Genomic DNA, 72,089 nt, shown 5'->3' on the forward strand with positions numbered 1-72,089 from the left:
CATCCACCCATCGCCAGATCGTTCTTTCAGCCAGTGTGGTAATTCACGTTCCCGGCCGCTTAGGATTGTGTATTCTAAGTTTTACTTCCGTACTGAGGCTTACCTGTGTAACTCTGCCGCTCCGTATAAAGATAAGGGTTGCCTGCCACCTGCCTTTCTGTTTGCCGTTCAACTCCATCAACGCTGCATGTCAAGTTCCAGCCACACTCACGCCCTCGTCTGCATCCTAACTCTATCTCCGTGCCAGTGTCCTGTGTTTGGGTTCATCCTGGTCCTTGCAACAACAAGATCATCTCCCTTATTCTGTCTACTTTGTGCATTGAAATATAACACTTCTAGTCTTTTTTGAGTTTGCTCCCATGTTACACATCAACTCGTCCTGTTGATCTATCATCTGCCCTGTCTTTCCTCACTGTCTCACTACGCACTGCATCTACTTGTATATTAACTGCTCCATCCTCAGCCTTATCATTCTGGTTCCCATTCCCCTACCAAATTAGTTTAAACTACCCCCAACGCCTCCAGTAAATCGGTCCACGAGGACATTGGTCTCCTTTGGGTTCAGGTGTAACCCATCCTTTTTGCACAGTTCATACAACCTCCAGAAGACATCCCAATGATCCAGAAATCTGTAACCCTGCCCCCTGCACCAGTTCCTCAGTTATACAGTCATCTACCAAATCATCCTATTCTTAACCTCACTGGTGGGTGGTACAGGCAGTATTCCAGAGATGACTACCTTGAAGGTCCTACTTTTCAGCTTTCTACCTAAGTTTACAGGACCTCCTCCCATTTCCTACCTACTGTATGTCTTTGGTACCAATATGAAGCATGACTTCTAGATGTTCACCCTCTCCCTTTAAAATGCTTTGGACCAGATCTGAGACATCCCCGACCCTGGCATCTGGGAGGCAAAATACCATCTGAGAGCCTTTATCATATCCATAAAATCTCCTGCTTGCACCCCCCTAACTGTGGAATCCCCTATCATTACTCTAATCTTCTTCTCTCTTCCCTTCTGAGCCATAGAGACAGACTCAGTGCCAGAGACCTGGTTGCAGTGGCTTCTCCCTGGTAGGTCATTCCCCGCCCCCCCTCCCCAACAGCTTCCAAAGTGGTATACTAATTGAGGGAAATGGCCATAGGGGTGCTCTGCATTGGCTGTCTGTGCCCTTTTCCTCTCCTGACTCCTGCAGCTTAAGGGGTGACTACCTCCTTGTTGTTCCTACACTTCATCTCATTCTACTGTATGTGCTGAAGACCATCGAACTGCAGCTCTAGTTACTTAACACAGTCTCTAAGGAGCTACAGTTGGCTGCACTTCATGCAGGTGCAGTTATCAGGGAGACTAACACACTTGCAAGCGTTCTGCAACTCACTCGAGGATCTGACCACCAATTCTGGACCTATTCAGGTGTACTAGCTACGTATGTGTACTAAAAGAATTTGAAACTTACTAGCAACTTAGAACCTTCACCAGTGTTTCCCCAATTTTTTGAGCCAAAACCAGACCTCTCTAGCACTGCCACACTCCAACAATTGCCACTCCGCTTACACCTCCTTTCTTCTTCTTGGCTCAAATAATTCTCACTCCTGACGAGACTTGCAGATTTCAAAAGACTCCCACCCTGAAAGCTGTTGCTCTCTCACTCTCTACTTCAAAATAAGCCATATGACTAGAGCAGTCCATCGAGTCTGCTCTGCTATTCTATAATAGCTAATTTATTACTCATCTCAACCCCATTTTCCTGCCTTCTCCCATAATCTTTGGCACACTTACTAATGGAGAACCTATCAATGTCCACTTTAAATATAGCCAACGACTTGGCCTCCAAAGCCATCCATGGAATGAATTCTACAAATTCACCACTCTCTAGCTAAAGAAATTCTTCCTCATCTCTGTTCTAAACCATATATCTTTGGAATGTGGCAGGAAACCAGAATTTCCAGAGGAAACCTACATGATGGGGAGGTCTGTCATGGTCCGGTCCAAAACCCGCATTCCAGTTCATGGTCTGGTTCACAGATTTCGAACTCCGGGTCCTGCAGTTGGACTTAATCATAAGCACCTGATGCTCACCTTGGGGCTGGGAATATAAGTGGCCCTGAGATTGAGTGTGGCTAGAGGGTTGACTTGTCAAGATTCCCTGGGAGCAAACGGCTGGTGGAAGGCTAGAATGGCCACTTGCCATCTTTAGGCCGCGTTGGAGAACCATTGCTTCTTGGAGCCTTGCTGTCAGTAGTCGGCGCTGTCAGTGCGGTATAGATTCGGCTGTTTCCCGGGCCAGCTGGGTGGCCATCAGCCACTCCGAACTAGGTAGGGATCCAGTTGTTTCTGTAGCCAGCCAAGGTTGCTGGCTGTAACTGTGACTAGGAGCAACCCCGATGCAGAGATGGGACTGTCTGTCGTTCTTCAGTGTTCACCTCTTCCTTTCCTCGCCTCCATGGGGTAAGTCAGGCTGTTCTGCCATTACCCGACTGATGGACCTGCTCCACCTTGGTGTGGAGTGAAACTTGAGTCCCAGCTTGTCGAAGGAGAAGTCCCAACTCTACGTTGATGTACAGTTCCTAGTCTGCCTCAGCTCCAGCCTCTGAGTTATTCGAGCCTCAAGACCCCAGCCTCAAGCCTCAAGACCCCAGCTTTGAGCTCCAAGAACCTAGGCCTCATCACGTCTTAGCCTGGTTTGGAGTCCAAGCCCAAGTCAAGACCCAGGTTCTGGGTCTTTGTCCAGTCTTCGGCTCAGAGTCCATGCCCAGGCTCCTTGTTCCCAGTCCCTGGTCCTGCTTCCCTAGCCTAGTCTGCGAGCCGTCCCGTCCTTTAGTTTTGTCCCGTCCTGTTCCTAGTACTTCAGTGTCTGTTTCCTGCATTTGGGTCCATTCCCAACGCCCCCTCTATGAGAAGAACATTCAAACCCCAGCAATAGAAATTGAACCCAGGTGATTGGCACTGTAATAGAGTCCTAAAGTGCAGAAGCAACCCCTATATTCCATCATCTTCATGCTAACCATTTGGCCAATGTACACCAATCCCACTGGCCTGCAGCACGACTGTATCAGTAGTTGATTCTAGCATTTCCCTGAGCACTGATACCAAGCTGCCTGGTTTATGAATCCTGATTTGTCTTTCCCTTTTTAAATGATGGTTTCTGTGAGAATTGTTCCAGAATCCATGGAGATGAGTGAATTGGGTGGTAGCAGATAAAAATTCATTTATCTGAATGCTAATGTCATCTTGTCTTCACCACCTCCCCCTGCACAGCTCACCATGGTCCCTAATTCTAATTCAAACTGTCACTGCAAATCTATTGCAAATAGCTTTAGATATCATTTGAGCTTTGCGTCCTTTCTTCCAATGGCCGGTAGAGGGTCTATTCCTTCCTGGGATAGGATTCCCCTGCAGAATATGGCTCAAGAATCTGTAACTCACTGTACTGCGTTGAAACACGAGCAGTGTTGGGCCCTTTGGGACTGGGTAGCTGTCCTACCTGCTTTGGGTTGGGAGTCTGCCTGGAGCAAATTAACCACTCAGTATCAGAATCAGGTTTATTATCACTGATACACAGTATGTTGTGAAATTTGTGTTTTACAACAGCAGTAAAGTGCAAAATATGTTATACTATAAATTTCAATTTATGGCATATAGATAGATTATAAACTAAATAGTTCAAAAAGAGAACAAAAAGAGTTAGTTAGACTGGTACTTGGAGAGATTCCTCTCTTAAAGCTTGGTTTCTTCCTCCTGTGGTAATACCAGAATGGTCCAAGTTGGGTACAGAATAAGGGTTAGATGATCTTAGAGAGGGTTATAAGTTTTGCACAACATTACTGACTAAGCCTTCTTTACCCTGACTTATTAAGTGGCAGGTATAGCGCAGGTCACACAAAGTTATGTTTCTTCTAAACAGTACTATTAAACACTTCCACTCCAGTTACAGCATGGGCCAGACACCCCTATGCAGCCTACTAAAATGAGCTCAGGGCAATATGCCCTGTCCGCCTGGGTTTCATGCCTTGTGTTCTATTAGATTCCTGTAACACTGGCGTGACACTTTGATAGTTACGAGTTTTATATATCTCACTTGCTGCTTCGTGTTCACAACAACACAACATTGACAAAGAATTGCTTTTTCTATATTGTTAACTGCTGAAAGGTTTCTGAACACTTTGTGACCCGATGCATATTGACCTTTGCACTCGTGTTTGGGCTGACTGATCTGTCTCATTTTCTAAATCTTTCTGCTGTTTCCCCCCAAGGGAGGATTTGAGGAGCTGGCTGCTGGGATCTCTTGCCCACTCTGTCAATCAAAGGTCAGATACCAAAACACAACTTTCAAGGATTAAAAGGAAAGCAAATTGAGTACAAGGATTACCTGTGAGACCACAGAGGACAATAGAGACATACAAAGAATAAAAGGAATTTTAATTGATATATTACAATCAGCAAGAATTCATAATATAGAATGTATCATTGTGATATTAGAGATTGAAAGACAGGCAGATAGAAAAGTATATTGACAGGAAATTATACAGATGGATAAAGTAGAATAACTTTGCCATGGACGGGCCCAAGCCTGCCTGCGAAAGGAGGAGAGAAGGGTATGGGGCTAGCAACTCCATGCTGTAAAAACTCAACTACAGAAACATCAACAGAAGCGCCAAAGACCCTGGTTGTGGGAGAGGAAAGATCTTCACCTGGAAGACGTATGGTAAACAGAGGCCACAAGGCCCGTCAATAATCCATCAGAGTTTGTTGGTGGCCTGTGCCCCAAAGGGCATGATGGCTTAAGAAGACGATGATACACAAGAGAGAGTTGAATGGGATGGATGAAGGTAAAATTGTAGACAGAATGATCAATAGATGGACAGCTGAAGAAAGTTAGGCAAGTGAACAGGGATTGGAAGACAGTGGATCGAAAGAGTGAAGTGGTATATTCAGATCAATAGTATGACGTAAAAAATAATTAAATTGAGAGAGAAATGGATATGAAAATCAATCAAACGTTGAAAGGCCTAGGATAGGATGGATGTGGAGAGGATGTTTCCTATGGTGGGGGAACCCAGAGGACACAGAGGATCAAAGGACACAGCCTCAGAATAGACAGACATCTTTTTAGAATGGAGATCAAGAGGAATTGCTTTAGCCAGAGAGTGGTGAATCTGTGCAGTTGCGGAGGCCAAGTCGTTATGCATATTTAAGGCAGAGGTTGATAGATCCTTGATTAGTCAGGGCATGAAGGGATATAGGGAGAAGGCAAGAGATTGGGGCTGAGAGGGAAATAGATCTGTCATGATGAAATAGCAGAGTGGACTCTGTGGGTCAAATGGCCTAATTCTGCCCTGTATCTTATGAAATTAGAATGGTAGATAGAAAGATAGTGAGGTGGTGAGAGAGACTGCAAATAAGAAAGGTAGAGAAATAAGTTAGATAACCAGGTACTAGATAACTATTGAGAAAGGGGAAATACAGACTCAGGTCTAAACAAAAATTATAAAGTAAGCATTGATAGAATAGGTAGCAATACAAATAGGGAAATACAAAGTATTAAAATTGGCAGATCAGATATGAAAATGTCAAAGTTGGAACAAAATGTTTGGAAAAAGTAGAAGCTGGAATCATGGTTTGGGGTAGGGAAAAAATCAACATGGGAAGATAAGCTGAGACGAGAGGAGGCAGAAAATGAATGTGATGGTGAGAACTCAGAATTGATGTCTCATCCTGCTTCACTGGAGAAATGGTGTACCTCAGGAAACGATAGCTGCCTGATCATTGAGTGTTTGCCTGATGATTGGGATAGTTATTACCCTTCAACTAACAAGCTCTTGAACCAGCATGGATAACTTCACTCAGCTCAACTCTGAACTGATTCCACAATGTATGGTCCTGATGAAGGGTCTCAGCATGAAACATTGACTGAATATTCATTTCCATAGATACTGCCTGGACTGCTAAGTTCCTCCAGCATTTTGTATATGTTACTTTGATTTCCAGAATCTGCAAACTTTCTCTTGTTTGTGCCTCAACTTATGGACTCACTTTCAATAATTCTACAACTCATGTTCTTAGTATTATTTATCTACATAATAATTATTACATTATGTATAGAATTTGCAGTTTGTCTTCTTACATACATTGGTTGTTCATCAGTTTTTGCCTGTGTGTAGTTTTTCATTGATTCTATTGTTCTACTGTGAATGCCCAAAAGAAAATTACCAGGAAAATTAACTACAAGGTAATGTGTTGATAATAAATTTATTTTTAAATTTGATTAATCTTGGTGGAATGGCTTGTGTTTAACTAGAAGGATACAGATGAGGACTGGGTTTATTGAGCCACATTTCCATCACCTTTGGTTCTGGCTAAGTTACTGTGATGAGCTGATCCTCCCCCCCCCCCCCCCCCCCACCCTGCACATCCACTCCTCTATTGGGCTTCAAAGTAAAGATGAATTGAACCACTCAGACATTTGTAAAAGATTTCCCAACACTTTTCAAAGAAGAGTAGAGGAGTTTACAGCAGTGAGATACCCAATACTGCCTCCTCAGCAAAATAATAAACAAAAGAAATCATGAACTAAAAACCGGAAATATTAATTCAGTTTCAGTCATGCCACATCTTTGTGAAGAGAAACAGAACTTTCATGTTGAAGACCACCATATAATTTATTTTTTTATTTACACAAACACACAAGATTCTGCAGATGCTAGAGATCCATTGGAACACATAAAACAATGCTGGAGGAGCTCAGCAGGTCAGGCAGCATCTATGTAATTAAATAAACAGTTGGCATTGCAGGCTGAGATCCTTCATAGGACTGGAAAGGAAGGGAGAAGATGCCAGAATAAAAAGGTGGGGAGAGGGGAAGGAGGACAAGTTAGAAGGTGATAGGTGAAGCCAGATGTGTGGGAAAGATAAAGGGCTGGAAAAGCCCTGTGATAGGAGAGGAGAGCTTTTTGAAGGTTGCCAGTGTGAAGATTGCTTACTGTATCCACATCATTGTGACAGCATCAGATCTATGTTGCCCATAAGTCTTTATGGTTAGTCTGGAGTCTGAGAAAGATTTTGACTGTAGGTTGATGTCAGAAAAGATAATTAAGAAACTTCTAATGTTTGGAAAAAAGATTTCCAGATTTATTATTATAATTAAAAAGATTTGTTATTTCCAGATTTATTATTATAATTAAAAAAGATTTATTATGACTCAACCATACACATGTGTACCACCAAATGAAGCCACCTTCCTCCGGACCAAGGTGCACAACACAGTACATATAACTCCCACACAAATGCATAAGATTACTGCAAGTAAATTAACAAATAATAAAATATATTACATAAGATTTACATTTAGCATAAGGTACATTGATGATATTAGTTTAAAATGTAAACAACCCATAACTCTACTGGGGCTTCATAAGGGATGAGACTTGAGTGGTGGCAGAGAGTTCAGTAGTCCCACAGCCTGAAGGAAGAAACTGTTTCCCATCTGCACAAGTCCTTGTCTTAATGCTACAGTACCCCCTGCCTGGTGGTAGGGGATCAAAGAGATTTTTGCAGCTCTGAACAAACGCAGGAGCAAAGAGTATTTCAAACATCTTCTGGTTCATAGAATCAGAGAGACATATGATATGGAATACATGATATATGTACAATGTCTGAAATACATCTTATGGAAAGGTTTGTTTGATGATGAACTTCAATAAAAAAATAAATTAAAAAAAAAAGAAATAAACCCTTTGGTCCATTGAGTCAGCACTGATCATCAAACATACATTTCCACCACTTCCATTTTACTCTCCACACACTCCTATCAACCCCTACAGAATCTACCACTCACCTATGAATAGGGGGCAATTTAAATTGCTCAGTGAACCCCATTCGTCTTTGGTAATAGGAGGAGGAGGAAAATCGAGCACCCAAAGGAACCTGTTTGGCCGCAGGACGATCTAACTCCTCGCAAACAACACTGGAGGTCAGTAATGAACCCATGTCACTGGGGCTCTGGAGCAGTGGCTCTGCTATTTGGGAGAAGCTGATGAAATAGTATAGAGAGAGCCTAAGGTTTGCATCTGGTCTGTGCTGTAACTGCTCTAGAGTCATGGAGCTAAATGACACGGAAACAGATTCCTCAGTCCAACGAGTTTAATCTAACCAAGTTGCACATCGAAGCTTGTTCCACTTGCCCATGAATGAGCCGTATCCCTCTGAGCCCTTCTTATCCACGTGCCTGTCCAAGCGTCTTAAATGTTGTTAATGTAGCTGCTTCAGCCACTTCCTCTGGCAGCTCACTCCTTATCCAGACTACCCTCTGAAAGAAAATGTTGTCCCTCAGGTTCCTATTAAATTTCCTCACTCTCACCTTAAACCTACGGTTCTAGTTTTCAATTCCCCAACTCTGGGGAAAAGACTCTGTGCAGTCACCCAATCTATGCCCTCACAATGTATACACATACCTCTATTAGATAACCTCTCATTCCCCTAAGCTCCCCAAAATAAAGTACTTCACTCTTTTACTGTGTCTTATGATCTTCAGCAACATCCTCATATCTTTTTTTTTCTGTACTCTTTGCAGCTTAATGGCAACTTTCCTATATCAGGGTGACCAAAACTGAACACAATATTCCAAATGCAGCCTCACCATAAGCTGAAAGCTTGGATTGTTCATGAGGATGGCTTTGTCAAAACATACTAATTGTAGTCTAGAAGAAGAAACTCAGGGGATTTTTAAACAAACACGTACAAGTGAGAGACCTGGATAGAAATTGGTAGTGAGGATTCAAGGCCATGGATTAGAGAGGTTGGACACAGCACATTGCTGGATTGGGGTGTAGAATTGTCATTTTTCTTGTAATGTAACTTTCCCATGCTGACTTGTATTTTTATATAATCGCCTATATACATGTGATTGTTCAGTTAATTTCAGTAGTTACAGTACAGTTGCTTTTGTATTTTTCTAGAAACCTCTTAGTTTTCGGTAGCAACTTTAGTTTGGTTATGTATGTTAGTTCTTATCACTGGATGCTTTTGTTATCTCAAGTCTGAGTAAGAGACAACCTCAACTACTTTTTCTTTTCTCTTTTCTTTGTTCTCTTGCCTCCTCTTTCTCTATCATTTTCTGCCCTTGTAATAATTAATAAAGCAAACACAAGGAATAAGTCTTGAGGCTTGTTCTTGACTTCTGAAGAACCTTTGGATCACAAAAGTATTGGGATTCAATAGCATGCTTACCCAGAGGAAGGCAGAGACAAGGATGATCACATGGGTGTAATCATTACTGAAAAAAGGGCAAGGAAGTTTCAAAGATGAGTGGAAGAATGTTTCGGAGGGATGGTAGAAGTAGGATCTTTACAAAGAGAATTGTAAGTGTCTGGAATGCATTGCTGGAGGTGGTGGTAGGGTCTGATACATTAGGGACATTTAAGAGACTCTTAGAAGGCATATCTCATGGTCTTACATAGGTGTAATAAAAATGGACAGTTGCGAGCTGTCTACTAGGGAATGGTTAGATTGATTGTGAAGTACGTTTATACAGGTTGGCACCATGTTTGGGCTGAAGGACCTGTACTGTTTTCTGTTTTACGTTCATTCAGCACAATGGCATAACTAATAGAAGCATTGTCTCGAAGCTCTAGTCACCTGGCTTCTACCTGACCATGAGTGCTGTGTGAGTGGGGTTCGTACACTCTCGCAATAACTGCATCGGACTAACCCACCTGCTCCAGTTTCCTCCCGCATTGCAGGTTGGTAAGATAACTTTTTCTCCTAAGCTTGGGTGAGTCTAGAACTCGAGGTCAATGTTTTAGGGAGACAGGTGAAATATCAAAGGGGGATCTGAGGGGAAACTCTTTCAGTCAGAGCATTGTGACAGTATGGACTGATCTGCCAGCAGAAGAACTGAATGGGGTTCAGTTTCAACATTTAAGAGAAATTTGGATAAGTACATGGATGACAAAGTTATGAAGGAATGTGGTCCAGGAGATGGGAGTAGATAGAAGACCAGATGGGATGAACTGGATAGGACAAGGAGGCTGTTTCTGTGTTGCGTACTCTGATTCTATAATTGGTGTGTAAGTGAGTGGTAGAGTCTGGGGGGAATTGATGCAGATGTGGGTGGCATGGTAGAATACTGGTTAGCACATTGCTAAGGCAGTGCTACCATCAGGAAGGAGGTGCAGAAGCCTGAAGGCACACACTCAGCGATTCAGGAACAGCTTCTTCCCCTCTGCCATCCGATTCCTGAATGGACTTTGAAGCTTTGGACACTACCTCACTTTTTTAATATACACTATTTCTAAATTTTTAAATAATCTATTCAATATATGTAATTGATTTATTTGTTTATTTATTATTATGTTTTATTTTATTCATTTTTTTTCTCTCTCTCTGCTAGATTGTTTTGCATTGAACCGCTGATGCTAAGTTAACAAATTTCACATCACATGCCGGTGATAATAAACCTGATTCAGATTCAGATTCAATACCCGACGATGTCTCTATGACACTGGATAGACTGAATGGCTGGCTCCAGCACAGCATCTAAGCATCTACTCTCAGTGTCCACTTTATTAGGTACATGTGTATACCAGTTTACTAATGCAAATATCTAATTAGCCAATCGTATGGCAGGAACTAATGCATAAAAGCATATAGACAAGGTTAAGAGGTTCATTTGTGGTTCAGAAATGTAATTGAAGTGACTTTGACCGTGGAATGATTATTGGTGCCAGACAGGGTTGTTTGAGTGTCTCAGAAACTGCTGATCTCCTGGGACTTCCACACACAATAGTCTCTAGAGTTTACAGAGAATGGTGTAAAAAACAAAAAAACACCCAGTGAGCATCAGTTCTGTGGGCAAAAATGCCTTGTTAATGAGAGAGGTCAGAGGAGAATGGCCAGACTAGTTCAAGCTGACAGGAAGGTAACAGTAACTCAAGTAACCACACGTTACAACAGTGGCGTGCAGAAGAGCATCTCTGAACAAACAATGCATTGGACCTTGAAGTGGATGGGCTACAGCAGCTGAAGACCACGAACGTACACTCAGTGGCCACTTTATTAGGTACAGGGGGTGTCTGCTGTACAAAGGACCTGCTGAGTGAAAATGTTAATAGTAGGCAGAGACTCGGTGGGCCGAAGGGCCTGCTTCCCTGCTGTATGTCTCTATGACACTTTGATAGACTGAACGACCTCCTCCAGCACAGTATCTATGAATCTATTACGATCAGCCTCAGACGAGCAATAGGCAGCTGCAAAGTGCCTCGAGCACTACACTGGAGATGTAGTCAGGCCAAACAATTAATGAATGAAACATTAAATAATAACCAGTTCCTTTGTGCTGTCAGTAGGTTTCAGTTTTGGCACGGATGAATAAAAGGCATCAAGCCACAGATGACATTCAGCAGCTTATTCTCACACAGCTCCTCTCAGTGTTTGTAACAGAAACACCCCGGCGCACTGGAGACCTCCCACTGATTACACCTGTTCTTCAGCTTGTCCCTTCTTGAAAACTTGGCTGAGTGCATGGCTGTTCTGCTGCAAGACGGCTGCAGAGTGCATTGAAGGCCTCAAGCGGGTGGGTGCTGCGGAGGAGGAAGAAGCCATTAACCCCCCCCTCCCTCTCAACGTCTAAAAGAGGAATAAACACCTGAGTGTTATCCTCAGTGGCCAGTTTAGTAGGTACACCTGCTCGTTATTGCAAATATCTAATCAGCCAACTAAAAGCACGCAGACGTGGTCAAGAGGTTCAGATGTTGTTCAGACCAAACATCAGAATGGGGAAGAAATGTGATCTAAGTGACTTTGACTATGGACTGACTGTTAGTGCCAGAAAGGGTGGTTTGAGTACTTCTGAAACTGCAGACCTCCTGGGATTTTCATGCACAACAGTCTCTAGAATTTACAGAGAACAGTGCAAAAGACAAAGAAAAAAATCCAGTGAACCACAGTTCTGTGGCCAATGAGAGAGGTCAGAGGAGAATGGCCAGATTGGCTCAAGCTGACAGGAAGGTGACAATAATTCAAATAACCACGCATTACAACAGTGGTGTGCAGAAGAGCATCTCTGAATACACAGCATGGTGATCCTTGAAGTAGATGGGTTATAGTAGCAGCAGACACAAACATACACTTTGTGGCCACTTGTACCTTTGGTGACTGGTGTATTCATGGATATCTTCAACCTCTCACTCCAGCAGTGTGTGGAACCCACCTGTTTCAAACAGGCTTCAATTGTATTGGTCCCCAAGAAGAGCCCAAGATAGGCAGATGAGGGAAAGGAGAGGGTGTGGATAATTAAAAAGCTGGGTGGCGATAGGTGGAAGTGACAAAAGGCTAATGAAGATGGATATGAAAGGACAGTTGACCAGGGATTAAAGGGAAAGGAGGTGGGGAGGGGAAACAAAGGGAGGAATGTGAGGGTGATCGCGAGGGCGAGGGAGGGAAAAGAGAAGGGGTGATGGAGCCAGTGAGATAGGGAAAACAAAGGAGAGTGATTCCCAGGATTGATCCTTCGAGATGTTCATACCCAGGAACTTGAAGCTATTTACCCATTCAACTGTTGGCCCCTTAATAAGGACTAGTATGTGTTCTTCCTGAATTCCATATTGAGTTCCTTGGTCTTGCTGACGTTCAATGTGAGGTTGTTGTTCTGCACCCACTCAACCCTGGATGCTGGGTTGATGGAGCCCATGATGGAACTGACTGAGTTCACAACTCTCTGTAGCTTTTTTTGTTTATGTGAAGTGCCTGCCCCCACCCCCCACACCAGATGGTGATACAGCCAGTTAGAATGTTCTCCAGGGTAGATCTGTAGAAATTTGTGTGTGCATTTGGTGACATACCAAATCTCCTCAAACTCCTAATGAAACATAGCCATTGTCGTGCCTTCTTTGTAACTGCATCAATATGATGGGCCCAGGATAGATCCTCAGAGATGTTGACACACAGAATCTTGAAATTGCTCACTTCTGATCCCTCTATGAGGACTGGTGTGTCTTCCCTTATCTTATCCTTTCTGAAGTCCACAATCAGTTCTTTGGTCTTACTGACATTGTGCAAAGTTGTTGCTGCAACACCACTCAACTAGCTGGTATATCTCACTCCTGTACGCCTTCTTTGTAATTTCATCAATATGTTGGGCCCAGGATAGATCCTCAAAGATGTTTCCAGGAACATGAAATTGCTCATTCTTTCCACTTCTGATTCTTCTATCCACTTTATCTGGGTCTTTCAACAATAGTGGTGCATAGATGTTAGTGGAATTTGCATTAGTGCAAGAGGAAATCTGAAATGAGTAATGAAATAACTGAGAATGTTAGAATTAAGAGTTGAACAATATGGTAGCACCACTGAGAAGGGGATGAGAAAGAGAAGATTGGTTCAGAAATACAAGCGATTCTGCAGATGCCGGAAATCTGGGGTCATTATGTGCCTTGTCATAATTCATTGTCAATCACAGTCTGTCCATACCCAGGATTATGCTTGGTAAATTTTTTCTACAGAAGTGGTTTGCCATTGTCTTCTTCTGGGCAGTGTCTTTACAAGATGGCTACCCTCAGCCATTATCAATCCTCTTCAGAAATTGTCTGCTTGATGTCAGTGTTTGCATAACCAGGACCTGTGGTATGCACCAGTTACTCATATGACCACCCACCACCTGCTCCCATGGTTTCACATGACCCTGATTTGGGGGAGGGGCATGAATCAGGTGCTACAGCTTGTCCAAGGGTGACCTGCAGCTAGTGGAGGGAAGGAGCGCCTTACACCTCCTTATGGAGAGACACATCTCTACGCCATCGCGTTAGGAAATTCAGAGTAAAGTACACAAAATGCTGGAGGAACTCAGCAGGCCAGGCAGCAGCTATGGAAATGAATAAACAGTCAATGTTTCAGGCTGAGAACTTCATCAGTACTGGAAAGAGAGGGTGAAGAAGCCAGAATAAGAAGGTGGGGTAGGGGCAAAACACAGCAGTGCGGTTGACTCTTAACTAACCCCCGACCAACTCCCTCCCTCCCACCCACAATTTTGCCAGCATTATCTGTGTCCTGTAAATGATCTGAAGAAAAGCTACAGTATTTGAAGACAACCCAGCCACCTCTGGCAGGCATCGCTCTCACTTTCAATTTTAAAATTTCAATTGGCTGAATTGGAGTCGCAGAACAGAGGTTAGGGGTCAAACACTCCACTTTAATCGCCCTCACAATCTCTGCCCCACCCGGGTTCCTTCTGCTGGAAGAATTAATATGGCCCAATTCCTCTCATCTCATTCATCACTGACGTGCCACACCCCGATTCTCCTGCAGAACAACGCACCGGTTTTGGCAAGGTTGTCAGACTACAGATCTCCCAGTGCCCCAGAGGCTATTCCTCAACACACGGAGCTGTCAGGATGGGAGTTTCAACACGTCACGTGTCTGACAGGCTGACACTCTAGAGCACTGGAGTTGCAAAAGCCCCGGGAGCTGCACTTCAGCCCCTCATTCACAACTTGCCCAGCTGTCTGGGGTCATGAGTACTCCCTATGTTCCAGAGATCAGCACAAATCCAACAACCAGTACACGTAAATGCTTTAAACACAGACACAGACACACAACACACACTGGCATTGTCTCTCAGAAACACTTACATTTTCAGACATACACACACACACACACACACACACACACACACACACACACACATACCCCCCTCACACACACACGCACGCACACACACACACACACACACACACACACACACACACACACACACACACACACATACCCCCCCTCACACATGCCTGGACAAACACACATAAACACTCACAAACATACATACAATAAGCATTCGATGACTACAAGATGAATATGATAAGACCAGAATTCCATAAGATAAGGGAGCAGAATTAGGCCATTTGGCCCATTGAGTCTGCTCCACTATTTCATCATGGCTGATTCATTTTCTTCTCAGTCCACATCTCCTGCCTTCTCCCCATAACCCTTCATGTTCTGACTAATCCAGAATCTATCAACCTCTGCCTTAAATATACACAATGACTTAGCCTTCATAGCTGCCAATGAGTTCCACAGATTCACCACACTCTGGCTAAAGAAACTCCTCCTCATCTCCATTCTAAATGAACACCCCTCTATTCTGAGACTGTATCCTCTGGTCTTAGACTCCCTCACAATAGGAAATAACCACTCTATCAAGGCCTTTTAACATTCAATAAGTTTCAATATGATCCCCCTCATTCTGCTAAATTCCAGAGAGTGTAAGCCCAGGATCATCAAACACTCCTCCTATGATAAACCTTTCGATTCTGGAATCATTATCATGAACCTCATTTGAACCCTCTTCAATGCCAGCATATCCTTTCTCAGATAACTGCTCACAGTGCTCCAAGTGAGGCCTCACCAGTGCCTTATAAAGCCTCAATATCACACTGTTTGCATCATAGAGTGCACTTCACATTAAGTGAAATAATTTTAAAAGATAATTGTTCTGGTATTATAGGAAATATGGCAGACACTTGCCTTCGACTAACAAATTTGTGATAGTGAGTAGGTGAGTTAAATTACATAATTTCTTTTAACTGGAGCAATTTCTATCAGAAGATCTTCAAACTTGAAATAATAACTGTGTCTCCCTCTGTAGTTGTGGCTTGCTCTGTGAAGTATTTCTAGCATTCTCTGATTTAATTCCATTGTCCAGCATCTACAATATTCTAATTTATTTGCAGGTAATTTAGATCCCTTTCAATACCTGCATATTCTCCCTGTGATCATCTGGGTTTCCAGCAGCCTCTGCAGTTTCCTCCTAAGCTTGTGCTGGTTGCTATCTTAAATGATATAAATTACCACTGGTGTAGGTAGGGAGTGGAAGAGTCATAGAACATAGAAAACCTACAACACAGTACAGGCCCTTCAGCACACAATGTTGTGCCGAACGTACTTACTTCAGAAATTACCTAATGTTACCCATAGCCCTCTATTTTTCTAAGCTCCATCATATCCATCTCCACCACCGTCAATGGCAGCTCATTCCACGCACTCACCACTCTCTGCGTAAAAAAACTTACCCCTGACATCTCCTCTGTACCTACTTCAAAGTACCTTAAAACTGTGCCCTCTCATTTTAGCCATTTCAGCCCTGCGAAAAAGCCTCTGACAATCCACATGATCAATGCTCTCATCATCTCATACACCTCTGTCAGGTCACCTCTCATCCTCTGCTGCTCCAAGGAGAAAAGGCCAAGTTCACTCAACCTATTTTCATAAAGCATGCTCCCCAATCCAGGGACATATCCTTGAAAATCTTCTCTGCACCCTATCTATGGTTTCCACATCCTTCCTGTATTGAGGTGACCAGAACTGAGCACAGTATTCCAAGTGGGGTCTGACCAGGGTCCAATATATCTGCAACATTACCTCTCGGTTCTTAAACTTAATCCCACGATTGATGAAGACCAATGCACCGTATGCCTTCATGACCACAGAGTCAACTCTGGTTTAAGAAGGTATGTGACAGAATCGATGACAAGAGAATAAATGTGGGGATGGGATTGAGGGATTGTCTCCAAAACCAGTGTAAACTCAATACTCCAAATGGCCTGCTACATCAGAAGGAAATATGAAAATATAAATTACCCTACATATTCATTATCTTGTCTAATTAAGATGAGTATTGCAACAGTTCTTTTCTACCTGTCTCACTGTCTTCAGGAATATATACACAATAAATACATGTATTTCAAGATCCCACTGAAAGAAGACCTCTCCATTATCTTCTGGTCAGCTTCTCTAATTTGTGTAGTTCTCTGTTATGGATGGCATTTTTGTCATTACCTTGTTGAACCTCAACGCTATTTTTAAGGAGCTGACCAAATCTTTCTACCCTACTCTTGTTCCAAATTATTCCATGTGAATTTCAAATTAAATTCCACCCCTCACATCTCAGACATGATTGTGAGTGCCTTCAATGTAGTGGTCAGCTCCAGATGTAAAATCAATTGGGGTTTGATTCCCACTGCTATCTATAAGGAACTTTTCCGTTCACCCTGTAACTACATGGGTTTCCTCCGGGTGATCCAGTTTCCTACCACATTCCAAAGATGTACCATTAGGGTTAGTGTGCTGTGGGCATGCTATGTTGGCAATAGAAGTGTGGCAACACTTGCGGTCTGACCAGCACAATCCTCGTTGATTTGATTTGACACAAACAATGCAATTCACTGTATGTTTTGATGTGCCTATGACAAATAAAGCTAATCTTTATCTTTAGAGTTTCTCAGATCACTGCTCTCATCACAGCCTGAGATCCACACATTATGGCATGCATCAATACACACACTGTCTCCTGATCTTTCTCTACCACAAAGACTCATGCCATCTCAAATCTGTCCTGATCCACAGTTCTACTTCATCCTTTGTTACATTCCAGGTATATAAAAAAATTTTCTGCTTCCTTACAAACAGCAAAGCTTTTGAATCCTAATAAGGCTGGGATTAATTTTTATTCTCTGCTTTAGCCCCCTGCCCCAACCCACCTCTCTCCTGATATCTCTTACTGAGATATCACCACCTCTTCTGGTCCCAAAAAAAACAATTCCCATTAGAAGACTTCCCTAACCTCAGTGAACTCTGAGTCTAATCTGAGATTGACTGCTAACCCTGCATGCCAGGTCTTTGGCCAGGAGTCTTTACCTTTGTTGGTGGATCCCTTGTCCTAGCTTCAGCATTCCGGATCCACCTGGACTACTGCTCTTGCCTTCTCCACAATTAGTCATTGCAAACTTCTGAAGTTGCACTGACTTTCTTAATTCACTACCTTCCATGAAATGCCACCACCAGGCTCATCTTCCAGTCTCTGTTCATCATTCCAAAGGAAATTATTCCGTTCACTTCATTTCCATCCCACTATCCAGTGACCCAAGCTCGCCTTCCAGGTGAAGCATTAATTCACTTGCTCTTTCTCCTTCTCCAGAGTTGGTGTTTCGCAAAAGAATGGGCATTGACCATTGCAATATCATTGGACATAGCAAAAAAGGATGCGCCAGGACTACAGAAAAGGAGTTTAGTGTGTGAAAAGCACAAAATGTCCCTGAATGGTGTAAAAAGCCAAAGCTGTTATCGATGTGGTAAATCCTCCCATGATACAAGTGACTGCTGGTTCAAAGAAAATGTTTGCAGAAAGTGTCACAGACAAGGTGGCATAGAGAGAGTATGCAAGTTCTACCAAATAAAATACCACACAGTGTAAGTGAAGAGTTTCAAATGCAGAACTAAACAAATGCATAAAGTGACTGAATGTGAAACTGAATCAGAAAACACAGAGTCTGACAAAGGTAAAGTTTCATGCCTGGAACTGCACAGCTTTACTGAAGCAGATCACAAAATCAAATAGATCACAGCAGGTGTGTCTGGTATAAAACTGAAAATGGAGCTGGATACAGGGTCAGCTTAGTCTATAATTTTAGAAGCCGACTACATCAGACTGTTTTCTAAGCTACCTTTAGAAAAGACCTCGGTGATTCTAAAGACCTACAATGGTAAAAAAAATGTCTCTCAAAAGCAAAATGAAAGTGAATGTGATGTATGGAGGCCAAGCAGAACAGTTAGAGCTTCATGTATTGAAAAGTGGAGGGCCAGCACTTTTCAGACATGAATGGTTGAGAAAAATCCAATTAGCCTGGCACAGAAAAAAAGCTCTAAATGTGTCATCAAAAGGCAACTGCATCCCAAATGGTAGAACTAACCAAATTGTTACATCTGCTTAATGCTAATGAGAAGGTGTTTGCAAAGGGTATTGGTAATCTCAAATGCATGACGGCCAGAATGCAACTGGTTGAAGCATTAATACCAAGATTCCATAAAGCGTGTCCAGTGCCTTATGCATTATGTTCTAAAGTAGATGCTGAACTTGAGAGCTTGGATGCATCTGGCATCCTCTCCAAGGTTGACTGGAGCAATTGGGCCTCACCCAATGTCCCAGTGATCAAGAAAGGGAAGGCTAGAGCTGTTCGCATATGTGGGTATTTCCAAGTGCGCATCAAACCTGTGCTGTGTGTACTGTGCAGTACCCCCTGCCATGACTAGAAGACTTTTTTGCATCTTCGGCAGACATGGAGAGGTTTTCAAAGATTGACTTGTCACAAGCCTATCTACAAATGGAGATTGAGGAGTCAAGCAGGAAGTTCCTCACAATCAACACTCACAAGGGACTGTTCCGGTATAACCGTCTCATCTTTGGCGTAGCATCAGCTCTTGCAACTTGGCAAAGCACAATGGACCGAGTGGTCCAAGAAATCCCAGAAACACAATGTTACCTTGATGACATCATCATGACTGGCAAGAATGATGGAGGGCCCCTTCAGAACCATGGTAAAGTGCTTACCAGGCTGAGTGAATATGCTGAAGGAGCAGACTTGATCTGCTGAATGGACTAATTCTGCTCCTATGTGCATAAGACCATAAAACCGTAAGACATTGGAACTGAATGAGGCCACTGTTCCCATCGAGTCTATTCTGTATTTGATCATTGCTAATCTATTTCCCTCTCAAACCCATTCTCTTGCCTTCTCCTGTTAACATTTCACACCCTGACTTACCAAGAATCTATCACCCTCCACTTTAAATACATTCAATGACCTGGCCTCCACTGCCACCTGTGGCAACAAAATCCAGATTCACCACCCTCTGGCTATAGAAGTTCCTCCTCATCTCCATTCTAAATGGATGTCTCACTGTTCTGAACTTGTGCCCACTGGTCCTAAACTAGCATCTATAGGAAACATCCTCACCACGTCCACTCCATCGAGATCTTTGAACATCTGATAGGTTTCAAAGAGATCCCCCCTCATTTTTCTAAATTTCAGCGAGTAAAGGGCAGGAGGCATCAAAGATTTCTCATATGATAAGCCCTTCAATCCTGGAATCATTTTATGAACTTCCTTTGAACCATCTCCAATGTCATCATTTCCTGTCTTAGATAAGGGGCCCAAAACTTTTTACAATATAAAGCCTCGCCATTACATTCAAGAGAAAATCTGCAGGATTGCTGGAAATGTGTGCTGCTCACCATGATATACTTGTTTTAATATACTAGATCTTTCAAAATGAATGCTAACACTGCATTTGCCTTCCTTACCACTGACTCATCCTGCAAATTAACCACTAGGGAATCTTGCACAAAGGCTTCCAAGTCCCCTTACACCTCATATATTTGAATTTTCTATGCATTTAAAAATAGTCTACATTTTTATTCCTTCTATCAAAATACATGACCATACACTTCCCAACACGATATTCCATCTGCCACTTCTTTGCCCATTCTCCTAATCTAAGTTCTTTCTGAAGACTCCTTGCTTCCTCAACACTACCTGCCCCTCCACCTATCTTTGTGTCATCTGAAAATCTGGCCACAAAGCCATCAATTCCATCATCCAAATCATTGATATACAACAAAGCAGTCCTAATACTGATCCCTCCGGAACACCACTAGTCACTGGCAGCTAATCAGAAAAGGTTACATTTACTCCCACTCTTTCCCTCTTGCCAATCAGCCAATGTTCTATCCATGCTAGTATCTTTTCTCTAATACCATGGGCTCTTATGTTGCAAGGTAGTCTCATGTGTGACATCCTGACAAAGGCCTTCGGAAAATCCAGGTACACAATCCACCTATCCTCCTTTGTCTATCCTGCTTGTTATTTCCTCAAAGAATTCAATGGATCAATGGTTCATTTAATATCAGAAAACTACCTGGAAGTCTTACTCTTCACAGACATCCTCAAAACAGAAGAAAGCACCCAAAGAATGAACAAAAGAAAAAATGTAATAAACCCAAAGCCCCCGTCTCCCTCTCATGCATAAGCAGCAGCAAGCAACATAAACACTCCCCTTCCTCTCAGCAGACTTATTGTAGCAGAAAGCATCAGCATTCTCACCACCCACCATGCAAGCAACAGCAAAGCTCTCAAAGAGAGACTACAGTACATCAGACACTAACTGTTCATTCCCACAATTCGACATCCCTCAAGCTCTCTCTCTTTCTCACTAACAATGGAGAGATATATATTACTCCTTGCACAGAGGGGTGAGAAGAACAGTTGATGTTTTGATGTTGCAGTCACAGTCTGCAGCATTGCTTTTTATTTTGAGTCCCAACTCAAGAATCAGCAGCAAACTTGGTCTGACAGATTTGATCCAATTTGCCTACTTAACAGAGTTGATCCAGCAGATTTGTCAGGCAAGGTTTCCCTTAAGGAAACCATGCTGACTTTGGCCCATTTTACTATGTGCCTCCAAGTACCCTGAGACCTCATCCTTAATAATGGACTCCAACATCTTCATAAACACTCGGGTCAGGATAACTGGCCTATAATTTCCTTTCTTCTGCCTTCCTCCCTTCTTGAAGAGTGGAGTGACATTTGCAATTTTCCAGCCCTCTGGAACCATTCTAGAATCTAGTGATTCTTGAAAGACCATTACTAATGGCTCCACAATCTCTTCAGCTACCTCTTTCAGAATCCTGGGGTGTAGTTTATCTGGTCCAGGTGACTTATCTACCTTCAGACTTAATAGCTTTCCCAAGGACCTTTTGCCTAGTAATAGCAACTGCACTCACTTCAGCCCCATGATACTCATGAATGTCCGCCATACTGTTAGTGAAGACTGATGCAAAATGCTATTCACTTCATCTCCCATTTTCTTGTTCCTATTATGACGTCTTCATTTTCCAGCGATCCGCTAAGTACTCTTGCTCCTCCTTTATACATCTAGGAAATCTTCTTTGATATCTGTTTTGATATTATTGGCTAGCTTACCTTCATATCACATCTCTTCAATCCCTATGCCTTTTTAGTTGCCTTCTACTGGTTTGTAAAAGTTTCCCAATCCTCTAACTTCTAACTAATTTTTGCTTTGTTCAATGACCTCTGCTTTGCTTTTATGTTGGTTTTCATCCATCTGAATTTCCTAATCTAGCTGCATATTGACATCCTCCATGACTATCATAACAATGCCCTTTTGAAATGAACTTTCTATCTTCTGTTGTAATTTGCAGCTGACACCTTGGCTACTGTTCGGAGACCTGTATGTAACTCTCATCAGGCTCTTTATATCCTTAACTCTACCCACAAAAATTCTACGTTTTCTGATCCTATGTAACCTCTTTCCAGGAATTTGATTTCATTTTTTGCTAACTGAGCCAGACCACCTCCTCTGCCAACCTGCCTGTCCTTTTGATAAGCTATGTATCCTTCGATGTTAAGCTCACAACTGTAATCTTCTTTCAGCCATGATTCAGTGATGCCCACAATATCATACCTGCTAATTTCCAAATGTCTTACAAGATCAACTACCTTATTTCATATACTGCATGCATTCAAATATAACACCTTCAGTCCTGTAGTCATCACCCTTTTCAATGTTGTCCCTCTGTTACACTGCAATTCATTCCACTGACTGCAAATTTGCCCCATAATCAGCCTGTCCTTTATGACAGTCTCACTACACTCTGCCTCTGAGTGTATACCAACTGCCTCATCCTCAGCCATATCACTCAGTTTCCCATGCTCCTGCTAAATCAGTTTAAACCCTCCCCAACAGTTCTAGCAAACCTGCCCGCAAAGATACTGGAACCTCTCTGGTTTGGGTGCAACTCGGCCCTTTTTTATACAAGTCATAACTTTCTTGGAAGAAATCCCAATGATCCCGATACCTGAAACCCGGCCCCTGCACCAGTTCGTCAGCCATGCATTCATCTGCCAAATCATCCTATTCTTACCCTCACTGGTGCATGGCACAGGCAGCATTCCAGTGATTACTACCCTGGAGGTCCTGCTTTTCTGCTGTCTACCTAGCTCCCTAACTTTTCAGGACCTCCTCCCTTTTGCGACCTACGTTATCGGTGCCAGTAGGTACCTAGACCTTTGGTTTCTCAACCCCCACCACCGTTGGTATGGTCCTGAGGCTCCTGTACCTCATTCCTGTTGGCAGCAGTGAGAAGAGTGCATGACCTGGGTGGTGAGGTCCTTGAAGATGGATGTTATTCAATGAACTTTGTCTAACTTTTGGACTTTTGGCTGGAAGCTAAAGAAGTTTCAGTGGTGTGCAGTGGCCAGCAACTGTTCTACCACAAATGTAACAGGTGTAAGGGAGTCAGGATGAGAACTACAGCTTCCCACCCCTACCACCTTACCTCTTTCCCATCCACTCCCCACCCACCTACAGAACCCCTGGCATGTTACCATTCATGCAATATTAATCCAGCCAGAGGCAACCAGCCCGTGAATTTCTTTTATATAGCCTTCTGGGTGGCGGTGGTTGCTCTGGAACTCGAGTAAACACTTCAGTCATGCCTCTGGGAAACATTAAATGTAATTCATGCCATTAATTAAGGGCTGAAAGAGTACAGCTATTACCAGGCGGGGGTTGTAAAGAGTACATGCAAAAAAAGAAGCTGGGTTTTGTTGCAGCTTGCAGAGGTTTAGATGGAAGGTTTCTCAAATTTATGAATTTTTAATCTTATTAAAAGTTATTAGTGGACCTTAATATTGTAGCAGATTGAAGAAACTGGGAAATTGAACTGTGCGCATACAAAAAGCAGAGTGACGAGCTGTATAGACACAGTAAAAACAGTACAGCACAGGAACAGATCCTTTGGCCAATGAGGTTGAGCCAAACTAATTCACAATCCGAATTTTAAAAGTTTTATTATAACTGATATATAGTCAGTGGCCACTTTATTAGGTGCACCTGTATACCTGCTTGTTCAAGTAAATATCTAATCTGCAATGACGCAGGACATAACGAACAAATGATCTAACCAGCCAATCATGTGCATAGAAGCATGCAGACATAGTTAAGAGGTTTAGTTATTCTCCAGGTCAGACATCAGAATGGGGAGGAAATGTGATCTAAGTGACTTTGACCTTGGAATGATTGTTGGTGGCAAATGGGATGGTTTGAGTATCTCAGAAACTGCTGATCTCCTGTGATTTTCATGCACAACAATCCCTAGAGTTTACAGGGAATAGTGTTAAAAGTGAAAAGCATCCAATGAACAGCAGTTCTCTGAGCGAAATTGGCTCGGTAGAGAGAGAGATCAGAGGAGAATGGCCAGACTGGTTCAGGTGTCAGGGAAGCAACAATAACTCAAGTAACCAGACGTTACAGCAGTGGTGTGCAGAAAAGCACCTCTGATGCTCAGCACATCTCCTATTGAAGGTGAAGGGCGACAGTACCAGAAGAGCCTGAACATACACTCAACATAACCACTTTATTATGTAAAAAGGTATCTAATATGTGGCCACTGGGTGTAGAATATGTCATGAATTTGCTGTTTTGTGGCTGCAGTACTGTGCAAGACATAAAAATTGCCAGAAGTTATTTTTTTAAAAGTGCAAAATAGGGATAGTGAGGTACTGTTCGTAGTCCAAGGCAGTGCTAGGTATTTCAGTTCAGCTCAAAACCAGCGGGGAAGAAGCTGTTGTTGAACCTTGAGTTGTGGGTTCCCAGATCCCTGTACTTGCTGCTCAATGAAAAACTCAGAAGACCGAGAGCTAAATGCCTCTTAATTTTTGTACCTAATTCCACCACCTCCTCTGACAGCACATTTCTGAACACAACTACTCTCCATTTAAAAAAGAATTAGATCCTCTTGAAAATTATTTCCTCTCAGCTCAAGCCTATGTCTTCTTCCCTACCATGGGAAAAATGTTTTGACTATTTATCTATATCGCTCATAATCTTATGTATTTCTATCAGGTCAAACTTTAACCCCTTTCACTCTATCAAAGACAAATCGAGCCTATCCAATTCCTCGACGTAACTGAGGTCCTCCAAACAGAGAGATAACTTTTGGAAGGACATGCTGTCTTCTCACTATTGCTATTGAGAAAGAGGTATAGGAGCCTTAGGTGCACATCACTGGGTTTAGGAACAATTATTACCCTTCAACCATCCAGCTCCTCAACACTGAACTGATTCCATGACCTTTGGACTCACGTTGAAGGACTCTACCACTCATGCTCCCAGTATTATTTATCTATTTATTTATTTATTTATTTATTTATTTATTTATTTAATATTATTATTGTTATTACTTGCTTTTTTAACTTGCACAGTTTGTGTTCTTTTGCATATTGGTTGTTTGTCAGTCTTTGTATGTAGTTTTTCATTGATTCTATTGTATTTCTTTGTTCTACTGTGAATGCCTGCAAGAAAATGAATCTCAGGTTTGTATATGTTGATATAAATGTATTTTAGTAATAAATTTACTTTGAACTTTGAAGCTTATATTTGCTTTTCTTTGAATCAATGTGGACATTCAATAAGGTGTTAGATCATCACTAGATAGATGGGCAGAAAGTGATGGACCAAATGACCTTCAGTCCCTGTGACCCACTTGAAACTTTGTGAAGATGTAGGAAATCTGAAAAAAAGAAGATGCAGGAACACTCAACAGATCAAGCTGCATTTGTGATGAAACACACAGTTCATCTTTCAGTTTTGACACAATACATTAACTCTGTTTTTTTTTTTCTTTCCACACGTGTTGCCTGACCTGCTGACAGTTTCCAGCTGTGTAGAGTACGGTTACTAGCCTTAAACATATGTCTTTGGAAGGTGGGAGAAAACTGGAGCACCTGTAGGAAACCAAATGTACAAAATATTTGCTAACCACACCGGGAATTGACCCCCAGTCATACAGCTGGGGCTGTAAAGTGTTACACTGACATCTATGCTACCATTGCCCATGAAGCAAAGTAAGGAGAATTGCAGCTGTAAACCATTGGCTAACCCACACTTGGATTATTGTGCAGAGTTCTGGTCACCACACTGCAGGAAGGGTATGGAACCATAAAGCTATAAGACCATAAGAGATAGGAGCAGAATTAGGCCATTCACCCCTCGCAAGTCTGCTCCGCCATTCCATCATGATTGATTTATTATCCCTCTCAACCCCATTCTCCTGCCTTCTCCCTGTAACCTTTGACATCCTTAATAATCCAAAACCTTTAAATAGATATGTCCAATGACTTGACCTCCACAGCCGTCTGTGGCAATGAATTCACAGATTCACCATCCTCCGGCTAAAGAAAATCCTCCCCATCACTGTCCTAAAGGGATTGTCCTTATATTCAGTTGCTCTTTGATCCTAGAAACCCCCCTCTATGGAAACATCCTCTTCACATCCGCTCTATTTAGGCCTTCCAATATTTGGGAGGTTCCAATGAGATCAGTTCAGTTCAGTTTCAGTTTATTGTCATTTAGAAACCACAAATGCAATGCAGTTAAAAAATGAGACAACGTTCTCTAGAATGATATCACAAAAGAACACGACAAAACAGACTACACCAGAAAATCCACATAATGTTTGGTAATCCCCAAATCCAGAGTCCGGAGAGGCTGCTGCGTACCATCTCAGCGCATTCCCCAGAAAGGAGCTCCAAATCCACCAGACAAAACAAGACTACCCAGACACACCAAATCAAGAGACCTACTCAACAAGAGACCTACACCCAACAAACCAAAAACTAAAGCTACAAGACCTACACAAAACTACATAGTTACATATAGTTATAGTTAACATATAGTTACAACAGTGCAGACAATAGCATAATTGATAAAAAAAAAGCAGACCATGGGCACAGTAAAGATAGTCCAAAGATGTTAAAAGACTAAAACTTTGAAAGAAACCACCACACAGTTTCCACAACTCCTCAGGGTCCCGATAGACTCGTCATCCCACGCAGGCGGCAGAAGGGAATACCCCCACTATGGACCTCCCCTCTTACTGTGCTTTGGCGAGCATCATATTCCTGAAAGAAAGATGATTAGAGACCCGTTAGGAAGTATTCATATAAACTGCCAATCATTAACCTCCATCAGCAAGAAGCAATTATATTACATCAGTGCTTACTGAACTTGTGTCCTTGAAACGGTGTATCTCCAAGTGAGTGACAGGTTAATATATTCTGTCTTATGTCATCTCATATTCTTGCCCTGCATAAATCAAATAAAGCAATGAAAGACTTGGGTTATAAATCCAAAATTCTCTAATCATTTGTCTACCTTAACCACTGTGACACTGACAGGAGTATATTTCCCATACATCATTAAGCATCCATACAGAGACAGCCCCGGTCAGAAAAATACGCATTACTGCAGATATTGTTGGACAACGGCAAAAAAGAAAGCTAATGTATAAAGTGATTAAGGTATGAAAACTAAAGAATAGCAGATTAGTCGCAAGGTGACACCTGCAAATAAACCCTGCGAGCCATGGACACCATCTGCAGTAAATTAAGTAGGATTTGCAAAGAAAGGAAAGGTAAACTCTCCAGGATATACCTGTTGCATTTCTTTAACCCTACTTAATAGCAATTGACATGTAAATTTGACAGGACTTTGTTTTTACAGATGCTGCAACCTTACAAACCATATGGATGGTGAGGCTTGCAGGAACTTGCTGGGTGGAATGGCAGAGTTAATTGAAGTGTTAAAAGAACAAAGGCTTCACAATCTCTCAGCAATGAACAAATGCTCAACTTGTAACCCATCAGGGATATTGTCTGTAATATGTTCAGGGTATGAACCATGCCTCAATTAAACAATGGTTACGGATAATCTCTCAGAAAAAACATTACCTTATTCCACCTGGGCTGTTTTCAACCTCACCTCATGAGCACTACGTTCTCCATTTTCGCGTAACCTGCTTCCCCCCATCCCTTTTCTCTCTCCTCCTGATCTCCTGATCTGGGATGGATTTCACCCCCATCCCAACCCCTTTCAGAATCAGAATTGGGATTATTATCACTGATATATGTCATGAAAGTTGTTGTTTTGTACAATCTCTTATTTGTTGCTGTACAGTGCAAGACAAGAAACAACGATAAGTTACAGCAAAAATGAATAAATAATGCAAAAGATGAATAATGAGGCAGCGTAGTGGAGCATTCAGAGATCTGATGGTCGCTTTGTTTACCCCTCTCCCATCCACTTTATTTGCCCATCTCCCACACACTGGGTCTCTCACCCTACTGTTTCCACCTGCCCACTCCACCTCCCTTACTTGATTCCACACTCCAAATTCCTTGCCGATCAGATTCCAGCATCTTTGTTGTCAGCAATTTGTTCAGGTTATAAACCTTGCCTCAATTAAACAATGATTACTGGTAATCTCTCAGGAAAAACATAACCTTATTCCACTTGGGTTGTCTGCAACCTGACCTCATGAGCATTACGTTCTCCATTTCGTGTAACCTGTATTCCCCTTTATCCCTTTTCTCTCTCCTCCCGATCTCAACTTCCTCTGGAGGTTAAATTCGCCCCACCTTCACCAATTTTTATGGTAAGGGTGAACTGGGACATGTATCTATAGAATGAATCCAATCCTAACTGGATGCATCATAGTTTAGTATAACAACCATCTTGTAAGAGATGACAAGAAGTTTTGGATACAGCTCAGCATATAATGAAATCCAACTTCCCCTCCACAACACCTTGGATCCAAAAACCACAAAGTCTACATTTCTTACTACCTTAGCAGAGCAGCCAAGATAAAAAGACCCTACCCACCTTCTGGGTAGGCGACCCGACTGACCTTCTCTCTTCTTTCCCTTCGCTTCAGCGGAAGGTACAAAAGCCTGAAATAAGTACCATCGGGCTCAAAGACAGCTTCTATCCTGCTATCTTAAGACTATTGATTGGTTCCTTAGTACCTCACAATCAACCTCATCATGGCCTTGAACTTGTTGTCTACCTGCACTGCAGTTTCTTTGTAACTCTTTAACTGCATTCTGTTGTTGCTTTTCCCCCAGCGCACTGAAGTGATGAAATGATCAGTTTGGATGGCATGCAAGATTCTCACTGTACCTTGTTATTAACAATAATATACCAATTACTTTATTTTAAGGCTTGTCAGAGATGCCTCAGGCCAACGAGCTATTTTGAAGTGTCGCAGGAATTAATAAACACCTCTCCCTGCAACTAGCTTAATCCTTGTTTTAGATAATCCATAGCAAGCGAGGAGTGAACTAGCCCTCTCCATGGGACTCCTGCCGAAGTGAGCTCATGGGCTTTATGGTAAACTTCAGCCCTATAACATACAGAAGGAAATCGAGTGTTTGTGGTTAAACAAACACTTTGTGCCAAAGGCTGACAGGGAGCACCCAGTGCTGTGCAAACACCACCGACTCGTATGTGTGAATCCACAGGAGGGGCAGTGTGGGCCAGACTGAGGTCAGAGGTTATATTTACAGAAGCAGGGTGACACACTCCTCAGTTTAAAATCTTCAGTTTCTCAGGAAGTTGCAGATGTTTTTTCAGAATTATTTGTTAGTTAAAGAATTGATGCTAAATAAATAATTTGGTCACATAATACAGATACCACGAGCATATGCAGGGCTGATGGAATATGAATGTATTGGTGTCTGATGGAAGAAAATACCAGGAGAATGTTAAACCTGTCAATAGTTCACCGCCACCCGCCTTCCATTTATCACACAATGATAATTAGATTGGTTGGGCCAGTTACCAAAGAACATAGCCTTGCTCTTCCCGTGGTTGATACTGGTGGTGAATGTCAAATCAAACTCTTCGTAGCTGCTGTTCAATCTGCGAGTGGAACATGGATCTGAGCAGAAGATGGCACTGTTCTGACTTGTGTGCCTCCACCACCCGGCAAAGCCACACTCTCACACCCTCATCCTTTCTGATGAATGCGGTGAGGTGTTCTATACAGCCCGCAAACAAGACAGGGAAGAGTGGGCAACCCAGCCTGACTCCAGACTCGATGGGGACTCCCGCCCATTTATTTGAACTGCACCAAAGATAACAGTGTAGAACAATTCGATCTAATCCCTGATTCCCTTTCCAAAACCCATTTTGGAGGACACATTTATCAAGCATGTGTTCTGTTGAAGGCCTTCTTCTGGTCCATGTTGACCAGGCAGGTGTCCACCCCTCTGTCCTGTATGTAGACAATGCTATTCCTCAGTAGCACAAGGCTATCAGAGATGTTCCTGTCACATACAGTGCAAGTTTGGTTCGGGGCAGATCACCTGTCTCACAATAATGGTGCCATCTTGGTTTGTGGAGCCAATATGTGAATTAGAATTACCCCAGACTGTTGTTACATGGACCTCTATTTTACTTTTCTGATCTACACTCAGGGGCTACTTTAATAGGTACACCCAGGTAGTAGGCATTAATATCTTCTGTTGTTAAGTGTGTTTACAGTTTTGGGGGTTTGATTGTCCTGATTTATATTCTCTATATTGTGTTGTGGTTGGTCTGGAGTTCTTTTTTTTTTGTTGTGGGCTTGGGAAGGATACTAATTTTACATGTCTTCAATTTGGGTGTTTTCTCAATTATCTTTTTTTGTACCATATTATTATTGTATGTTTATTTTTGCACTGTATCAATGTTCTTCATTTTGATCTGGGTTTTTTTTATCTGTAGCGATGTAGAAAATGTATAAAAAAACTAATTTAAAAAAAAGGTACTCCCATACATCTGATCATTAATGCAAATATCTGATTAGACAATCGTGTGGCAGAAACTCAATGCTTAAAGGCATGCAGACATGGTTAAGAAGTTCAATTGTTATTTAGAGTGAATATCAGAATGGGGAAGAAATGTGGTCAAAGTGATTTTGACAATGGAATGATTGTTGGCACCAGGTGGGGAGGATTGTGTATCTCAGAAACTGATGATCTGGGATTTTCAAGCACAATAGTCTCTAGAAATTATACAGAATGGTGTGAAAAACAAAAGACACCCAGAGAGCAGCAGTTTGATGGGTGAAAATGCCTTGTTAATAAGACAGATCAGAGAAGAATGACCAAACTGTTTCAAGTTGACAGGAAAACAACAGTAGCTCAAGTAAACACACATTACAACAGGGTTATGCAGCAGAGCATCTCTGAACACATAACCTATTGAACCTTGAACTGGATGTGCTACAGCAGCAGAAGACGAGCAACTTGCACTCAGTGACCATTTATTAGGCACAGGAGGTACCTAATAAAGTGGCCCTAATCTACCATTATACTGCAGACACAAAATGGCTCATCAATAATTTCTGCCACTTGTTGTTCCACCCGAGATATCTATTGCTCTTATCTGGACCTTTATTACCGGGGATATGTCTCCTCATTTCCCATTTTCCTCCCCAGTCACTTTGGAACCACATGTCTACAAAAACTGTTAGCCATACTCATTTATTCCTCATGTATGTTGCATCTGTTTATTTTTGTCTTTTTTACCATTTATCTTGCTCTAACTGAAGACACCCTGTACATATATTTGTATGTTCCTGTCCCTTTCTGACACATTCTGGTTACTTTCCCATCCCATTTGCCCTGCTATTTAGTGTAAAGCCTTATCTGGAGTCCTAATTATTCATTTGGATAGACACTGTCCCAGCCCATCTTTCCCCAGTGTTAATGTCCAGTGGATTGAAACCATGGCATGGATGTGATCTTGCCAGAGCAGAATTCTCCACAGCCATGTAGGATAGCGATGAGAGTGGATAACTGTGGTAGTGAACAGTCTCAGAATATGACAGCCCTTTTGAACAGAGATGAGAAGGAATTTCTTCAGTCAGAGGGTAAGGAATCTATGGAATTCAATGCCGTGAATAGCTGTGGAGACCAAGTAATTGGGTATATTTAAAGTGGAGGATGATAGGCTTCTGATTGGTAAGGGTGCCAAAGATTACGGGGAGAAAGATGGAGAAGGGTTTGGTGGGATAATACATCAGCCATGACGGAAAAAGCAGAGTGGACTCGATGAGCCAAATGGCCTAATTCTTCCACGCCTGTCTTTGAGCAACACGTTCAGCTCTCAAATACTGTGGAACCTATATTAATTTGTACTGTACTCAGGTAGTAATCCGGAGATCATCACCTTTGTGGTTCTGCTTTTTTTGAACACAGACTCTTGCTGCTCATTCTACTTCAGTAGAACCTTCTAATTTGTCTTGATTATGCTGTTTGTTCCCTTGCAGACTATGAAAGATCAGGATCTAAAAAATTAGCTTTATCTGTCACATGTGCCTTGAAGCATCAAAATAACACGGTGAAATGTGTCATTTGTCTCAATGTTCACCATGGTTCCAAGGATGTTCTGGGGGGCAGCCTGCAAGTCGCCATGCTCCTGCTACCAACACAGCATGCCCTTAACTTACTAACCCTAACCTGGGCTCCTTTGGAATGGGAGGACACCGGAGCACCTGGAGTAAACCCATGCGGTCACAGGGAGAAGGTACCACTGTCTTGCAGCCAGCAGTGGCAATGGAACCCAGGTCGCTGTCATTGTAATAGCGTTTTGCTAACTGCTACACTGCTTTGCTGCTGGGACTTGCCCTGCCTGCTGCAGTTCTCCTGAGTCTAAATGCCATGCCCCCTAAACCTAGCACCACAGACTTCATGGCTCAAGTTTACTGCCACTGAGTATCTTGGTACTGGCTCATTACTGTCATAGTGCTGAGGCACAGTGAAAAGCTTTTGTTTTCTGTGCCATTTGAACAGATCATGCCTTACATAAGTACTTTGAGGTACTGTGCTGTGCAGAAGTCTTAGGCACATATATATAGTTAGGGTGCCTAAGACTTTAACACAGTACCGTCCTTGTCAACAAGGAGCAGAGAGCAAGTTTGCACAGCTGACGAGAGCAAAGGCTGTTGGGAATGGCAAGAGTAAAGCACCAAAGGAGGGTATAAGGCAGTTGGCAGAGAGGGAGTGCCAGGGTGTGTGGTGGATGGGTGCAGATACACCCAATCCTGAGACACCAGGCAAAGTGATTTGATTCTAAACAACTGGTTTATTGATCATGATAGAATGTCTCTGCTGCTTCCCGCACCCTCCCCTCTTCCTTCCCCTTTTCCCAACCGTGGCTCTTCTCTCGCTGCCCCCTTCCCACTCTCAGTCTACAATAGAGACCCATATCAGAATCAGGTTTGTTATCACTCATTTATGTCATGAAATTTGGTTTTTTTTTTGTGGGAGCTGTTCAGTGCAATACATAAAATTGCTGAAGTACTGTGTAAAAGTCTTTGCCACTCCAGCTATATATATGTGCCTAAGAATCTTGCACAGTACTGAAATAAACAGGACAATGGAACACAGAATATAGTGTTATAATTACAGCTAAATTGCAGTACAGATTGACAAATAATGTGTGTGACAAATCCTTCTGATTGTCCCATGTGACCACCACATTAGTTTATTTTCTCCCAACTATGGATTAAAGGGCATATCTTATGAGGAAAGGCTGAGCAAGATAGCTTTTTTGTTTTTGGAGTGAAGGATGAGAGGCAACTTGACAGAAGTTGTGTAAGACGATAAGAGGCATAAGTAGACAGACAGATAGGGGTGGCGTGATTAGCACAACACTTTACAGTGCTGGTGACACGAGTTAGTTTCTTGCTGCTGCCTGTGAGGAGCTTTTGTGTTCTCTTCTTGTCTGTGTACGTTTCCTCCGGGTAAAGTTTTCAACAGTGGTAGGTTAAGCGGTCACTATGAATTGTCCTATGAGTAGGCCAGCATTAAATTGGGGGTTGCTGGGTAGAGTGGCTCAAAGGGCCAGAAGGGGCTTTTCCACATTGTCTCTCAATAAATAGATAGACAGATAATCAGACAGCCAAGATCCATCTCCCAGGATGATAATGGCTGATGCTGGAGGATACTGGAAAGTTCAGGGGAGATGCCAGAGGTGTGTTTTTTTGCATGGAGTGATAGTGCCAGGGGTGGTGGTCTAGGGTCGTTTAGAAGACTCTCAGATAGGCACATGGATGAAAGAAAATAGAGGGTTATGGGCTATGAAGAAGGGAAGGGTTAGACTGATCATGGAACAGGTTTAAAGGTTGAACAATATTGTGAGCTGAGGAGACTGTACTGTTCTATTTTCTAACTTAAATCACCTCTCCCACTCTTTGCTCAATCCTTCTACAGTCCTGGCTCTTGCTCTCATATTTTGCATCAGCCCCGTACCAGCTAAACCCATGCAACTGTTACAACTGCAGCTATACCCTCTGGACTGATCAGTACTTAATTGAAGGGGTGTGACTGCCTCCTGAAACAAACGACTAGAGCTACATTTTCCCCTTCCTGATGCTATACAGTGTCTGCATCTTGAACTCCAGTTCATCAACTGAGCCGACATTCCCCAAGATGCAGGAACCTACCGGAGATATGATCGCCATAGATTACAGCGTTTCCATCAACTTGCTCATTTATAATGTACTACGTGCCCTGCTTTGAATATAATAATACAAATTAATTTAATTCTTTGAATAAATAGACACACTTCATTGAAGCAAGCTCCATTACTCATCAAAGGTGAGGACCCTATGAACTCTGCACTCAGTGGACCCTGCGTGATGTGATGTGACGGCATCCACCTGTCTGAAGGGACAATGGAGTAGAGGCACTGGGGTGACCTCTCCAGGGCATAAACCTGGGCAGAAGGTTTGAGAGACTCTGGTATGCCTAGTCTTCAAGATCGCCCTCTCGTCCTCACCCGTGTATTCCAAAGAAAAGTGAAGCACCAGCTTGGCTGCAGGAGCTACTGGAAGGATGTCCAGTGATGCCTAGCTGCCTTAGGGGCTCCACTCTGAATTTTCTGTCTGGGTTTACTCATGTTGCCTTCGCCTCTCCCGAAACTGCACACAGAACACTGCAGTTATTTACCCAAATATGGACACTGCACACTGTGCTAAAAGACACTATGCCCTTGCAGAACCGTAGTTTTTCACTTCCAGGCTCAAGCTCTTCCCAGAATGGAATAACCCTGGTCATTATTAAATTTTGTTGCAGAACAAAAAAAAATCGACAGCCAGTTGCATAATGCTAAAATAAACAACTGATTGTCTCAGCCTTTACTTTTAATATGGCCACAATTTTAAATTTATTTGCAAGCAGCAGGGGACTTGTGTCCAGGGGGTTGCTGGATCCTGATTGATGGGCGATGAGATTCACAATGAAAAGTATTCAAAATATCCTCATTTTAGGGAGGAAGGAGCAAAACGTGATGGATTACAGCTCATTAGGCCAGCATTTTAGCAGCATTCACTGCTAGCTTGGCTTGGTGGGTTGCACACTCACCTCGGTGTCAAAAGGTTGCGGATACAGGCCCACTCCAGTTCTGAGCACCAAATCTAGCCTGACGTTCTGTCACAATGCTCAGTTCAGCCGAGGACCCACTCCTCTTAGTCAGATGTAAGGATCGTGAGACGCCACCGGGAGATCAGAAGGTTGCTTGAGCCAAAAAATCTACCTCAAAAACCGAAACAAATTGGATTGTAATGTGTGGAAACTTGCTGCGTGTAAATTGGCTGCTGCCTTCCCCTGCTCAGTAACTTACAAAGTAATTTGTGGTTATGCAGATGAGTGAAGGAATGCTGCATCAATGCACTGCATGAATGCGTGCACGTTCTGATCGTCTCTTCACTACTTTAGCATGGAGACTGCGCTTCAAATGCACCTCGCTGGCTGGATGATGCGCGGGTATACAAGGCACTATACAAATGAGTTCCTTACTTTGTGAGTTACAGTTCTCAAAGCTTTGCTTTCTTGACAAGTCATTATTGTTCTGATAAGAGCAGGTTCACCCTGATAACTCCATTTCATCGCATGTTATGACTGAGAGGATTGCTATGTCACTAAAAAGTCTTTAAGGATATTCAAGGATGAGGTAGATTTTTGGATGATAATGGAATTGTATTATGGGAAAGAATGAAGAAAATTCTATTCTTTTTAATTAATTTAAGGGATATGGGAGGTACTTGAATGCATTTTTGTGTTGTTGCTGCAATAGGCGTCAACAGAGGCAGAACAGTCTTCTTGCATGAAGGAGCAGGTAAGCCTGGAATGACAATATGTGAATGTCACACTTGGATACACATTTCCTAAATACACCCTCACACTGAACCACCCTTACATATACACTACACTGGGAGGTCCATGGTTATTACCTCTCCAAATGGCCTTGGGAAGATGGTGGTGGGTGCCTTCCTCAACCTCTGAAGACCTTCTGGTAGGAAAGTACTCCTAGGTGCTGATGCATAAGCAGTTCAGACCCTGTGATTATGAAGGGAATAACAGCACATCCTCAAGTGAGGAAGCTGCGTAACCTGGAGAGGAGACTGTAGGTGGTGGTGTATCCATGTGTTCACTGCACTGGTCTTTCTCAGTGTCCAAGTTCTTAGTTTGGTTTTGGTACCTTCGTTCGGGACTAGGTGATGAAGCAGTTTTACTGGGCTGATTGGCTACTTCTGCTCCTGACTCTTACTTTCTTTGACGCAGTGCTGGATGGCTCCCTTTCCTGAAAGATGTTGGTTAGTTAGCTACAGGGAGTAGTGAACTCAGCTCAACACATCATGGGCACACCCCTCCCCATCTTCAGTGGTATCTTTGTGCGGCCCTGCCTCACAAAGGCAGCATCTATCACCAAGGGTCCCCACATCCAGGCCGTGCCATTTTCTCGCAGTATTATCAGGCAGGAGAAGCCTGAAGTCCCTTACCAGCAGGTTCAAATACAGCCGATTTCTTTCAACCAATCAGCTCTTGAACCAGTCCGCACAACCTTAATCATTACCTTAATATATTTTATTTTATTTAGAAATTCAGCATGGAACAGGCCTTTCCAGCCTTTTGAGCTGCCCCGTTCAGCAACCCACTGATCTAACCCCAGCCTAATCTTGGGACAATTTACAATGACAGATCAACCTGCTAACTGGTTTGTCTTTGGACTATGGGAGGAAACTGGAGCATGTAGTCTCTACAGGAAACCTTCATTACAGAGGACGTCAAAAATGAACTCCAAATTCCAACACCCACAGCTGTATTAACGTTTGCTAACCGCTACAGTAACAGAGCAACACTATTATCACTTTGCACTACAATGGATATTTTTTGTTCCGTTTTTGTTCTTTCTTGCAAAAAACTGTGTATAATTTATGTTTAATTTATGCTTCTCTTGTACATGTTTTGCCTCTAATGCTATGTGCCTGTACTCGTGCATATGACAATAAATTTGACTTTGACTTGACATTTAGTGAAAATCGAGTAGCAAACTATTCCATCACCACCAGACACCTTCTGTGCTCAAGTGATGATCCCTCCATATCATGTTTTGAGGTAATTTGCCCAGGAACTCAAAATAGCTGGAATTACTCATGGATTTCTTTGCAGTTTGTGGGATGTTGCTGTGCAGAAATTAGTTGCTGTGTTTCCCATAGGAACTACAGTTCAAAAGTGATTTTGAATATTTTGAGATGTCTTATAATCAGGTGACAGGTTTGGTAATTGGAGATTCTTTCCTTTGAACTCTAGAAAGACCAGTTTGACCAGGGAGTCTTGGGCCAAAGGGCACATCCTCAGAAAAGAAGGATGCCCCTTAGAACAGAGGTGAGGAGGAATTTCTTTAGCTAGAGGGTGGTGTCATTGTGAAATGTATTTCTGCCGATGGCTGTGGAGGCCAAGTTGTTTGGTATATTTAAAGTTGGGGTTGGCAGTTTCTAGATTAGTAAGGGTGTCAAGGGTTACAGGGAGAAGGCAGGAGGATGGAGGTGAAAGGGTTAATAAATCAGCAATGATGTAATAGCAGAGTAGACTCGATGGGTGGAATAGAATAAATCTGCTACTATGACTTATGGATGGATATATACTGGGGCCTTCACAACAGTAACTTACGATCTGGCAAATAAGCCCCAAAAATCATGGAATGGCTCCTGTGGTTGAAACACTCTCCAAAGAGAAGCGGACTCAAGGGCAGCTTTCAAAAAGAGATCATTGAAGTATATTGATTTTAAAAAGGAAAATTCCAGACAACAGGAGACGCAGAGAAGTTGGGCTAATTTCATGACTCTTTTAAAGACCAAACATGAAACACAAAATGGCCTCCATTCACACGGCAAAATCCATCTTCTATGGAGGTATACATGTAATGTATACATTTTTTCTGCTGGAGACTCAGCTGGCAAACTGGAGAATCCTTTGGGAAATATAAGCCAAGAGGCCCTATGTTGACTGCGTCTCAAATTGAACTCCATCCTATTTATGAGCTTGAGATGCTCCCTGATATAACAGGCCTCAATCACTCCTGAAGGTTATCATTGATAATGAATAAAACCAAGGATCTTCCACTAAGCCAAGCATGCAGCAGGTTTGCATTTATAAAGCTTCTTTCACAACCTCAGGAAGTCCCACAATAAGGCATGTTTTGAGGGTGGTCATTTATTTATTTTTTTTCATGAAGATTGAGGATGTCCAGCTTTATAGGTTCTAAGAACAATGTGGAACCAGTTTTGAGGGAGTGTTTCTGACTGATGCCGTCTGACCTGTTGACTATCTCCAGCTCCTTCCACAGCGCAATACTTCTCTACTTTCTGCACTGATAAGCCCTGATTCTGCGCTGAATTCTCTGAATAAAATCCCAAATGATGTCATTGACTTTCCACCAATGTTCATCTCTGGCTGAAGTTACAAGGCAAAGGTGACCATCTTGAGTGGAAATATTTACTCATGGTGTGGATGTGTAGAGAGTGGAGGGATATATACCTGTACACCTGCTTGTTAATCAAATACCTAATCAACTAATCATAAGGCAGCAACTCAATGCATGAAAGCATGCAGACACGGTCAAGATGTTCAGTTTTTGTCCATAACAAACATCAGAATGGGAAAGTAATGTGATCTAAGTAATTCTGACCACGCAATGATTGTTGGTACCTGATGGTGTAGCTTGAGTATCTCAGAAACTGCTGGTCTCCTGAGATTTTCATGCACTACAGTCTAGAGTTTGCAGAAAATGGTGTGAAAAACAAAGAAAAAACATCCAGTGCTCAACAGTTCTGTGGTGGGAAACACCTTGTTAAAGAGAGAGAGGTCAGAAGAGAATAGCCAGACTGTCTGGCTAACAGGAAGGTGACAGCAACTCAAATAAACACACATTACAACAGAGGTGTGCAGAAGAATATTTCTGACTGTGGAACACATTGACCCTTGAAGTGGATGGGTTACAGCAGCAGAAGACCATGAATGTACACTTAGTGGTTACTTTATAAGGTGCTGGAGGTACCTACTAAGAGGCCACTGAGTGAAGACATTGTAAAGGGAGGGAGAATTGGGTTATTTAGGTGCTTAACTACAAGATTAATTAGTTTAGCAGAGCATCATTGGCTGAAAGGTCTGTTCCAGCATGGTATTGTTCAATATTCTATGTTCTTTTGAACTTCCCAACTCATACCTTCGCTGTGGCACGATTGTCCAATGTTTCAATCAAGAGGACAGTTACTTCAATGAGTTCAGTTGATCTGATGCCACGTTGAATTCATTACCCCCTAATCTCAGGAAGGAAAATGATTCACATCAGGTATTAAAGCGATGCCTATTATTAGGTTAGGAGATGCATTTTTATTAGGCGTGATCACACAAGTCTTTTCCTCAGGTGTAGCTGAACAAGGGGAATTATATTACTCATAACTTGTGTGGTCTGAAATGGCTTTAAGTTTCAAAAGCCCTGTTACATAGTAATACAAATCCATTAGGAATAGGAAGAGGAGCAGTCCGTTCGGTTGTTAATTCTGTTTTGTTATTCATTAAGGCCAGCTGATATTCCACCTCAACATCTTCCCAGGTTATGTCCATAAACACTGTCCCATTGGTTTCCTACAATCGATGGACTGTGTATAGAGTCATGGAGAACTACGGAATAAAGAGGCCCCTCAGCCTACCTAGTCTGTGCTGAATTGTCATCCTGCCTAGTCCCATCATATATAACCATATAACAATTACAGCACGGAAACAGGCCATTTTGATTCTTCTAGTCCGTGCTGAACGCTCACTCTCACCTAGTCCCACCTACTTGCACTTAGCCCATAACCCTCCATTCCTTTCCTGTCCATATACCTATCCAATTTTGTTTTAAATGACAAAATCGAACCTGCCTCTAACACTTCTACTGGAAGCTCGTTCCACACAGCTACCACTCTCTGAGTAAAGAAGTTCCCCCTTGTGTTACCCCTAAACTTTTGCCCCTTAACTCATGTCCCCTTGTTTGAATCTCCCCTACTCTCAATGGAAAAAACTTATCCACGTCAACTCTATCTAACCCTCTCATAATTTTAAATACCTCTATCAAGTCCCCCCTCAACCTTCTACGCGCCAAAGAATAAAGACTTAACTTATTCAACCTTTCTCAGTAACTTAGGTGCTGAAACCCAGGTAACATTCTAGTAAATCTCCTCTGTATTCTCTCTATTTTGTTGACATCTTTCCTATAATTCGGTGACCAGAACTGTACACAATACTCCAAATTTGGCCTCACCAATGCCTTGTACAATTTAAACATTACATCCCAACTCCTATACTCAATGCTCCGATTTATAAAGGCCAGCATACCAAAAGCTTTCTTCACCAGCCCTTGCGTCCATGTGCTTATCCAAACTTCTCTGAAGTATTGCAATCAATCCTGCATCCACAACTTTTCTCCCGCAGCTCATTCCAGACTTGCACCACACTCTGTGTGAAGAAGTGAGCTGTGACCAAACACCCACAGCCCTTGGTGATGAAAATTCAAAATATTCAACAGTATACTGAATGAATTTTACTCCATCTCATTTTGAAAACCGACTCCTTCTCCTTTTGTCCCCATGGCCTGGCCCTGAACTGGAAAGATCAATTCTGACAGAAGAAGGAAAGGCAAGAACAGAGCATAAAGCCCTTAGACTCTGTGCTACCAATCAGAAGATCATAGCTAATTCATTAACTTTACAAACAAGAACAGCAGGTTTTATAAAACATGAGGGAGAAATGAAACAGAGCAGTGGCACCGAACTGAGAGGGGATACCGACAGCCATGGTAAGATGGGCAAAGATAGAAGTGTAAAGCAAAGCATTGCCAAGTCAGAGCTGTAAATAAATCAGACTAACATTCTCTACTTGAATGCATGTGGCATTTGAAACAAGAGCCAGAATCAGATTAAGATGGCACCAGCTACCAAAGGTGATAGTCCACAAAACTACTTCCTCTCTTAAATATGCTTCTACTACTAAACTGTGTGCAACTGGAGCCTGTAATTTACATTTTCATCATGTGTCTTTGAGCCGACTGATTGACCTGGTGCTTTGCCATCTTCGGGGGAATTCGGTCAGGTTGAAGCTGGCGCGCAGGCCTACGGGGGAGCGTGAGCTCGCGATCGGCTCCATACGTCCTCACTAATGAAAGCGTCGAGTAAGATTGAAATTGGACAGTAGGCAAGCGGGTGCTCAGTGCCACCTGCCTGTATTTCACTGGCCTTCCTCTCCCCCTCACTCACTGCTGCTGGAGGAAGGTGCAAGAGTCCTCCTCACACCGTCAGGTTTGTGGCCGTGGATTCGTTTCAGGGGAGCTCTGCAGTTCATTTACGTGCGTTTATGGCTTCTGGTACTCTGTTTTTCCTATCTTGATCAGGCGCTTCGGCGCGGGCTGGCTCTGCACCCTGCAGACAGTGAGCGAAACGGAACTGAACTGAACTAAACTGAACATTCCTAGATTGTTCCAAGGACTCTGTGGTTCTACGTTTAATATTCTATGTGCTATTCACTCGCTTTTTGCTGTTTGCACTATTTGCTCTTATTTTCACATGTTGGGTGTTTGAATTTTTTTTTACTGGTTCCATGGTGTTTCCTTGTTTGGTGGTAGCCCGTGGGAGGACAGATCTCAGGGTTGTATACTCCATATATACTTTCATAACAAAAATACTTTGAATCTTTAAATATTTGAGGTTCAGAATCAGTATCAGGTTTATTATCGCAGGCACATCTTGAATTTTGTTGTTTTGCAGCAGCAGGACAGGAAAGGACATAAAAATTACTAAATTAATAGAATAGAGGTTCAATGGTTCAATTTTAATTTGCATACAGTACGCAATCTGAAATTCTTACTCTACCATGAAACAGAAAAAAATGCAAAGAATGAATGGCAGAAATGTGAGAGCCCCCCTCCCCTGCAGAAACAGCAGCAAAAGCATCAACCATCCCCGTCCCCCACTTGCTCCAGAAAAAGCATCTATCCCCTTCCTCTCACCATGCAAGCAACAGAAAATCCCCCAAGGAGACCATGATCTACTGTCCATCCCAGCACTTCATGGTTTCGTAGCATTCGTTGTTTCTTAGACCATTCATAAATCTGATGGCAGAGGAGAAGAAGCTGTTCCTGAAGGCTCCTGAACCTCTTCCCCAATGGTAGCAACAAGAAGGAGGCAAGTTCTGGACACTGAGGATCTTTGGCGAGGGATGTCAACCTCTTCAGGCACTGCCTGTTGAAGATGATCTCACTGCAAGGGATGGTTATGCCTGTAGTGGAGCTCGCGACATCTGAGTACAATGTAAAAGCTGTTACAGAAAGGCAGTTGCAGAGAGACCAGGACTGGGGGTTGTTTATTATATGTTATATTCTGCTCCAAAATAACAGACCAGAGGGGAAAGCAGATGGATTGAGATCTTCCATAAGTGAATGCTGCAGTCTGGCACATTCCAGGCTTCAGGAGTATATGCTAAGGGGTGCACTGAAGATCATTGCAGTCAATTTGAAGGCTCTGAGTAACCACAGTCTAGGCTCCTTCCGCTACCACAAATGGAGGGGCTGAGTTTGGGGGATGCGGGGGGGAGCTTTGAAAGTATGTATGACCCTAGGGGTCATGTCAGTGGCAATGATCTATGGTTTTAAAGAAATAAATTAATACTACTGAATGCAATAATCATGAATGTAAACATGTTGAAATGTCTGTTTCTTCTTTTATATTTTTAGAGTTTAGTTTTGAAATAAAAATAAATAGGCTGAGGTTGTTAATCAAGAAAGTACCTGAGGGAAAGATAATGATGTGGAATCAGTTTGGGTTGATCATAAACAGAGAAGGGTGACACAATTGGGAGGAATCTATAGATCAGTAAAATGTGATAGTCAGAGAATAAATGAGAAAATACAAATACAAATACTTTATTGTCACCAAACAATTGGTACTAGAGCGTACAATCATCACAGTGATATTTGTTTCTGCACTTCACGCTCCCTGAAGTACAAATATCAAGGTCCTAGTGTAGAAGCAGAATTTGTGAGATTCAGCAGGGACTACTTTTTGCAGAAGTATTTTGAGGAAATTTGAGGAGGCAGCCATTTTGGATTTGGTTTTACATAATGAGGAAGGATTAATAAGGGATCCTGTGGTTACAGACTCCCTAGAGGGAAAGTGACCACAAGGTGATAAAGTTCCAAATATAATCTAGGCATAACCAGCGTCTTCAATTTAAGTAAGGGCAATTATAATGGCATGAGTGAGGAGTCCATAACCATGTCTTCAACTTAGTTAATGGTAATTATTAGGGAGGAGTTGGACTGAGTGAACAAGGGACAGGCCAGAGGGACAATGGCAGATATACAAACGGCTGGTCCATAATGTTTAGCCAAAGTTTATCCCAGTCAAAAAGAGAGAAGTGCACATTTCATGGTTATGAATCTCAGGATAGGATATAGCAACATGTATGTACTTTGATAATAAATTCATCTTGAACTTTGAACAAAGGGGGTAAAGGATAATGTTAAATTGAAAACTAGGCTATTCAAAGTGGCAAATGCCAATTTTTAGATTGGAAACCTTTAGGACCTATCGGTAGAAGATGAGAAAGTTCGACTGAAGGGGAAACAGTATTTTGAAAGAAAACTTGTGGTATAAAACAAGTAGAGGGTTCTAGGGTACATCAATCAGAAGAGGGTGGCTAAGATAAATGTGGGGTCTCTTGGGAATGAGTCTTGTGAATTAATAACAGAGAACAAAACGTCAGATATGTTGAGTAAACTTTTGCGTCAGATTTCACTATGAAAGACGTTGCAAATAACCCTATATCAATCAGGTAGGCTAATTTCATCTGACATAGCAGAACTTACAGATATCCCAATTAAAGGTGATAAAGATTTACAAGAGTAATTCTGGGAATGAAAGACATCGTATCAGGAGCAAATGATGGCCCTGGGCCTTTACTCGCTGGAACTTAGAAGAATGAGGGGGTATCACATTGAAACCTATCGAATGTTGAAAGGCCTAGATAGAGTGGATGTAGATAGGATGTTTCCTAGAGCGGGAGAGGCTAGGACAAAAGGGCAAAGCCTCAGAATAGAGGGATATCCACTTAGAATGGAGATGAGGAGGAATTTCTTCAGCTAGAGGGTGGTGAAACTGTGGAATTCGTTGCCACAGGCGGCTGTGGAGGCCAGGCCTCTGGGTATATTTCAGGTGGAGTTGATAGGGTCTTGATTAGTCAAGGCATGAAAGGTTCTGGGGAGAAGGCAAGATAACAGGATTGAGCGGGAAACAGATCAGCCATGATGAAATGGTGGAGCAGACTCGATGGGTCAAATGACCTAATTCCGCTCCTATGTCTGATGGTCTTATCATATTATGGACTGCATACTATAGTTTTAATGAAAATGGCTGCAAAGGGATTGGGCCCATTGGACGAAATTTTCCATAGCTCACAAAATTCCTGCCGGGTATCAGTGACCCAGGTTCAATTCCTACCGCTGTCTGTAAGGAGTCTGTACGTTCTTCCCGTGAACGTGAAGGTTTCCTCTGGGTGCTCTGGTTTGCTCCCACAGTCCAAAGACATACTGGTTAGTAGGTTAGTGGGTCATTGTTAATTGTCCTGTAACTAGGCTAGGGTTAAATAGGTGTGCTGTTGAGCAGCATGGCTTGCTGAGCCAGAAGGGCCTGTTCTACTCTATGTCTCAATAAGTAAATAATTTGAAAGATTGAGCAATAGAGGCAACGGGGAAATGACAGAGACGAAGTGTCGAGGCCGGCTTCATGTAGCCATCACTATATTAAATGGGGCAGCAGGCCTGGAGCGCCTGACGAACTATTTTCCTGCACTCTTGTGTGACCGTCACATCCTTTGATTCCTGTGTGCCCATGAGTCTATTAATTACACCCTTTGCCACCATAAGACCATGAGACAGTGGAGCAGAATTAGGTCTTTCTGCCCATCAAGTCTGTTCCACCATTCCATCATGGCCGATTTATTATCCTTCTCAACCCCATTCTCATGCATTCCCCACGTAACCTTTGATGCCCTTACTAAACAAGAACATGTCAACCTTCACTTTAAATACACTCAGTGACTTGGCCTCCACAGCCACCTGTGGCAATGAATTCCGCAGACTCACAACCCTCTGGCTAAAGAACTTCCTCCTCTTCTCTCTTCCAAAGGTATGTTCTTTTATTCTGAGTCTGTGGCTCTAGTCCCAGACTCCCCCACTATAGGATACATCATCTCCACATTCATCTTTGTCTTTCAATATTTGATGGGTATTAATGACATTGCCCCTCAATCCTCTGAACTCCAATGAGTACAAGCCCACAGGCATCAAATGCTTCTCATCTGTTAACCCTTTCATTCTTGGGTTCGTTCTTTTGGACCTTCTCCATTGCCAGCACATCCCTTGTTAGGTGAGGGGCCTAAACCCTTAGAGGGCCTATGCCAGCTTCTGTTTTCTTGTGCTCTTGTGTGACCCTCATATCCTTTAATTCCCTTTTGCCAAAAGATCTATTATCTCAGGCTCTATAATTTACTCTCTCCCTCCCCCACCCCTAGCAATCCCTTGGGTTACAGAATGACAAAAGATTTGCATCACTTCATGATTTTTTTTTCTCATGTCACTCCTCACAGCCTAACCCTGACTCACCAGTGAGAAGAATTATTCTCCCGGAATTTTACATTTCAAGAAGATCTTTTAAATCAAGAGAATTTAAGCCCTCTGTATGCAATATTTCGTTACTGTTCATAGTCCCCATCCCATAACCAATTGAGTTAATGATAGCTATACTCCAACTTAATAATTTCCTTCCTAAGGTAAAGATACCAACACTGTACCCCAGGCCTCAAGTAATTATAGCAGGGAGGTTTCATTCCAATACAACAACCTCTTTGTTACAGAGCAAAGGTAGGCATAACATTTGATTTCTTATTTGCGTTCTACACCAGCAAATTAATTTGCATAACTTGTCATTAAGCTTTAGGAATCACCAGTCCCTTGGCACTGGAAAGACATTTGATAGGTTCTCTGTTTTGTAACCAATTAAAGAGCATTAGGTTTCCCATTTGCACTTTATATCCCGTCTGCACCCTCCTGTTCGTTCGCTTAACACGCCAAAGTCATGGAGTTGCACAGCACAGAACTGGGCCATTGAGTCCACCATGGTGACACGGTAGACTTGCAGTTAGCGCAAAGCTGTTAGAGCTTGCAACATCAATCCCAACACCACCTATAAAGAGTTTGTAAATTCTCCATGTCAACTGCATGGGTTTACACCAGGTGCTCTGGTTTCCTCCCACGGTCCAAAAACAGACTGGTTAGTAGGTTCATTGGTCTTTGTGAATTGTCCTGTGAGTAGGCTTGTGTCAAATAGGTAGGTTGCTGGGTGATGAAATTCATTGGGCTTGAAGATCCCACTTCACGCAGTATCTCTACATAAAATAAAATGCCTATTCCAATTTTTTTTGCCTATTAATATTAGTTATATCATTTGCATGTCTTTCTATGCTTTGTCAACTTAAGTGCCTGCCTAAATGCCTTTTAACGCTAATGATTTATCTGATTTTACCACCTCCTTTGGAAGCACATTATAGATATCTACCACTCTGTGTATATATATATAAAACTTTCCTCTCAGACCTCCTTTAAAATTGTTTCCTCTCATTTAAACTTCTGCCCTTATTTTTTATATCTCTACCGTAGTTAAATAATTCTGATTCTCTATCCTATCTTTTCCACTTGTATAGCAGGGGTTCCCAAGCTGGGGTCAGTGGACCCCTTGCTTAATAGTATTGGTCCATGGTATAACAAAAACAGTCTGGGAACCCCTGCTCTAGAAGATCACTTCTCTACCTCCTTTACTTCAGTCCAGCCAATCCAATCCCTTCCCTTTACTGAAGTCCAGACAGCAGTCTGGTGAATTTCCTCTGCATAGAAACATAGAAACATAGAAAATAGGTGCAGGAGTAGGCCATTTGGCCCTATGAGCCTGCACCGCCATTCAGTATGATCATGGCTGATCATCCAACTCAGAACCCTGTACCTGCCTTCTCTCCATACCCCCTGATCCCTCTAGCCACAAGGGCCATATCTAACTCCCTCTTAAATATAGCCAATGAACTGGCCTCAACTGTTTCCTGTGGCAGAGAATTCCACAGATTCACCACTCTGTGTGAAGAAGTTTCTCCTCATCTTGGTCCTAAAAGGCTTCCCCTTTATCCTTAAACTATGACCTCTCGTTCTGGACTTCCCCAACATCAGAAACAACCTTCCTGCATCTAGCCTGTCCAATCGCTTTAAAATTTTATACGTTTCAATAAGATCCCCCCTCAATCTTATAAATTCCGGTGAGTATAAGCCTAGTCGATCCAATCTTTCTTCATATGAAAGTCCTGCCATCCCAGAAATCAATCTGGTGAACCTTCTCTGCACTCCCTCTATGGCAAGAATGTCTTTCCTCAGATTAGGGAACCAAAACTGCACACAATACACACCAAGGCCTTGTACAACTGCAGTAGAACCTCCATGCTCCTGTACTCGAATCCCCTTGCTATGAATGCCTACATACCTTTTTCACTGGTAAATATCCAGGTAAATTCTTCGTGCCTTCTTCATAGTTTCCGTCATGCATGGAATACAACTAAATACATGTGAATGAATATGGTGAATAAAGTTAATCATTGATTCTTACTTAATGCTGCTTCATCAGCAGATTGGATGCAACCTAAATTACCCTCTCCTCTCTGTCAATAATAAATGAACATAGCTTAAGTCAAAGCAGTGATGTTCTGGTATTTTACCATTTACATATTCCATTAACAACTAATCCCTTCAATATATCTGACTTTTATGAGCCCCTGTTTTAAAAAGCATCTCAGAAACATAAGGCAACATATAGGAAGGAGATCGATAATCTGGCTGAGATGTTCCACAACAACATCTCACAGGGGTTTGAAATCTCACATTTCATTTAAGGTAAAATTGGATAGGTATATGGACAGGAAAGGAGTGGAGGGTTATGGGTTGAGTGCGGGTAGGTGGGACTAGGTGAGATTAAGAGTTCGGCATGGACTAGGAGGGCCGAGATGGCCTGTTTCCGTGCTGTGATTGTTATATGGTTATATGGTTATATAGGGGTATAGATAGGGGAAATGCAAGCAGGCTTTTTCCATTGAGGTTGGGTGGCACTACAACCAGAGGTTATGGGTTAAGGGTGAAAGGTGCCAAGTTTAAAGGGGACACGAGTGGAAACTTCTTCAGTTAGAGGGTCGTGAGAGTGTGGAATGAGCTGCCAGCACAAGTGTTACAAGTGAGCTCAATTTCAAGGTTTGAATAAGACATTTGGGGTATGGAGGAAAGAGCCTGACTTGCTGCTTTCTCGTGACCACATTCTGCGCAGACGTTCTCGACTTCCAGGGCTCTAATTCCTTGGAAGTTTGCATCTAAAAGCTTCTGTGGATGTGTGGTGGAGAATATATTGCCAGTTGCACCACCACCTGGTATGGAAATGTCAATGCCCTTGAATGGAAAATCCTGCAAAAAGTTGTGGTTAAGGCCCAGTGGGTAAAACCCTCCTGTCCATTGAGCATATGACCTCCACCACTTGCTACCATGTCTCCATATGACCTAGAGCGGGAGGGTGGGGGGGGGGTGCAAAGCAGGTGCTACACCTTACCGAAGGGTGACCTGTTGTTAGTGGAGGGAAAGAGCACCTTACACCTCCTCCATCCTGCCACCCAGAGTGGTGAGAGCAAACCTGCCTCAAACACAAAAACAATTCACTTCTTACATGCCCCAATAAAGGTCAAGGGGTTAGTCCAGCACCAGAGACCTCACCCTCACCTTAAACATCATAAAAATAAGTAGCTCCTCAATATGTGAAAAACCTAACATTGAAAATGAATTGTTCAAGGCACCACTGATTTGTTAGTTGATGTTCGCAACAGTTTTTAATCTTAGATTTCCTCAAAGGTACAAATTTAGTGTAATCCAATATTCCTTGTTGTACTTACACATGGTGTGCTGCTTCCAAACTATCATTAAAAACTGATTAGAACTGAGACTAACTTGTTTGATGTAGCCTAGGGGGATGAAAGCCAGAGTTAATTCTCTCCCTCTGAGATGATTAGGGGATTTCAGCAATTGGCGGGGAGCTTAAAGCAGGGTTGTCAAACCAGGGTTCTTTACCATGTGCAGAGGGACACAAAGAACTCCATTGCCAGGCCACATTTAGTAAGACAAGCAAGGGACATATAAAGAAAGGTCTGGTTGACAGCGCGGAGAAATGTTTCACATGCAGAAGGAAAACTTACCTTTGTGTATATCAGGGTGACTGAAGGCAATTTTCAGACAATGAAGAACATTGTGTGCTGTAATTAGTGTTGTAACAGACTCAGCTTAATTTAAGAGCTGTCTTTTATGTTGTTAAACTGTCCTAGAGATTGCCACAGGAAGATCATCAAACACAATTTGAGCCCAAATAATTTATGAACATACCAGAGAAGATGATCAACGGCTTGTTTGAGGGGGAATTCAGCTAAGGTATCTGAAAGGAAGAAAGTGAGGCCGAATAGATTATGGAAGGAGTACCAGAAATGTTTAATAATTTCATTTTTTAAGACCTGCCAACTAGTTCGCTGACTAGATTGATCACTTAATTATTGTTTGCATTTGCACTGACATTTGACACTAACACCTTTGTATGATCCAGTTGTTCTGTGATACAGATACCCATCAGAGTAAGAAAAAGCAATAACTGTAGTACTGGATGCTGGTGTTGTGTTTGAAGATCTACAGCTTTCTTGATTTTGATTTCTTAATTCAAAATTGAACACAACAATAAAGTAACTCTCATAAAGTTCATAAAGTTCAGAGTTCAAAGTAAGTATATTATCAAAGTAAATATATGTCGTGCTGAGATTCATTTTCTTGGAGGCATTCACAGTAATTACATAGAAGCACAAAAGAATCAATGAAAAATGCACACAACAGGAAGGGCAATCAAGCAATGTGCAAAAGATGACAAATTATGCAAATACAAAAATAAGCACATAATATTAAGAATGAGTGAAAAACACCAGAAATACGCTGAATTAAAAGAGGAAATTGAAAGACGTTGGAACATGAACAGGGTATACATAGTCCCAATAGTAATATCTATAACCAGTATCACCCCAAATAGCATTAAACAATTAGGCCTGCACAGCAATATTTATGTAAATATATGCTAAACACCACTAGAACAGTCTGAAATTTTCCAGCGGCTGAGAAATGAGTGTGTTTGCCCATGCCTGTACCTTGGGTTTTACCAGCTTGAGTGGAGAAAATATACGGCAATAATAATAATAATAATAATAATCATAAAGAACTGATAAAAATTACACAACAGTCAGATAAAACTTCTAAGGATATATTTTCATCAACAAAAACAGGAATGAGCACTCCATTCAAGCCTATGCAATTCTGATTATAAGTACCGGTACACACCACTAAACTTAAGCGAGAGCACAAAATGAAAAATTAAAAAAATATTACTACAGAAGAAAAAATTGATCAATGAAGTGCATGCCCCTTCATGGAAGACAACTCCACAATGAGGAGACTGGCTGTTGGCAAACTAACAGACTGATAAATAGATAGACAAAATAATTAATTAATTAATAGATATTGAGAAGATGATTGCGGAGTTTTTGAAAGTGAGCCCATAGATTGTGGAATCAGTTCAGTGTTCTGGTGAATGAAATTATCCACACTGGTTGAGGGGCAATAATTGACCGAAATTCTAACCTGACTAAATCCCATCCCCACACCCCTTATCCTCATCCCCAAACTTGGCGATTGAGTTTTTTTTCAACTAGTAATAAAGTCTAAGCCTGTGAGTGAAAGGGAGAATGCAGGTCCAAGATTAATATATAAGTTGGTTCATTGCACCTGTCAGTTATATAAAGAATAGTCCAATTAATCCCAATTACTTTTTATCTCATTTTAATGCAAAGTATTCCTCAAGCAATGATGTGATTCATTTTGCAAAGTTAACACATTAAAATGGCTTCCAGCACACTTTTTTGGAGTGCTTTCCAAATCATATCCATTCATTGTATGGCAAATTTTCCCATCTCCTCTGGTGAAGAAGGTGTGCGGGGCCATTATTAGGAGTTCAAGAAATCAATGTTCTTGCCAAAATACACCCCACTTCCCCGTTCCTCAGCCCCTTTTCTCTCTCTCACCTTATCTCTTTACCTGCCCATCACCTCCCTCTGGTGCTTGTCCCCCCTTTTCCTTCTCCAATGGCCTTCTGTCTTCTCCTATCAGATTCCCCCTTCTCCAGCCCTGTATCTCTTTCACTAACCAACTTCACAGCTCTTTACTTCACCCCTCCCCCTCCTGGTTTCAACCATCAACCTTGTGTTTTTCTCTTCCCTCCACCACCATTTATATTTACTCCTCATCTTCTCTTTCTCAAGTCCTGCTGAAGGGTCTCGGCCCAAAATGTTGACTGTACACTTTTCCATAGATGCTGTCTGGCCTGCTGAGTTTCTCCAGCATTTTGTGTGTGTTGTTTTCTCTTTTCCGTCCTTGTTTTCCTATTAAGAACTTAGAACATAGAACATTACAGTACAGGCCCATGATGTTACACTGACCTTTTAACCTACTCTAAGATCAATCTAACCCTTCCCTCCTACATTGTCCTCCATTTTATTATCATCCATGTATCAATCTAAGAGTTTCTTAAATGCCCCAAATAGGCCTATCTAAGAATTTCTTAAATGCCTCTACCACACTCCTGGCAGGACATTCCATGCACCTACTAATCTATGTAAAAAACTTTACGTCTGATGTCTTCCCCTTAACTATCCTCTAATCACCTTAAAATTATGCCCCTTCGTATTATCCTTTTCCACTCTGGGAAAAAGTCCCTGACTACCCGCTCTATCTTTGTCTCTTACCACCCTGTACAGATCTATCAGGTTTGTGCAAAAGATCTGTGTCCTGTAGTCATCAACCTCCTTGCAGTTGGAAGCATTTCCTTATGGACATTGTCAAAACCACACGCACAACTTTCACTACTTCATGGACTTCGCTTTTGGCCTTTCTTTTATCCACTATGTACCCGAGGTCGTTGACCACTGACCCAAATGAGAAAACGTTGGAGATATATCAAGGCTGCTTGCTGCTAATCTCCTTGTTGCCAAGGTCACACCACAACCAGTGCGGCTGTAGAGGGCAACCTCTACTGGAGCAGTGCAGTAACTCATCAAGGTTGCTTTCACAACACCCCTTTAGCTGGAGATACAAGGGCAGATATCACATCGGAATTACAATCAAGGCCAGTCAAGTTTAAGTTTATTATCATCCGACTGTACATATATACAACCAAAAGAAGCAACGGTCCTCTGGACCATGGTGTATCTACAATACGTATATCACACACAGCACATAAAACAAAATATTACTACAAAAAAGTTAATAAAATATAATTCAAAATGCATGTGAATTGTATAGCAGAGGAAAACGGTAAACGATAAACAGCTCAGTGTCCCAGTGATGAGACCTCAGTGGCAACAGAGTATTCATTAGTCTCACAGCCTGAGGGAAGAAGCTTTTACCCAGTCTGGCGGTTCTCATCCTGATGCTCCTGTACCTCCTTCCTGATGGTAGTGGGTTCAGAGAAATTATGGGATGGGTTTAGGGATCCTCAAAAATGATTCAGGCCCTTCATATATGAGGCTCCCGGTAAGTGTCACAGATAGAAGGGAGCGAGACCCTGGTAATCTTCCTGACTGTTATTATTCTCTGCAAACCCTGAGCCTCTGTACCACACAACGATGCAGCCGGAGAGAACACTCTCGATGGTGCTCCTGTAGAAAGGTGTTCGAATAGGGGTGAAGAACCTTGCATGCCTCAATCTCCTCAGCATGTGTAGGCACTGCTTTCCGTTCATGGCTAATGAGGAGGTGTTGTGGATTAATCAGAAACAGTCAGAATCAGTTGACATATATGGCATATATGTTGTTAAATTTGTTGTTTTGTTGCAGCAATACAGTGTAAGACTTTAAAAGATACTATCAGTTACAAGAAGCAAATAAATGTTGCAAAAGAGCAATAACAAGGTAGCGTTCATTGGTTCATGGATCATTCAAAAATCTGTTGGTGAGGGTGATGCACCATCAATAACTCTCTGAGACGTGAAGGCGAGATATCGGCTTTTATTGACTGGAAGAAAGAACAAGCAGCAATTGACCACCATGCTACATCCTGGAGACTGAGGGCAGGGCTCAGGCCTCAATCGCCTTTATACAGGGGTCTGTGGGAGGAGCCACAGGAGCAGTCAGCTGGGGGGGGGGGGCGTGTCCAGACAGGTATGTGTAGTTCACCACAAAGGGGAAGAGTGTGGATCTGATAATGGATATTGTTTTCTGGTGCATCATTAAGGAGCCTTACCGTCCAGGTCCTACCATTTTCTCGTGACTACCATGGAGCAGGAGGTCTAGAGGCCTTAGGTCCCACACCACCAGGTTCAGGGGTAATTATTACCCTACAACCATCAAGCTCCAGAACAGGCACAGATAACTTCTTTCACCACGACTCTGAGTTGGTTTTATGATCTACAGATTTAATTTCAAGTCTCTTTACAACTCATATTCTCAGTATTATTTATATTTTCATGGTGTGACTTCTTTTGTGCATTGGTTGTTTGTCAGTCTTTCTTTATGTATAGTTTTATGTGACATAAACCTGAAGGTAATATATGATCACTTACACTCAGTGGTCATGTTATTAGGTATAGGAGTGGAACCCAATATGGTCATCGCTGCTGTAGCTATCTACTACAAGTTCAACATGGTGTGTGTTCAGAGGTACTTTTCTGCACACCACTCTTTGTAACGTATGTTTATTTGAGTTATTGCGCCTGCTTGCCAACTTGAACCGGTCTGGCCATTCCCCTCTGACCCCTCCCATTAACAGGGCGTCTTCGCCAACAGAACTGATGCTCGCTGGATATTTCTTTTTGTTTTCTGCACCGTTCTCTGTAAAACTCTAGAGACTGTGTGAAAATCCCAGGAGACTAGCAGTTTCTGAGATACTCACACCATCCATTTTGGCACTAATAATCATTCTACAGTCAAAGTCACTCAGAACACATTTACTCCTTATTCAGCTGTTTTGTCTGAACCCCTTGACTATGTCTGCATGCTTTTATACAATGAGTTGCTGCCGCATGATTGGTTGAATAGATATTCCATTAACAAGTAGGTGTACTGATGTACTTAATAAAGTGGCCTCTGCATATGTACTTTGATAATAAATTTACTTTGAACTTCGAAGGATCAGGATCAAGAATAGGCCATCTCGCTTTTATTAAAGTCATCTACCTCAGCTCCTTTCTTCTACACTGTTCCCATATTTTCTGATTCCTTTAATATACAGATATCTAACAATCTCTGTTTTAAATTAACTCAGTGACTGAGCCTACGTAGGCCTCCGGAGTAGACAATAACGAATATATACCGCTTTTAGTGACCGTGTACTCATGATATAAAATGAGATGGGATTGTGAGGAGGGAGTGGAGAGGAGTGGCCTTAGAGAGTTTAGTGAATGGAAAATATTATAAAAAATAGTAGATAACACCCAGTGTGTCATAAGTAAAGCCCTCTCCACCACTGAAAGCAGGAAAGCAGCATCCATCACCAGGGATCCTCACCACCCAGGTCATGCTCTCTACTACTGCCATCAGGAAAAAGGTACAGGAGCCTCAGGACTCACACCATCATGTTCAGGAACAGTTACTACCACTCAATCATTAGTCTCTTGAACAAAACAGGATAGCTTCACTCAAATTTACTTGTCCTATCTTTATGGTTATTGTTCCATTATGGATTTACTGAGTATGCCCACAAGAAAATGAATCTCAGGTTTGTATATGGTGACTTTGCAAATAAATTTGCTTTGAACTCTGAACTTGAGAGAATGGATGATGGAATATGATGTGACGGCGTTCACTTTGATGCGCATTCTCTCATTGCTATAGGCTCTAACTCTTGGTCTCCCACCCTTCAATACCTCCATAGGGGATTGTCACCTTGTCGTGTCGGAGCAGCTTGTGAGTTCCTGAGATCCCGAGATTGATGCTGTGTGGAGCTAAGTTCTGGGTTAGGTTACCCATGATGGTAAGGCCAAGGGGGAGGCTGCACACAAAGAGCGATCCAACCATGCGTCAGTTGTGAAGCTGGCAGAAGACGATGGCATAGCGCAATGTCAGTGAAGGTGGGGGAAGGGTCCCCAGTCATCTTGCATTGTATGCCACTGAACCAAACCTTGATCTATCAAGGACCATATGATGGCTGCCCATGCGTCAGCCTCTCCACATTAAACCAAGGCATGCATTGGTGCTCTCCATCAAGGAAATAACCTCTTGGGAGAACAGCATACCCAACTCAAGTGATCGCACTACTAGTACTATGCGTACCATGCTCTAATGTGGACAATTAAACATTGGCAATAAAAACTGGTTTGGCCAATGACAATCGAATGTAGAACATGGAACATAGAGGAGTAAAGTGCAGGAATAATCCCTTAAGGAAAAGATGTCGTATCCTACAAATAAAGCAGAAAACATATATATAACTACCCATTCCATCTCCCAGATTGGTATAGCACTACTTTTCTTTGAAGAAAATTAATATACTTCTGCTTTGATGGTAATTGAAAGAATTAAAGCTCACAGTTTGACCTCTTGCTGAATACTTATTGCCATTCAAATCTACCTATCTATTTTATTTAGAGATACAGCAGGTAACAGGCTCTTCTGGTCCAATGAACTGCACCACCCTGTATCCCACTTATTCAGCACTGGCCTAATCACAGGACAATTTACCAATTAACCGGTGTGTCTTTGGACTGTTGGAAGAAACCGAAGTACCCAGAGGAAAACCACATGGTTCATGGGGAGAACGTTCACACTCCTTGTAGATAACACCATTAATGAACTCCAAACTCTGGAACACCTTGAGCTGTAATAACACCTCAGCAGTCACAATGCCATCATGGCGCCTAACTGCACTGTAGTCCAACAGAAGTCATTTCAATATTTGGTGATGTAAAGTGGGTGTAGTGTTCTCGCATAGGTGGAAAAGAACTCTGAACTAAACACCAAGTTTAAACCAATCAATGAGGCGGTCCCAGTAAGATTAACCATTTACTGTTCACTCTTCCACATTAACGTATGGTGAAAACTGTTGATAAAACAATACAAAATATATACAGTATTTGTTTCCTTCTTGATATCACATTTACATCATAAATACTTGCAAAAGTAAAACTACAACAACCATATTACATTAACGTGCAACATACAGTCAGAATCTACCTACGCCATCGACTGCTTTAAATACACTTCAACACAAACTATCCGCAACTCTTAAAATAACAAAAACATAACTTTATCAACTGTCATTACTTTTAACAGAATCAGTGTTAACATTTTTAATTCAACATATCGATTATCTCATGAACTTATGGCGTTGCTTCACTGATGTTTCTAGTGCATAGAAAGAAAACTTTTCTCGCGCTGATCCTGCACATGTGAGCCCCCTCCTTCCCGTTTCTCCAAACTGGTATTTTCCCACAAGACATGGCGAAACCGGGTGTGACATCATCGCATGCCGCGATATATCACAGAAAACGAATTTACTTTAAACAGTCTTAACTTTAACTAGAAAATGATAACAAACGAATTACTAAAGTGAAAATATTATAAACTAAGTAACTGCCATAAAGGCAACACACTCCCCGCTTGACCTTCGTAAGGTCACAATGAACATAATACAAAACTTCAGTCTCTAAATCAGTCCTTAGGTAGAAGTAGAATGACTTCTGTAACTGGCCTTTGGTAAATTTTCACATCACCTTGGTCAGAGGTTTTCAACTCAACCTTCCTGACATGTCCATCCCTACTAGGGAATGTGGCAGTGATTCTGGCCATTGGCCAACTGTTGCGGGTGATTTGCTTGTCCCTGAGCAGGACTAAATCTCCAACTTGAAGATTCCTGCAGGGTTCTGTCCACTTTTGTCTGTGTTGCAACAGAGGTAGATATTCCTGTCTCCAACGAGACCAGAACCGATTTGCCAGAGCCTGGACCTGTCTCCATTGCTTTGTGTGCAGGTCCTTATCTGAGAAGTCCCCTGGTGGAGGGGGAGCTCCTGCCTTCTGCGTTAGGAGCATTGATGGCGAGAGTATGAAGAGGTTTTCTGGGTCTGAAGACACGGGTAGGAGTGGTCGTGCATTTATAATGGCTGTGACCTCTGCCATTAGTGTGCACAGTACCTCGTGGATCAATTGGGTGCGTTGCTGCAGAAACATTGAATCAAGAATTCTTCTGGCGATACCAATCATCTGCTCCCATGCGCCTCCCATGTGAGAAGCGTGTGGTGTGTTAAACTCCCTGTTGCATCCCTGCTGACTGAGGTACTTTTGCACCGTTTTGTCCATCCCCAGCTCCTTTGATGCTCCAACAAAGTTCGTGCCGCAATCAGACCTTAACTGTTTTGCAGGGCCTCTTAGTGCAAAGAAATGCCTGAGAGCGTTAATGCAGCTGAAAGTATCCAAAGATTCGATGACCTCACTGTGCACCGCTCTCGAACTCATGCTGCTGAACATGATGGCCCACTGTTTGCTCTCTGCTTGTCCTCGGCTAGTGCGTCTAGTGATGATAGTCCAGGGACTAAATACATCGAGCCCCACATATGTAAAAGGAGGGCAGGCATTGAGGCATTCTGCTGGGAGGTCCATCATACATTGAGCTTCCAGCTTCCCTCGCAGCTTCCTGCAGGTTACACATTTGTGAAGTACTGAATTGATCAGTGTTTTACCTCCCAAGATCCACAGTCCCTCTGCCCTTATTGCTCCTTCCATCAGGTGACGGCCCTGATGCCTTACCTGTTCATGGTGATGGCGGGTAAGCAGTAAGGACACATGGCTGTCTTTGGGCAGGATTACTGGACTATTTTCTGCAGCTGGAGGGTGGGAGTGTATTAACCGCCCTCCAATGCAAATGATATTGTTCTTCAGGATCGGGTTGAATTTCCTCAAAGGGCTGTCCTTTGGTATTGATTTATTAGCTTGGACGGCTGAAAACTGCCTTGCAAAATCTGCTCTTTGAGTTGCTTTAAAGATGACGTCCTTTGCCTGGGCTAATTCGTCCGCAGTGCGAGGTAAGTTACCTTTGTGCCATAAGAAACGGAGGAAATTGCGATGGTCCTCCTGTACTAAGAAGCAATGGAACATCTGCTGGATGTCCGCTAAGATTACGACCTTCTCCTTCCGGAAGCGCAGCAGGACCCCGAGAAGGGTTTGTTAAGGTCGGGGCCTGTAAGGAGCGCGTCATTAAGGGAGATACTAGCGCACTGGGCACTGGAGTCAAAGACCACCCTGATCTGATTGGGCTTTTGTGGGTGATAAACCCCAAACGTTGGGAGGTACCAGCACTCCCCACCTTCCCTGAATGGCGGTGCTACTTCAGCATGTCTATTAGCGAAGATCTTCTCCATAAATGCTACGTATTGTTGCTGCATCTCAGGTCTCCTTTTCAGGGTTTTTTGCAAGGACGTGAACCGCTTGACTGCCTACTCTTGGTTGTTTGGCAAGCACTGGCGTGGTTCTCTGAAATGTAGCGGGGCGACCCAATTATTTGCTTCATCTCTGAAGACCTTGGTGTCCATTATTTTTAAGAAAATGGCGTCTTGAGCTGATGGAGCAAGTTTATTAGCATGCTCAGTTTCAGCGAAGACTGACTGACCCAGTGTCTTGTCGGTTACTTTACATTTGTTAAAGCCTTGTCGTGCTTCCTTGATACACATGAAAATTGTGCAGGGTTGAAAAATTGAATGGCGGCCACTCTCTAGCACATTGGTCTTGAGTGTGTTAACTGTCAGTTTGTGTACATTGCCAAGACACACCTCTCCTATCACCACCCAGCCCAGATCCAGGCATTGCGCAAAGGGGGCGTCGTGTGGTCCATTGACCTGCTTCCTGACCTTGTGCACCTGGAGAACGTCTCTTCCCAGTAGCAGGAGTATTTCTGATTTTGGATCTAGTTCTGGGATGTGCTTGGCAATGTGGTGGAGATGTGGCTGGTGTAGCACTGCACTTGGTGTCGGGATCTCAGTGCTGTTATTCAAAATTTCATTGCACTCTAAGAGTAGAGGGAGACAGTTAACAACTTTACCATCCAGGGACTCGAGCTGGAAGCCTTCTGCCTTCCTTCCATAAGTTTCCACGCTGCCTGAGCAAGTTCTAAGGTAGTATGGGAACTGATTACTCTCAATGTTGAGCAAGTCAAAGAACTCTGGTCTGATTAGTGAGCGATTGCTCTGATCGTCCAGAATTACAAAGGCTTTGATGGCCTTGTCTTTGGCTCCCTTAGGGTACACCTTAGTGAGGCAGATCTTTGAACAAGAACAGCTTGACTGAGGTTGACCGCAAACTTCTGTGCAGCTCGAGCTGACAACAGTTGTCCTGGAGTGAGCCTCTCCCTCCCCGCCGTCCTGTTGTGAGGGTGAAGGAGCTTTGTCGGTTTGTGGTAACGGGCCGGGATGCATGGCCCCATCGTGATTAGTGCTATTACATTTCGGGCACTTCATGGGGATCGTACACTCTCTAGCAAGGTGAGAGGTAGAGGAACAGCATTTAAAACATTTTTTTCTCCTTGAGAAGGACATCCTCTCTTCAAGGGGTTTTTTCCTAAACGTTCTGCATTTTTTGAGGGGGGGTGTTCGTTATGCAATGGACGATTCTTGCTAGGGTCATTGTTAGTTGTAAAGGCATCTGTCTTAAGCACTGAGACAGGTTTATTAATGTTGAAATTATTCGAAGTGGATTTAACTGGCTTGGTGTAAATTGTACTACTACCTGGACTCATGAAGCTAGGGTCATTTCGCTTCTTCGTCTCCTTGCACACAAACCTAATGAAATACTCAAAGGGAGGAAATCGACCATCGTTCTCTTCCTTGTACTCTGAGCCAACAGCCACCCACCTTTCCTGCAGCCCAAATGGAAGTTCGTTCACGATTTGTCTAATCCCGTATGAAGTATCTAGGTATAATAGACCAGTTAAATAGCCATCTTCTTTGGCGCCTTGAATCTCCATGAGTAAATCTCCGAGCTCTCTTAACTTAGTGTGGTCCGTGGCTGACACCTTAGGAAAATTTTCCAGATGTCGGAATAGTGCCGATTCAATAACTTCAGGGGCCGCATAGCACTTCCGAAGTCTCTCCCATGCTTTGCGTAAGGCTAGCTTGGGGTTGTTAATGTACACTGAACGTATACGTCTCACCTGTTCACATGATTCTTTTCCGAGCCATTTCGCCTTAAGATCCAACTCTTGGGTTGCTCCGAGCTGGACTCCGTGGATAGCGTTGGCGAATGAGGAGTACCATGCACGGTAATTTTCAGGTTTATCGTCAAACTGGTATAGTCCTGAAGTGACGAGATCTCATCATGTTAAATACTGTGCCATGGGTTCAACTGCAAGTGGCATGCTGGCTGGGGGAATATGTCGCCAGGTATATGACTGAGGGTGTACCTCTGTTATGGAATTTGCCATTCTGAATTCAGCCTTTGCCTCTCTTCTTGCCAAATCTGGTAAGTTTGGTGTCGAGAAGTATTTGTCATCAGTCCTTTCATTCTTGAATTCGTCGCGGAGTTGCAAGGGTAAATTGTCTTCCTCGGATGGATGTGATGCAATTAGGCCTCTCTGAGACTCCTCATGAAATGGGATGTTAGCATATAAGTATGGAGAGGAAGAACAAATCTTCAAGTCCATTTGAGATCGGACATAGTTGCTTGTGCGTTCCAATCTGGTCTTTTCTGAAGTAGATTTTACGTCAACCAGAACATGCATTTCTTCAGTATTTTCTATTAACTCTGCTTCCACCCTGGCAGCTTCTGCTTCTCGGTGTTGCATCAGCACTTCTAACTCTGACTCTATCCTTACCTTTTCCAACTGGTTTTTGTCTTCTCTGGCAACCACTTCCTTTTCTCTGGCAGCCTTTTCCATTTGGTTTTTGGCTTCTCTGGCAGCCGCTTCCTTTTTCAATTTTGCTTCTTGTTTGGCGTACAACGCTCACACCTTGGCAGTTTCTGCCTTAGCTCTTGCATGGGCAGCCTTACTTGTTGATGCCCTACTGCCCCTGTCGCTGGATGGCAACGACTTAATGCTGGATCGAGTTGTCATTGCAGCACTTGAAACACCTGATGAAGCAACGCCTTTTCACTGTAGTGTTCTCGCACAGGTCTAAAAGAACTCTGAACTAAACACCGTTTAAACCAATCAATGAGGCAGTCCCAGTAAGATTAACTGTTTACTATTCACTCTTCCACATTAACGTATGGTGAAAACTGTTGATAAAACAACACAAAATATATACAGTATTTGTTTCCTTCTTGATATCACATTTACATCATAAATACTTGCAAAAGTAAAACTACAACAACCATATTACATTAAAGTGCAACATACAGTCAGAATCTACCTACGCCATCGACTGCTTTAAATACACTTCAACACAAACTATCCGCAACTCTTTAAATAACAAAAACATAACTTTATCAACTGTCATTACTTTTAATAGAATCAGAGTCAACATTTTTAATTCAACATATCGATTATCTCATGAACTTATGGCATTGCTTCACTGATGTTTCTAGTGTGCAGAAAGAAAACTTTTCTCGTGCTGATCCTGCACATGTGAGCCCCCTCCTTCCCGTTTCTCCAAACCAGTATTTTCCCACAAGACGCGGTGAAACCAGGTGTGACGTCATCGCATGCCACGGTATATCACACAAAACAAATTTACTTTAAACAATCTTAGCTTTAACTAGAAAATGATAACAAACAAATTACTAAAGTGAAATTATAATAAACTAAACAAATGCTATAAAGGCAACACAGTGGGCAAATTGAGAATGAGTGCTACGGTCAACAGGAACTCCATTTTAATTCACCAAATGACAGCCATTTTAATTCTCCTCCCCATTAACCACACCAACCTATCTGTCTTCCCTCTCCTCCACCGAAAGGATGAGGCCAAATGTAGGCTATGTGAACAGGGCATCTTGTCCCACCTGGGTAGTTGGCAACCCAATGGCACGAACATTGAATTTTCCAGTTTCAGGTAAGCTGAGCTCCCTTTGTCTCTTTTCTGTCTGTCTGTCTCTCTCTCTCCTCCTGATCTAATAGTTTTTTCCATTGCTCACTCTAGCCAAATCATTTCTTTCACTTACTCCATTCTCTCCATCTGCCTACCACCTACACACCTTTCCCACTGGTTCCCCTCCCCACCTCCATCCATTTAGTCCATTCTCCACCTCCCTCTCCTATCAGATTGCACCATCCACACCCCTTTTACCTTCCAGCTTCTGTCACTATTGCCATTATCATCTCATCTATCTGTCATTCTGCCCTCCACACCTGAATCCAACTAATGTCTGCCAACTTCAGCTCCATACCTTCCCCCTCACCATTTACACTGGCCATCTCCTCTCTACCTTTCCAGAGGAAGGATCTTGATTTGAAATGTTGACTCTCTGATTTCTGAACGGTTCACCAACCATGAACATTGTCTCATTATTTGTCTTTTGTACCACTTTATTTTTGCAGCTTTCAAAATGCCATATATCATAGAACTTTGACAATCTTCTCTAGATGCAGAGTGCAGAGTATTCTGACTGGTTGCATCACTGCCTGATACGGAAACACTGATGCCCAAGAACAGAAAAGCGTATGAAATTGATGGATACAGCCCAGTTCATTACAGGAAAAGTCAAGGAGGGCAGTAACCAGAAAGCAGCATCCATAATCAACCCACCATCTCTTCTTGCTTCTGCCATTGGGAAGGAGGTATTGGAACCTTAAGTGCATACCACCGGATTCAGGAATAGTCATTACCCTTGAATCATCAAGCGCCTGAGCCCACGTTGATAACTTCATCCACCTTATCTTGGAACTGGTTCCAAAACCCATGGAGTCAGCTTTCAAGGACTCTACAACTCATGTTCTCAGTATTTTTCTATTTATTTATTTATTTATTTATTGTTATTATTTTAGTTTGTTTTTGCAAACATTGTCTTCTTTTGTATGTTGGCTGTCTGTCAGTTTTGGTTTGTGTGTAGTATTTCATTAATACTATTCTATTTCTTTGTACTTACTGTGAATGCCCCCAAGAAAATGAATCTCAGAGTAGTAAATGGTGACGTGTATGCTCCTTTATTGTAGATTTACTTTTAAGTTTGAACCTTGACATGTCAGTGATAACAAGTCTAATTCTGATTTCTCTACAAATCCACGGGTCCACAGGAGGCTGGGGACGGAAGAGGATTGTGTATGTGTGGAAAAGGGCTTGCTTTTCTGTTGTTGCTTTGTCGCTTGTTGTCTCTGTTTTGTGATGCTCTCTGTTGTTCTGCTGAGCATGACAGGCATGCTATATTGGGGCCACAATGTGTGGTGACGCTGGTGGGCTGCCTCCGTTCTTGATGTTAAGCAGGGGTACAATAGGCTGGCCAAGTCACCATTAAGCATATCACATTATTGCCAGACTTTAACTTTACCCTCTGGGAATAAGTATAGTATGTGTTAATTTATTAAACCATACAGGATATTCCCTGGCTTGGGTCTACATAGAATTGGTATTGGTATTGGTTTATTTTTGTTGTATTTATCAAGATACAGTGCAAAGCTTGTCTTGCAACCTCTTTATACAGATCAAATCATTTCATAGTGCATAGAGCTAGATTACGGTAAAACTGTAACAATGCAGAATAAAGTATAAAAGCTACCAAAAAACTGCAGTGCAGGTAAACTATAAAGTACAAGATCATAACGAGACAAGTCCTGAAGCCAAGATTTCATCTTATACAATAGGTCCATTCAAAACTCTGATAACAGTGGGATAGATACTCTTCTTGAATTTGATGGTATGTGCTTTCTTTTTCCCCTCCCAGAATGTCCAAGATGGATGGGGTCTTTGATTTTGCTGGCTGCTTTACCAAGGCAGCGAGAAGTACTGGCAGAGGGGAGACAGGTTCCTGTAATGTTTCTGGAGCTTTGCTTAGTCCCACACCAGTTTTCTCCAGCTCCACAACCCCGCAATTTGAGTGCAAGGTACATGTTTTTCAGAAGTTCCATTCTAGTGCCACTTGCAGGAACAATTCAGTATCAGAATCAGATTCAGTTTTATTATCACTGACATAAATTGTGAAATTTTGTGAAAAGAAAAAATATTCCCTCCCCGTCCGCTCTTCTTCTATTCTCCACTCTGGCTTTTAACCACTTCTCACTTGCCTACCACCTCCCCCTGGGTCCACTCCTCTTTCCCATTTCTCCTGTGGTCCACTCTGCTCTCCTATCAGATTTCTCCATCTACAGCCCCTTACATTTCCTATCTACTGGCTTCACCTATCACCTTCTAGCTGTCCCCCATCCCTTTATTCTGGCATCTTCCCCCTTACTTTCCAGTCCTGATGAATGGCGACTGCTTATTCATCTCCATAGATGCTGCCTGACCTCCAGCATTTTGTGTGTGCTGTGAAATCTGTTGTTTTTCAGCAGCAGTACAGTGCAAGACATAAAAAATACACTAAAGGTTACAAAAAGAAATATTTTAAAAAAATAATTAAGTAGTGCAAAAAGACAGCGAAAGGTGAGGTGGTGTTCACAGTGCGTTCAGATAGCTGATGGTGGAGGGGAAGAGGATGTCCCTAAAGTGTTGAGTGTGTGCCTGTGGGCTCCTGCACCTTTTGCCTGATGGTGGCAATGTGAAGAGGGCATGTCCTAGATCAGGGGTTCCCAGCCTGGGATCCACAGACTCCTCGGTTAATGGTAAGGGTCCATGGCGTAAAAAAGGTTGGGAACCCCTGTCCCAGATGCTGAGGGTCATTAGTAATGTATGTCACCTTCTTGAGGCACTGACTATTGAAGATGTCCTAGTGCAGGGGTGGGTAGTGGTGACCTTGGGAATAACTGTGTGGATTGAAGTAACAGACTGAGTCATAGTGTCACACCTTTACTGCCTTCGCTCACTAACGTATCACCTTGCCAATATGCAGGGAGGCACCCTGACCCACTGCTTCCGAAAGAGAAGAAATCAGGATGGAAGATCAGAGGAAACGCATTTTGTCTCAAACCTCCTTTGAACTTGGAGCATTTGCATTCAGACGAGACTTCCCTTTAAAAGGTGACTTTTTAAACCACCTACTCCTCCATGCTTGAAAGAAAACAGAAATGGAGAAAACAAAATCATTGTGGACATGCAGTTAAAGTACAAACTGCAACTTTAAGCACCTGATCATTTTCCCTTCTCTTGTCACATGGTAGTGTAGCGGTTAGCACAACACTTTATGGTGCCTGGTGTAAGACTAGGGTTTAACTCCAGCCGGTGCCTGGAAGGAGTTTCTGTACTCTTTCCGTGATTGTGTTGGGTTTACTTCAGGTGACCTGCTTTCCTCTCACATTCTAAAGTTGTGAGGGTAAGGGTTAATAAACTGTGGGCATGATATTTGGGCACTGGAAGCGTGGCAGCACTTGCAGCGATGCCCCGGGCATAATCCTCGTTGATCTGATTTGACACAAGTGATGCATTTCACTATAAGTTTCAATGTGCATGTGCCAAATAAAGCTAATCTTCACCTGTGATTGTAGTTATACTGTACCGGTGCAGAATAAGATCAATCACAATTTTTGTCTAGTATTATTAAGAGAGATCGAAATCCCACCAGTTCTCAGACAAGTGTTGTAATTTGTGATTTAGACTGCAATCTCAGAGCTTCAATCGGACTGAAGGTGCAAGGTTCACGATGACATGGATCAGAAGGTTTGGGACTTGGATACTGTGCTTAGGTTACCACAAGGAAAGATGTCTACATCTGGAGTTGAGACTTAAAGTCACAGCCTGGAAACCAGAGAGTTATTGGAGAGCAAGTCTTCGTAACAGTTATCTTCCTTCAGAGTAAGTGTCTGTCATTTTTACCTAGAGTGCCATATATATTATGCGACTCCAAACGTACCGTTGCATTAACCTTAACTTGTCACTGAAGGAGCCCAGCAAACTTTATTAAACTTTGGTTAGCAACAACTTTATAAATAGTTACAAATAGTTCACTATTCTAGCTCCTTTCTTGCCCCTTCTCTTCTCCTCACCTGCCTATCACCTCTTTGATTCCTCTCTTCTTTCCCTTTCACCATGGCCCACTCTCCTCTCCTACCAGATACTTTCTCCTTCATCCCTTTACCTTTTCTACCTATCATCTTACAGCTTCTTGCTTCCCCCCTCCCTTTTCCACCCGCTCACCATTACCCCTCACCTATTTTCACCCATTACCTGCCAGCTTGTATTCCTTCTCCTCACACATCACCTTTTTCTGGCTTCTGTCTGCTGCTTTCCAATCCAGATGAAGGGTCTCAGGCCAAAATGTCAACTGTTTACAGTATACGTCCTGTAGATGTTGCCTGACATGCTAAGTTCCTCCAACATTTGGTGCGTGTTGTTCTGGACTTCTGCATCTGCAGAATCTTTTGTGGTAAGCCACAGCTGATATCTATCAGTTCTGTTTGTGATACTGTATGTATGCAGTTTATTATATACAGTTCTGGTCACTGCAATAAGGTAGGACATTAATGCACTGGAAAAGATGTATGCACCAAGATGTTGTCCAGGATAGGACGTGTCAGGAATAAGGAACATTTCATTTGTGATAGGCACAAGAGATTCTGCAGAAGCTGGAAATCTTGAGCAACACACATGAAATGCACACATACAACAGGAACTCAGCAGTTCGGTCAGCATCTATGGAGTGGAATGAACAGTCGATGTTTTGGGCCAAGACTCTTTATTGGGGCATAGCTGTGGAAGAGACCCTCACGGAACTTCTACTGAAGAGAGGATTTAAATTTCTTCAGTGAAGACACATCTCAAAAAGACTCCACAGTGGAGCAGCAAATCACAGGCACAAGACATTCTGCAGATGTCTGTCACCTTTGACCTCGTTAAAGTGGACCAGCCACATAAATGCTTTGGCTACCGGAGCAGGTCAGAGGAAGGGTAGCCTGCAGTGAGTAACTCTCATTCTGAAATGACAAAGCTTTCCACAATCAACAAGGAACATCAGATGTACGATGGACTACTTTCCAGAGTGGAGATCCAACAAACTCAAAATGTACTGCAAGCCTATTTATCCTCTCGTAAGCTCTCAGTTAAGCCTTCCATCTGCCTCAATGGAAATTCAGTCTTTGATTCTGACCTGGGTAAATGTCCTTACTTAGAATCAGAATCAGGTTTAATGTTACTGGGATATGTTATGAAATCTGCGATAGCAGTACACTGCAATACGTACTAATGAAAACTATAATGAACAATAAAAGGTATAAATAAATTAAGTAAGTAGTGCAAAAAGAGAGGGATAAAATACAGAGGAATTGTTCATGGGTTCATTGTCTACTCAGTAATCTGACAGCAGAAAGGAAGAAGCAATTCCTGAATCATTGAGTGTGTGCCTTCAGGTTTCTGTACCTCCTTCTTAATGGTGGCAATGAGAAGAGGGCTTGTCCTGGGTGATGGGGGTCCGTAATGATGGATGCCACCTTTTTGGGGCATCGCTCCTTGAAGATGTCCTCAGTGCTAGGGAATATAGTGACCACGATGGAGCTGACTGAAATGTTGTGTGTGTCTTCAGGCTCCTGCACCTCTACCTTCATGGCAGCAATGAGAAGAGGGCACATCATGGACGGTTGGGGTCCTTAGTCATGGATGCTGCCTTTTTGATGCATTGCCTTTTGAAGATGTCTTGATGCTGGGGAGCACAGTGATGAAGCTGGCTGAGTTTACAACTTTCCGCAGCTTTTCCCAATTCTGTCCAGATGGTGATGCAACTAGATAAAATGCTCTTCACAGTACATCTGTAGAAATATGCAAGTGTCTTTGGTGACATACCAAGTCTCTTCAAACTCCTAATGAGATATAGCCACTGTCATGCTTTTTTTGTAATTGCATCAATATATTGGGCCCAGGATGGATCTTCAGGATTGATACCCAGGAATGTGAAACTTCTCGCCTTTTTCACTGCTGATCCCTGGATGAGGACTTCTCCTCCTTCTCTACCCATTTTCAACCTTTAACTGTTTATCTCCTCCAAAGCCCATTGACATGCTGAGTGATAATGCCCCTATCTGGCTCTACAAACAAGCTGCTGGAGAAGCTCAGAGGGTCAAAAGAAAGGAACTGATGACATTTTGGGTCAAAACCCTGAATCAGGAATGGTGCATCTTTTTGATCAATCAGAATGAATCATGCAGTGGTTTTCCTTCTCTGCCAAGCTCTCATTTCCATACTGTCCCTCAGTGACATCATCAGAAGACAAACCCAGTTCTTCTACATATGACAGCATCTAACTTTACACATCTCACACCTTTGCAGAACCTTGAACGGTCATATTGTAGGATTGCTTGTCCAACATTCAGCCCTGGATAAACCAAAATTTTGTCCAATTTAACACTGGGAAGCCTCTCTCCCACATCAGTCTCTATTCCTTGGTCATTGGCTCCAGCACCGTCACTGATTTTGAACAAGAGTTTGCTTTTCCCTTTGCATATAGTCCAATCATTTCATCTTCTCTATCTCAAAGATCACCAAAACTTGCCTTTGGTTCAGCCCATTCCTAATAGCTGTGGAAACTCTCATCTTACTTATTACACAGAACCCAACTGTTCAGCTCATTGGGTCCATGTCACCTCCCATAGAGTCATATAGCTTGGAAACAGGCCAATCGGCCAAATTAATCCATGCCAACAAAGGTTCCTATTTAGCGTCTCTCATATGTCTGCATTTGGCCCATATCTTTTCACACCTTTCCTATCTCTACCTTTCCTAAACCAAGGGTGGTATCAAATTGGAGGGAGATTGAAACCCTAGCTGAGTGGTGCCACAACAATTCAATGTCAGCAAGACCAAGAAGCTGATTATTGATTTCAGGAGGAGGAAACCAGAGGTCCATGAGTCAGAGGATCAGAGGTAGAGAGGGTCAGCACATTTATTTCCTCAGTATTATCAATTCAGAGGACCTGTCCTGGGCTCAGCACATGTGTAATTACAAAGAAAGTATGGCAGTACCACTACTTCCTTAGGAGATTGTGAAGATTCAGCATGACATCTAAAGCTCTGAGAAACTTCTGTAGATGTGTCGTGGGGAGTATATTGACTGGCTGCATCACAGTCTAGTATGGAAAACCCAATGCCCTTGAATGGAAAATCCTACAAAAAGTAGTGCATATGCTCAATTCATCATGGATAAAGCCCTCCCCACCAGTAGGCACATCTACACGGAGTGTTGCAGCAGGAAAGCAGCATCCATCATCAGAGACCCCTCATCACCTAGATCATACCCTCTTCTCACTGCTGCCATCAGGAAGAAAATACAAGACTCGCACCACCATGTTCAGGAATAGTTATTACCTCTGAACCATCATGCTCTTGAACCGACCCATCATTGCAATGTTCCCACAAACTATGGATTCACTTTCAAAGAATCTTCATCTCATGTTCTCGATATGCATTGCTTATTTATTTATTATTATTATTATTTCATTCTTTTTTATTCGCAGAGTTGTTTGTCATTTGTACACTGCCTGAATGCCAAAATTTGGTGCAGTCTTTCATTGATTCTGTTGTTGTTATTATTCCATGGATTTATAGAGTATGCTCCCAAGAAAATGATTCTCAGGGTTGTATATAGTGACATATGTGTACTTTGATAATAATTTTACTTTGAACTTTGAACACTAGAAAACATCCTCTCCACCCCCACTCTATCTAGGACTTTCAGTTTCTAAAGTTTCAGTTTCAGTTTCCAAAAGGTACAGGTCCAGAACTGTCAAATGCCCATCATAAGCTAACCCTTTTATTTCAGGAATAATTCTCATGAACCTCCTATAGACCCTCTCCAATACTAGTACATTTGGGTACCAATGCCGTCACTTGTAGTTACAAACTGTAATATTTACCTTTAACAAAATGGAACTGGTATTGTACCAGAGTACTTTGATAATAGTGTTGGTGCAGCATAATACCAATGGAAATGAGTCCCTGACAAACCATGGATGCTTTACTGAAAAAATGCCAAATACACTAATTAAGCAGACAAACAGGATGCACCCAGCCCTCGAACTTGTGTATAAAGTGGTGACTTTGCTGTCTGTTTCTTCAAAGACCTTGTGAGGTGCTAGTCTTCCCTTGCTGCAAGTAAAACAAACATGCTTACGATTGATCCACCCTGAGTTAATTGTTTGTTATAAGTCAGAAAAAAAGTGCTTGACAACTGTATCTCTGTACATGTGATAGCTGTAAACCAATTTGCCAATAATTCATTCACACTTACTGTCCTGGATGAATTCACACCCACTCAGCCATTGCTGGCTCCTTGGTGACCTTGAGCGACTCCTAATAAAACACTTGTTTTGCAAATCTACCCCCTGTGTTCAAATCCCTGCCTTACCTTTGTGGGTCTACTTCACTTTTTGTCTCGATTCAATTCCTTGTCAGAGCTTTTGGCTATTTTACTGCACCAAATGTGCTCTGGAACAAAAAGTACCTCTGGAAATCACTGAGTCACACCTGCTGTAGGGCTTTTAACAGTTGAAGTTCAGCCATCACTTACGTCCATATTTAACTCAGCCAAGGATGGTCCCAAGTCCAGCTGTGAAAGGAGCAGGGTTGGGCATGGAGTTGGCAACCTCATCCTGTAAAAACCCAGAAATGCCATCAGAAGTTTCCAAGACCTCATCTCTGAGTGAGGAAGGAACTTTGAAGATGCCCTACATCTGGGGACACCTTGAAATACTGGCCCAGGATACTGGCAAGCTATTGGCAGCCTATCACCAGTAGGGTTGAGGAGCTTAAGAAGAATGTCAGTATGTCCCACTCAAACATAAGAAATATTTCTCATGTTTGTGATTTACTACTTCACTGCAAAGTCTCTTTGGGGGATGCCTACCCTGAAGAAGTTTGAATCTTCCCCTCGATGGGAGTTCAGTGAAACCCTCGCTCACTGATCCCAATGAAGAGTCTTGAGCCAAAACATTGACTGTCTACTTTTTTTATCAAAGGTGCTGCCTAACTTGCTGAGTTCCTTGGCATTTTGAATGTGTTCCTTAAGGTTTCCAGCATCTCCAGAATTTCTTATGAATATCATTGGCTCATGTCATAGTTAGTAAACAAAATGGGCTCTTTGGCAGTTCATTAGACTCAGCCATTTCTTCTGATGTCTTTATTACCTCCAGTACCCACTTGACTATAAATTCCCAGGTTGAGGAATAAGTTCTTTAGCCAGAGGGTGGTGAATCTGTGAAATTTATTGCTGCAGATGGCTGCGGAGGCCAAATCCTTTGCTATATTTAAAGCGGCAATTAACAGGATTTTGATTCGTAAGGGTATCAAAGTTTACAGAGAGAAGGCACAAGAATGGGGTTGAAAAGAAAAATAAATCAGCTATGATTGATGGCAGAGCAGACATGATGGACTGAGTGGCCTAATTATGCTCTTATGTCTTATAGTCTTATGATCTAATTTCCACAAAGGAATATAAATCAGATGTAATATCACCAATGACTCAAGTGATTCTGCAGAAGCCAGGAATCATGAGCAACCTACACACAAGGCTGGGGAAGATCAGCAAGTCAGGCAGCATCTACGGAGGGGAATAAACAGTTGACATTTTGGGCTGAGGCCCTTCATCAGCCTTCATTAAACCCGAAAAAATGTTGACTCTTTACTCCCCTCCAGATGCTGCCTTACCTGCTGAATTCCTTCAGCATTTTATGTGGGTGCTATCACCAAAGCTGTATTCTGTCAAAAATTGGAGCCCTCACAGAGAACATAAGCATTTTTTTAAGAATGCGACATTATACACATTAAAGAGGTTACTTTTTACAATTCCTCTTTAGTTCCTTGAATCCCCTAGGAATCCCTGGATGTTTGCCATCCGTTCCTGCC

The sequence above is a fragment of the Hypanus sabinus genome, chromosome 3 (genome assembly GCF_030144855.1).
Source record: "Hypanus sabinus isolate sHypSab1 chromosome 3, sHypSab1.hap1, whole genome shotgun sequence".
Lineage (NCBI taxonomy): Eukaryota > Metazoa > Chordata > Chondrichthyes > Myliobatiformes > Dasyatidae > Hypanus > Hypanus sabinus.